This window comes from Engystomops pustulosus, chromosome 4 (genome assembly GCF_040894005.1).
Source record: "Engystomops pustulosus chromosome 4, aEngPut4.maternal, whole genome shotgun sequence".
NCBI lineage: Eukaryota > Metazoa > Chordata > Amphibia > Anura > Leptodactylidae > Engystomops > Engystomops pustulosus.
In genome coordinates this window covers 213,666,267-213,737,700 of record NC_092414.1, presented here as the reverse complement: position 1 = coordinate 213,737,700, position 71,434 = coordinate 213,666,267, and the positions used below count along the sequence as shown (strand labels likewise).

General features: G+C 49.4%; 3 protein-coding genes, 1 long non-coding RNA gene and 1 other non-coding gene across 8 annotated transcripts; 3 read left to right on the top strand and 2 right to left on the bottom strand.

Annotated features, from left to right (window-relative positions):
• Positions 1-14,385: 14,385 nt before the first annotated feature.
• On the top strand, positions 14,386-35,172 carry GAL3ST4 (galactose-3-O-sulfotransferase 4). 3 transcript variants are annotated; one of them, XM_072149863.1, is made up of 5 exons: positions 14,386-14,453; positions 15,494-17,770; positions 23,174-23,284; positions 27,581-27,869; positions 32,560-35,172. In XM_072149863.1, exons 3-5 carry the CDS (start codon positions 23,178-23,180, stop codon positions 33,385-33,387), a joined length of 1,224 nt encoding a protein of 407 aa, XP_072005964.1. In that variant the 5' UTR covers positions 14,386-14,453; positions 15,494-17,770; positions 23,174-23,177; the 3' UTR covers positions 33,388-35,172. The 3 variants fall into 3 exon arrangements, with proteins under 3 accessions (XP_072005964.1, XP_072005965.1, XP_072005966.1); XM_072149864.1 differs by lacking the exons at positions 14,386-14,453; positions 15,494-17,770 and adding an exon at positions 21,185-21,416; XM_072149865.1 differs by lacking the exons at positions 14,386-14,453; positions 15,494-17,770; positions 23,174-23,284 and adding an exon at positions 23,542-23,655.
• TRNAW-CCA (transfer RNA tryptophan (anticodon CCA)) lies at positions 29,618-29,689 on the top strand. The gene has a single exon. It is a non-coding gene; the product is annotated as a tRNA-Trp (tRNA).
• On the bottom strand, positions 33,083-50,191 carry LOC140128285 (uncharacterized). The gene is made up of 2 exons (XR_011855133.1): positions 49,950-50,191; positions 33,083-33,373 (listed from the first exon to the last, which is right to left on the bottom strand). It is a non-coding gene; the product is annotated as an uncharacterized lncRNA (long non-coding RNA).
• TRAPPC14 (trafficking protein particle complex subunit 14) lies at positions 49,795-63,580 on the top strand. Its single transcript, XM_072149866.1, has 11 exons — positions 49,795-50,198; positions 51,665-51,760; positions 51,891-52,020; positions 53,317-53,403; positions 53,487-53,607; positions 53,688-53,835; positions 53,907-53,989; positions 54,068-54,237; positions 60,555-60,709; positions 62,312-62,508; positions 62,589-63,580. Exons 1-11 carry the CDS (start codon positions 49,845-49,847, stop codon positions 62,740-62,742), a joined length of 1,695 nt encoding a protein of 564 aa, XP_072005967.1. The 5' UTR covers positions 49,795-49,844; the 3' UTR covers positions 62,743-63,580.
• Positions 63,581-69,040: 5,460 nt separating this feature from the next.
• LAMTOR4 (late endosomal/lysosomal adaptor, MAPK and MTOR activator 4) lies at positions 69,041-70,100 on the bottom strand. 2 transcript variants are annotated; one of them, XM_072144650.1, is made up of 4 exons: positions 69,991-70,100; positions 69,612-69,692; positions 69,421-69,535; positions 69,041-69,322 (listed from the first exon to the last, which is right to left on the bottom strand). In XM_072144650.1, exons 1-4 carry the CDS (start codon positions 70,087-70,089, stop codon positions 69,225-69,227), a joined length of 393 nt encoding a protein of 130 aa, XP_072000751.1. In that variant the 5' UTR covers positions 70,090-70,100; the 3' UTR covers positions 69,041-69,224. The 2 variants fall into 2 exon arrangements, with proteins under 2 accessions (XP_072000751.1, XP_072000752.1); XM_072144651.1 differs by lacking the exon at positions 69,991-70,100 and adding an exon at positions 69,796-69,953.
• Positions 70,101-71,434: the final 1,334 nt, after the last annotated feature.

Sequence of the window (71,434 nt, the reverse complement as noted above, 5' to 3'; positions counted from 1 at the left end):
ACGGTCAGCAATGGCTACAGGAGTGTTGGGCTCTTCTGAGATAGCTTCCAGGGCAGAGGGAGCCCAAGGGAATAGCAGCGGTTCCTCGCCCGCTCGGGCTGGCTCCGGCAGGTTCCCCAAAACAAAACGAAAACCCTCCGGTGCATACGGAACCTGGACACTGATAGTGGAGAGGGTCCTCCGCAGGGGTTGAACCGGGGTCCCAGCCGGGGAAGATGGCTGCTGAGGATGGTCCGCCATTTTGGACCTATTGCAGAGAAGTCCGGCAGCTAGCAAACTCGATGCATGTAGAGGGGCACTCTCCGTCCCAGACCGGAGGTAAGTGTCCGCAAAGGAGGCCCGAGTTGTACCGCGATGCAGCCGGTGCGCAGCAAAAGGTCTCCGGATGGGGTGCGCTGCGTCTTCACTCCACAAGGCGGTCAGCGGTTCACTTCCTGCGCTGAGGTGGAGCGGGAAACTCTCGCGCCAGAGGGCGGGGCTTAAGTCCTTCCCGCCAGGAGCTGTGGCGGGCTGAATTTTCTGCTGCGCCACAGCGCGCTGAGGCAGGATTCGCGCCATACGCGCAGGGGGCGGAGCTTAGCGATGCCTCTGGGTTTTCCCGCCAGTGAAGGTTTTGGCGGGCTGGAATTACTTGCTGCGCCACAGTTTCTGAGGTAAAAATCTTCAGGCGCGGCAGCGCCGGATGTAGCAGAGCTGGTACAGTTCTTGCAGGGATTAACCTCTTGAGTGCTGGAGCGGTGCTCGACAGCACGTGGCAGCATTAACACAGTTCAATCCAGAAACACACAATTACTTGGGCCTAAACCCGGATGGCAGCAGGGTTAGGCAACACAGTCTTTTTAATAAAGGAAAGTCTTTAATGCCGTAATAAGGCACAGAAGTATCAATCCTGTTCGTGACGCCACTTGCAACATCCCCCACCGGGGCCTAGCCTTTTACTTGGGGCCTGGAGACAGCCGGGGCCCGCGGTACCGGAGTGGCTGGCGGTTGCGGCCTAAGCACGCTATTGTCACGGTGCTTGGTACGGGGGAACCGGAGGGCTGTCCTACAGCCTGGCAGGTCTCCAGCAGGGTGGTGTTGGCAAGAAATGATGAGGGAGAGGCTGCTATAGCGGATCTCCCTGGGGCAACCCCTTTATGTCCCGAGTGTGAGTCTCTGGGTGATGAACAGGGTGCCGGTGATGAAGGCAGCCGTATTAGCAGGGACCAGACGGAGACAGAAGTTGAAGAAAACAACTTACAGTTCTTTATTTGAACCGGCAGGAACCGCAGCAACGTGCCTTTAACAGGTAGATGGAGTGCTGAGATGTGAGTTGGAGGGAGCCTCAGGAGATAGTTCACCAGCCTGGATGTAGAGGGCAGGCTGGGAGGCAGCTGTGTCCTGGTAGGAAGCTTCAGCTTTATCCTGTAGGGCTTCAGGTATCACCTTTAAAGGTAAGATGATACCCCTTTTCCTCACTACACTAACTCTAGTCTAATGCTCCACTCTTCAGAGGCAGGGGCTAGGCTCTTCCTGCTCTGGTATGGGCCAGACTGAGATTACTCACTCACTCACTCTAAGTCTAAAAGATCTTCTCCTCTTCTCATCTGGGAGAGACTTCTCTCACTAACTCTCTCCACTAGAATCCTCCCTTAGAATCTCTAGAACATTCCTGGCCAGGGGGTTTTATTACCTCCCTTTGGTCAGGTGGTGGCTGCTCCTCCAATCACATCTCAGCTTACAGAGCACAGGATGTAACACAAATCATTGGACAATAGCATCTTGCATCATACAAAATACTTAACCTCTGCCTTGCCAGGCAGGATTCACCACTGCAATACCCCTATGTCCTATCAAAACCATGTTGTGTAGTGTAATTACATGCAGGTGGGACGTATTCGCAAACACTCCCTCGCCATTGCATCGGCGAGGGTGTTGCACTAGGTTACTTACTCTCTAGACATGCTCTATACGGATTGGACAATTGGTCCTTTTGCAATGACAAAAACCAGGCTCCTCAATAAAGATGTCACGAGCTGTTATCTTGGCCTGTTGTTTTTTCCATGTTCTGGAATAAAGGATCTGTGAGTTAATGTTTAAATCCATTGTCTCAGTGTGATCCCTAGCAGCCGCTGACGTCATGGGCCTCCCCTCTACCATCTTCACAGTGATCCTGGACTTAAGGAGACCCGCAGGGAGAACTGTTATCTTGTCCTGTTGTTTTTTCCATGTTCTGGAATAAAGGATCTGTGAGTTAATGTTTAAATCCATTGTCTCAGTGTGATCCCTGGCAGCCGCTAACATCATGGGCCTCGCCTCTACATCTTCACAGTGATCCTGGACTTAGGGAGACCCGCAGGGAGAACTGTTATCTTGGCCTGTTGTTTTTTCCATGTTCTGGAATAAAGAATCTGGGAGTTAATGTTTAAATCCATATTCTCAGAGTGATCCCTGCCAGCCGCTAACATCATGGGCCTCCCCTCTACCATCTTCACAGGGATTCGGGACATAGGGAGAGCCACAGGGAGAACTGTTTCCATTCATCAGTGGCATCTCCCTCCTTTCTTGCAAACCACCTAACAAATACCTGCCCGGTGTGGGTGAGGCCTGTTCCACCTGGACCAAGTGACTGTGACCCAGTCGAGCACTAGGCTGCACTCAAGCCAACCACTCAGGTACCAGGGGAATCCAGCTGCCCCCAAGCCTGAAAGGTCAGATCTATCTATCTATCTATCTCATATCTATCTATCTATCTCATATCTATCTATCACATATCTATCTCCATCTATATGAAGTAAAAGACCAGGGCAGCCCAATGACACAGCCCTACCAGGGAGTGTTGTCTCCAGCAGGACATCTTGTAGATATGAAGATACAAAGAATGTGACGTCTGTATCTCATGTAACTCGGTGTATAATACATACATTGTACCTGCCTCCTCATCCCTCGTGACATGATCCCCCTGATCCCTCATGCAGTGAATGCACTACACAGTAAATGTGCACTAGGGGGCGGTATACTGCCACGGGAACCACTGATCTCGTAGTGTCCATGACTTGTTCCTTCTGCCTTGTTCTGTGACCTTACATTATAATCCCGCTCAGCTGTACCCCAGGGGTGCGGGTGACTGTGATCTGTAACTTCTTATACATCGGGGGGACATTTATCAGGGCTTGTAAACTCGGAAATAATCCCAATTCCTGGTGCTCTTGGGATATGTCCTAGAAATCAGGATTATGTGAATGTAGAAGTGAGGCAGGGAGCTGCCATCTTCCACCAGGTGAGGCGCCCTGTGATGATGTCATCATACCTGCCGGCTTCAGAGGAGACAGGAGATCCGCTGTAAGGGAATGGAGGTATCTAAGGACCCCAGTGACTGTATGAGGTCACATAGTTCCCATGGATTGTATGGAGGTCAGTCCATTAGGCAGCTACGAGGCATCCTGAGCCGCCGCCAGTGGAAACAGGAGGCACCGCCGCTGCGTGTGACGCTCTACAACCACAGGGAGCGAGGTGTCCATCATCACCCACAGATCCATGAATATACAACCGGGGTACAGCAAGAGCAAAGCTACCTCCTCCTGTGTATCTAAGACCGTCATGTGTGATACCACCTGGTGTATCTAACCATATCTATACTGTATCTAATCCTATCATATGTGATACTGTCTGCTTAGCTGTGTATCTAAACCTGTCCTGTGTGATACTGTCTGCTGAGCTGTGTATCTAATCCTATCCTGTGTGATACTGTCTGCTGAGCTGTGTATCTAATCCTATCCTCTGTGATACTATGTACACGACTGATGTATCTAATCCTATTGTATTTGATACCTGGTCAGCTGTGTATCTAATGCTCTCATGTGTGATACCTTAAATTCAGATTATGTATCTAAGCCTATCATGCGTGTTACAGAAAACTCAAGTGATGTATCTCAGCTTATCCTGTGTGATACTGTATTCTCAGCTGATGTATCTAATCGTATTATGTGTGACACTGTGTACTGAGCTGATGTATCTAATCCTATGATGTGTGATACTGTGTACTCAGCTGATGTATCTAATCCTATGATGTATGATACTGTGTACTGAGCTGATGTATCTAATCCTATGATGTGTGACACTGTGTAGTGAGCTGATGTATCTAATCCTATGATGTGTGATACTGTGTACTCAGCTGATGTATCTAATCCTATGATGTGTGATACTGTGTACTCAGCGGATGTATCTAATCCTATGATGTGTGATACTGTGTACTGAGCACTGAGCTGATGTATCTAATCCTATGATGTGTGATACTGTGTACTCAGCTGATGTATCTAATCCTATCCTATGTGATACGGTGTACTCGGCTGATGTATCTAATCCTATGATGTGTGATACAGTGTACTCAGCTGATGTATCTCAGCTTATCCTGTGTGATGCTGTATTCTCAGCTGATGTATCTAATCCTATGATGTGTGATACTGTGTACTCAGCTGATGTATCTAATCCTATGATGTGTGATACTGTGTACTCAGCTGATGTATCTAATCCTATGATGTGTGATACTGTGTACTCAGCTGATGTATCTAAGCATTCCTTGTGAGATATATATCCTCCTGACTCCTGATGACCCAATGCACCAGGCAATGGGCCCCCTGACCCCTGTGCCCTCTGACCCCTCTGGGGCTCCTTAGGATGCGGCTGCTCTCCCTGCCAATCTCCCGCTATGTACAAAGCCTCGATTGACGAGGGAGAATGGGCATGAATAGGGCACAGCCTGGCACCTCGCTGGGCACAGCTCTCCGATTACCACCTGGGCAGCCGCCTGATGGCGCAGAGAGTCAGGAACAAGCGTCTGCAGGTGTCTGCAGGAACATAGAAAATACAAAGAATACACTCATACACTGTAACAGATCTGCAGCTGTGCAAGCAGAACTATGCCAGGACACTGTGCAGCACAGCAGATCATGGTGTGTATAGGCTCAGGACCAGAAGAGGGCAGTAGAGGGACATAACCAGAAATATTTTACACGCAGCTTTGGTTGGGACTAGAATAAACTACGTTCAGATTCAGTACAAAGTCCTTTCCTTTTATGTGCAGGTGAACCCGGTCGGCGCTGCTACATCATGGAGCCTGGAGAACACTAGGATATAAAGTTGGCAGCAGAACGGCCATTACTGCCCCCCACAGCTTGGATTAAAGGGGGCGGCTTCCTCCCAGCGGTTATGACCCATCATGGGATATCCCGCGGGTCCTCGCTATGCACTGATACATGGGAAGCGGATGATGAGAGTCACATGAGTTCTCACAAATAGATACCCATCAGGAAGGGAATGAGGGTCAGCAGAGGTGAAATCCTCATCAATGCCTGCGAGGGAATAGAATAAATCCGTTACAATGTGTCAGTCACTGCTGGAATCCAAGAAAGAGAGAAGTGATTTACGGCAAAGCTGCGACTGCAGGTTTACTAATACTGACACACTGTAACTAAAGAGGAGACCGGAGCAGGGTTCGGTAGGTGATATAATTAGATACGTTCTGTTTGGTGACAGCAAGCAGAGATGTGAAAAACTGAAGAATCCCTTTAAGGTTTATGAACATGGGATAACATAAAAAAATAATAACAATAGGTAACTGATGGAATAATTCTAGTGATGTAACAGAGGTGGGAGAGGAGGGAGCTGTAGCTGCAGTATACCCTGTAGGTATGAGACTGAATGCTGCCAGAGGGGAGGAGGGAGCTGTAGCTGAAATATACCCTGTAGATATGAGACTGAATGCTGCGAGAGGGGAGGAGGGAGCTGTAGCTGCAGTTTATCCTGTAGATATGAGATTAAATGCTGTGAGAGGGGAGGAGGGAGCTGTAGCTGCAGTTTATCCTGTAGATATGAGACTGAATGCTGTGTGAGGGGAGGAGGGAGGTGTAGCTGCAGTTTATCCTGTAGATATGAGACTGAATGCTGTGTGAGGGGAGGAGGGAGCTGTAGCTGCAGTTTATCCTGTAGATATGAGATTAAATGCTGTGAGAGGGGAGGAGGGAGCTGTAGCTGCAGTTTATCCTGTAGATATGAGACTGAATGCTGTGTGAGGGGAGGAGGGAGGTGTAGCTGCAGTTTATCCTGTAGATATGAGACTGCATGCTGTGAGAGGGAGGAGGGAGCTGTAGCTGCAGTTTATCCTGTATCTATGAGACTACAGGCTGTGAAAGTAGAGGAGAGGATGAAGCTGCAGTATATCCTGGTATCTATGAGACTGCATGCTGTGAGAGGAGAAGAGGGGATGAAGCTGCAGTATATCCCTGTATCTATGAAACTGCATGCTGTGAGAGGAGAGGAGGAGATGAAGCTGCAGTATATCCCTGTATCTATGAGACGGCATGCTGTGAGAGGAGAGGAGGGGATGAAGCTGCAGTATATCCCTGTATCTATGAGACGGCATGCTGTGAGAGGAGAGGAGGGGATGAAGCTGCAGTATATCCCTGTATCTATGAGACGGCATGCTGTGAGAGGGGAGAAGGGAGATGCAGCTGCAGTAGATCAGGTTACAACTTTATATTATTAGTAATGAGAATTGGCAGTGACAACTAAACATCAAATTCAAGTTTTGAAGAAATTTTTTGTTCCTGTAAAATAAACCAGAACCGGAACCATTGAAGCAGAGATCCCTCCTCTTCTAGATTTTGCATCTTAGTCATTACCTCTGTGCAGGAGATTTATAAGGCAGAATATTACTGGAGTGCGGGGGCTCAGGGGTCCCAGGGGGGGGGGGGGGGTGTTGGGGGAGGCTCCTGGAGGCCTCTAGTAAAATGTCAAATGAAACAGTCAATGACACTAATAGACTGTGGTTACTGTATAGCGGCATTACTCCAGATGGAGGTAATATATCGTCCATCTGGTTACAATGTACAGGTTATTGTGTACATGAATTGATATCACCATATGACGGTATTTTTCAGTAGGTTTTGGGTGTTAATATTTAGTCCTGTTTAGACCAGATCAGAACTGGCAAAGTTTGTTGCTATAGGCTCCACCCATAGTGGTGTGCGGGTCAGAGAAACTGCGGGTAGAGGGAGATTCATATGTGCAACACCCCTGCCGATGCATGGGATAGGTAGGTGTTGCGAAAATGTCCCTCTCCTGGTCAGGAGCAGTCAGGAGACCCTTCGCAGTTCATCCAGGGGCTCTAACATGGTAAACTTAGGAACTGCAGCTTTCAGACTCTGCCTGGGAGGTCATGAGTTAACTGTGTTGATGGTCCTAACCAATGACATGGTTTGACAGGTGCTTTCCACCTCGTAAGGCGGAGTTTATAAAACCCCTTATAGGTGGGAGCGCATGGTCTTTTTCCAGAAGAAGGTTCCAGAGGTCAGAGGGCAGCACCTGCCTGTACTGCAAAGGTAAGTGCTCCAGACCAGGAAGCAGATGTGTCCCAGGCCGCTGCCTGACACCTTAGCCAGTTCCAGGAGACTAGGCCCAAAGGCAGAGATCCACCATCAGGACTCTGTCCCATCTTTACCAGCCCAGACTAAAGCTATTATCCAGGCAACCACCTTTCTGCGGACCTGTACTCTGAGCAACTATCCCGTTTCACCCTGGCACAAATAGCTGCTGTCCAACCGCTACTGGACTTACTTAGAGAGCATAACCTCCCCTATAGATGGGGTTTCCCCTTTGCACTTCACGTCCGCTCTGGGGGGAAGGACGTCCAGACGAGCTGAAACCTTTTCTACAGGATCTATGTTCGGTTTCTCTAGGCTTTAGTATAGTTTCCCCTGACTGCCCCTTCCCGGCACAATCCACATCTGCTCATGTTGTTGTCATCCCCCAACCCTGCAAAGACCCACAAATGTGTTCCAACTACCGTCCCATTTCGCTACTTAATGTAGACCTAAAGATTTTCGCAAAACTCCTAGCCAACAGACTCAACACACTCTTGCCAACCCTCATCAACAGGGACCAGAGAGGGTCGAAACAACACCTTAAAAACCCTGGACATAATGCATTACGCCAAGTCACACCACAAACCTAAGATGATTCTTTCCCGAGATCCCGAAAAGGCTTTCAATAGAATCTCGTGGCCCCCCCTCCTACAGACCCTCTCCAACATAGGCTTAGGCCTGAATTTCACAACCAAAATCCCTCGCCCAGACTTAAAATAAATGGCAGCCTATCCGGTTCGTTCCCCATCCACAATGGAATCCGCCAAGGTTGCCCCTATCCCCACTCCTATACGGACTGGTAATGGGGCACCTCCTGGAGGCGATTAGGAATAATCATGACATTAAGGGGGTCCAGATTGCCAGGATGGAATACAAATGTTCAACCTTTGCGGACGACTTACTGGTCTACATAACAGCGCCCACTACTCCCTTCCCGCACTGATGAATGAGCTGGACAAGGTTGACAGGTGGTCGAACTTCAAGGTCAACATGACAAAATCTGAGGCTCTCAATGTCTCGCGTTCTCCCGAACGACTTGCCTCCCTTGATGTTGGGATTCCCTTTCGATAGGCCACCAGGAGGCATTAAATACCTGGGTATAAGAATCCACAAAGACCTGTCCAAACTATTTGCCGACAACTTTGTTCCCCTACTGACCAGATTTGAAACAGATCTAGTCTCCTGGAAAAAGAAAGAATTTTCCTGGTTCAGACGACTCAATATCCTCAGGTAGAGACCATCCCGATCTTCATACCCATCTCCTTCTGGAAGATGATCCGAAAATGCTTTGGGCCCTTCCTTTGGTCCAATGGTCATCCTAGAATCCAAAGGGATACCCTGACTTGTCCCAAAGACACGGGAGAAATCGAACTACCTGACTGTCGCCTCTATTACTTAGCAGCCTATTCCCGGGTCCTGGACTTTTTCCATGGCAAGACCTCTAAGACTTGGGTAGGACTAGCACAGGAGATCTCACCAAGAGATCTTACGACTCTCCCTTGGACCCACACCTCACCATCCCATGACCTTATATCCCTCTCCTTCACCACGACCAACACTCTCCGAACCCTGAGAGGAGTGGGACCGAACCTCTCGCTAATAGACCCCAAATGACCTCTCCTCCCGATTATAGATAACCCTACATTACCACCAGGAAAATCCAAAGGCCCATATTTTTTTTACCCTTGCAATATTCCACTTAGATTCCCCCAGGCACTGGCGGGATCCACACTTTAACCGATACAATTCCTACTACCCCACACCTTCACCCTACCTCCAATACAACCAACGTAAACACTTCTACGACACCATTAAGAATCACAACAACTTGTCACAAACACTCTCCGACTTCGAACAGGCTTGCCTGGACCCTAACCTCACACCCCATGCCATATCCTTCATTTACAAACAGCTGATAGCGACATGTTCATCTTCGCTCCCCTTATACTGAGCTGCTTGGGAAGCCAAACCGGGCAAACACTTCTCCCCCCCACAGTGGTCAAAATGTTTCTGTCTCTCTCAAAAAGATCGGCCATTGCCACCAGACACCAGGAGACCAGTCACAAGATCCTTTCCAGATGGTACAGAGTACCCGCACAACTGCTATGGTATCCAGAGGTCCCAATGGTGGCACTTTGACCCTCATCTTGTGGACTTGCCCACAACTCAACAATTTCTGGTGCATGGTTGTCACCTGCATCAAAAACATCACAGACACCGTACTAGCGAACATCCCTGAAGCAACTCTTCTATTCATGTTTGACCTGCCAAATACAAGAAGTCCCTCACACGCCACCTTCTCCAAGCAGCCAAGAAGATGCCAATCAGACTCCCTCCCATCCCCCCCCCACACAATCTCCGAATGTTTGGGAGAAGTGGCCTCCACGCACAGAAAGGAGGAACTTATCGCACAATCCCCCACAGACCATACCCGATTCTCCAATACCCGGCTGCACTGGCAATCGTTTCTATCCTCTCCTGAGTACCGAATGCTCCAAGACTAACGATCATGGGGAAAAGTTGCACCCATTTTCGCCTCCCTGGATTTGTGCTTGTGGCTTTAGGTTGTAAATATGATAGCCGTGGCTTTTTATTCACAATGTTGATGGCTCTTCTGTAAGAGTTTTTGTAACCCCTTGCTCTTAACCTTCTTGTTTGAAGCTATTGTCTAATTTACAGGAGCGTTTTGACCTGACAAATTCGCCGATAGGGAGATTTTTAACTGTGTGAGGAGCAGGAAGTAAAGTATTACCATCGGTTTTCTTCCGAAACAGTGACGTATAAACCTTATTGGTCGTGATATCTCCTGTCAATAAAATGTCCAAAAAAAGAGATTTCGTTAGCTTGGTATTCATGAGTGAACTTGAGATGGAAGGGGTTGTCATCGATGTAGTCAATGAAATGACTGACTGTCTCCTGGTCTGAATTCCAGACCAGGAAACAGTCGTCTATATATCTACCGTACCACAAAATGGCTTGGAAAAATGGGTTATGTGGAGTATACAAATATTTTTCTTCCATGTAGAGGTTTGCTAGAGAAGGGGAGAAACTGGCTACCATGGGACAACCAAGTTTTTGGATGTAAATCCCAATACGATTACCAGTACCCAAAATTTATCGGGAATTTCTAAAAGAAATCCATGTTGGATCCATGAATGGCAACATTTGAAAAGGTACCCAATAGCGGAGGAGACTGTAAAAAAGCTTCTTATCCAGAGAGGCTTTCTGGATCCTTAGCTTAGATACCTGCTACCCAAAAGGTCTTAATCAAAAACAGGATTTATTGTATTTTTATTAAATATCTATATAGATAGATATACATAGTAGATACATGCCATATCTACTATAATATTGCCCTATGTACAGGAATATAACTACTATAATACTGCCCTCTATGTACAAGAATATAACTACTATAATACTGCCCCCTATGTACAAGAATATAACTACTATAATACTGCCCCCTATGTACAGGAATATAACTACTATAATACTGCCCCCTATGTACAGGAATATAAATACTATAATACTGTCCCCTATGTACAAGAATATAACTACTATAATACTGCTCCCTATGTACAAGAATATCACTACTATAATACTGCCCCCTATGTACAAGAATATAACTACTATAATACTGCCCCCTATGTACAGGAATATAACTGCTATAATACTGCCCCCTATGTACAAGAATATAACTACTATAATACTGCCCTCTATGTACAAGAATATATCTACTATAATACTGCCCCCTATGTACAGGAATATAACTACTATAATACTGCCCCCTATGTACAGGAATATATCTACTATAATACTGCCCCCTATGTACAGGAATATAACTACTATAATACTGCCCCTATGTACAAGAATATAACTACTATAATACTGCCCCCTATGTACAGGAATATAACTACTATAATACTGCCCCCTATGTGCAAGAATATAACTACTATAATACTGCCCCCTATGTACAAGAATATAACTACTATAATACTGCCCCCTATGTACAGGAATATAACTACTATAATACTGCCCCATATGTACAAGAATATAACTACTATAATACTGCCCCTATGTACAAGAATATAACTACTATAATACTGCCCCCTATGTACAAGAATATAACTACTATAATACTGCCCCTATGTACAAGAATATAACTACTATAATACTGCCCCTATGTACAAGAATATAACTACTATAATACTGCCCCCTATGTACAAGAATATAACTACTATAATACCACCCCTATGTACAGGAATATAACTACTATAATACTGCCCCCTATGTAGAGGAATATAACTACTATAATACTGCCCCCTATGTAGAGGAATATAACTACTATAATACTGCCCTCTATGTACAGGAATATAACTACTATAATACTGCCCCCTATGTACAGGAATATAACTACTATAATACTGCCCCCTATGTACAAGAATATAACTACTATAATACTGCCCCCTATGTACAAGAATATAACTACTATAATACTGCCCCCTATGTACAAGAATATAACTACTATGATACTGCCCCCTATGTACAGGAATATAACTACTATAATACTGCCCCCTATGTACAAGAATATAACTACTATAATACTGCCCCCTATGTACAAGAATATAACTACTATAATACTGCCCCCTATGTACAGGAATATAACTACTATAATACTGCCCCTATGTCCAAGAATATAACTACTATAATACTGCCCTCTATGTACAGGAATATAACTACTATAATACTGCCCCCTATGTACAGGATTATAACTACTATAATATTGCCCCCAATGTACAAGAATATAACTACTATAATACTGCCCCCTATGTACAAGAATATAACTACTATAATACTGCCCCCTATGTACAGGAATATAACTACTATAATACTGCCCCCTATGTACAGGAATATAACTACTATAATACTGCCCCCTATGTACAGGAATATAACTACTATAATACTGCCTCCTATGTACAAGAATATAACTACTATAATACTGCCCCCTATGTACAAGAATATAACTACTATAATACTGCCCCCTATGTACAGGAATATAACTACTATAATACTGCCCCCTATGTACAGGAATATAACTACTATAATACTGCCCCCTATGTACAGGAATATAACTACTATAATACTGCCCCCTATGTACAAGAATATAACTACTATAATACTGCCCCCTATGTACAAGAATATAACTACTATAATACTGCCCCTATGTACAAGAATATAACTACTATAATACTGCCCCTATGTACAAGAATATAACTACTATAATACTGCCTCCTATGTACAAGAATATAACTACTATAATACTGCCCCCTATGTACAAGAATATAACTACTATAATACTGCCCCCTATGTACAGGAATATAACTAATATAATACTGCCCCCTATGTACAAGAATATAACTACTATAATACTGCCCCCTATGTACAGGAATATAACTACTATAATACTGCCCCCTATGTACAAAGAATATAACTACTATAATACTGCCTCCTATGTACAAGAATATAACTACTATAATACTGCCCCCTATGTACAAGAATATAACTACTATAATACTGCCCCCTATGTACAAGAATATAACTGCTATAATACTGCCCCTATGTACAGGAATATAACTACTATAATACTGCCCCCTATGTACAAGAGTATAACTACTATAATACTGCCCCCTATGTACAAGAGTATAACTACTATAATACTGCCCCTATGTACAAGAATATAACTACTATAATACTGCCCCTATGTACAAGAATATAACTACTATAATACTGCCCCCTATGTACAGGAATATAACTACTATAATACTGCCTCCTATGTACAAGAATATAACTACTATAATACTATCCCCTATGTACAAGAATATAACTACTATAATACTGCCCCCTATGTACAGGAATATAACTACTATAATACTGCCTCCTATGTACAAGAATATAACTACTATAATACTGCCCCCTATGTACAAGAATATAACTACTATAATACTGCCCCCTATGTACAAGAATATAACTGCTATAATACTGCCCCTATGTACAGGAATATAACTACTATAATACTGCCCCCTATGTACAAGAGTATAACTACTATAATACTGCCCCCTATGTACAAGAGTATAACTACTATAATACTGCCCCTATGTACAAGAATATAACTACTATAATACTGCCCCTATGTACAAGAATATAACTACTATAATACTGCCCCCTATGTACAGGAATATAACTACTATAATACTGCCCCCTATGTACAGGAATATAACTACTATAATACTGCCCCCTATGTACAGGAATATAACTACTATAATACTGCCCCCTATGTACAAGAATATAACTACTATAATACTGCCCCTATGTACAGGGATATAACTACTATAATACTATAATATAAAAGTGGAAACCCCTTTGAGTAGCCTTTGCATATAAACTTCTATGTATTTCCGGTCCTCCTTACAGGCACAGTAGATGCAATGTATCAGGTCTGGGCTGATGTATTATATAATATAATGTCATCCTGTTTCTGATTGGTCATAAATTTAACACAATCTCTTGACTCTACTAGAGATCTTCTCCTGGAAAGCAGTGTCTTCCCCTCATAAGTCAGACGCCTCATCCCCGTAACCTGTCACACATGATGTCTCCTAATCCCGTCACACCGTCCTCTCCTGCCGCCTGGCATCTTGGGTGCAGATGGTACGTTCAGGTCCGAGCTTCTAATCTGATCTTTAGTAAAGTGTCTTACAACATGAGGCGAGTAATTAAAACTTATAGTCATCAGGCTGCGGGACTAAAAACAAAACTTATCAAATCAAGCAAAGAAAAGATGGGAACAGATTTAGGAGAAAGAAAATCTCTGGCAGAAGACGGGAGCTTGTGATGTAATCAGGAACCAAGGAAACCAGGTAACGATTGTGTAGTCAGGAACCTGGAGTTAATGGTGTCATCAGGAGCCTTGATTGTGTTATTACTAGCATGGAGTTGATGTAGTAAAGAACCTGGGACTTAGAGTGTGATCAGGAACCTGGAGTGGACGGTGAAGTAAGGAACCAGAAGCTTATGGTGTGATCAGGAACCTGGAGTTGATGTTGTAGTAAGGAACCAGAAGCGTTTGGTTTATTCAGGAACCATGTGCTATATTGTGTAATCAGGAACCAAGAATCTGTGGCAAAGTCAGGAACCAGAAGCTTATAGTGTGATCAGGAACCTGGAGTTGACGATGTAGTAAGGAACTAGAAGCTTATGGTGTGATCAGGAACCTGGAACCTGGAGTTGATGTTGTAGTATGGAACCAGAAGCTTATGGTGTGATCAAGAACCTGGAGTTGATGTTGTAGTAAGGAACCAGAAGCTTTTGGTTTATTCAGGAACCATGTGCTATATTGTGTAATCAGGAACCAAGAATCTGTGGCGTGGTCCGGAACCAGGAGCTTATAGTGTGATCAGGAACCTGGAGTTGACCTTGTAATAAGGAACCAGTGGCTTATAGTGTGATCAGGAACCTGGAGATGACCTTGTAGTAAGGAACCAGTGGCTTATAGTGTGATCAGGAACCTGGAGTTGATGGTGTTGTCATGAACGAGGAGTTAATGTTTTAGTAAGGAACCAATAACTTGTGTTGTAGACATGCACCAGAATTTCATGGTGTAGTCAGGCATCAGGAGACAAAGTGGTAGTCGGGGAGCAGGGGCTTATGGTGCATTCACCTATGATGAAGTGTCTAATGTACAAGTGTTCTAGTTGTCCAGGAAAACCAATCAGAGCTCAGCTTTTATTTCATGAACAGCTATGGGAAAAATGAAAGTTGAGCTCTAATTGGTTAACATTGGTAATTTGAACAGTTCTGCTCTCAAGAACCAGGACCTTGTGGTGTAGTCATGTAATAACGTAATCCCACTGCACTTCCAGTACACGATAGCTCTGCTCTTGGCTTCCTTAGGAGGCATAAAGCTTCACCGCTGACATCTGACCACCAGGCCTGGCTCTATAATCTCACATATCCAGCAGACACATAATCTTCTCTACACCACATAAACTCCGGAGATTAATAAGGGGCTCATTTAACTCTTTATATCCCATCAGGAGCACGTATTCAAAACAGGAGCCTGAAGAGGTTAATCTGATGGGTGCTCTCCAAAAGTATCTACCCTGGAGGTACAGGAAGCACAGAGGTCCTGCAATCTACTGAGATATCACTGGGGTTATGTAATGTACACAGCTCCCAGTCATAAGTTATATCCTTCTGAGATCACGGAGTCACAAGGAGGAGTCCGTCTGGAGTGGAGCCAATCATCTGTCCCAGATCCTCATGGAGAGAAGTTGCTTGGAATGTCTCCCCTTCTCGAGGACCTTGATACTGACCACTGATGGACACTGTGTAAGAATTCCTTCCACTTATGGTGGTGCTGCAAGGAGACAAAACCCTTCCTTCCAGGTCTCCTTACAGATCAAAGCTCATCATTCAGGTTTCTGATGGTCAAAGGACCATAAAGGGGGAATAGACCAAAGTGTTGGACCTCATAAAATAAAGTTTCTGAGAAGTGGAAAGTTGATGCAACTTTTTTAGGAAAAGTTAAAAATGTGACTGTCCACAGTTATTGAATAGAATGGGTTAAAACAAAGTCGGCAAAATCCTCACATGTAACGAGTTAAACTCCATGGCACATCTCCAAACGGAGGCGTAGCGGGAGACTCCTGGGCCTCGGCACAAGCGCTGTATACATAAATCCCATGAGGTCATGCTGCAGGACTGTACATTATTCACAAGAATTATAGTCACAGGTATTAGGATGTGACATTCCTGCCCAAACACGGGAAAGGGGGGGTAGGGCAGGTCCACTGAAGGCAAATGAGTCAAGTATGATTATAAGTTCTGCTCTACCAAGAGTAATCTCCCTGGTTGGGCAAGTTGAATGTTGGCCAAGTACCTCAGAAGCCAGTTATCTGGGGATCTTCCTTAAAAGACCACGGTACAATGCAATTTTGGGTGATCATCTCAAGTGCAAAAGTTGTCTATAGCACAACCCATACAATCGTGTAGAGCTTTGGCGATCAGGGGGGCAACACACACCCACATGCAGGAACCTACTGGACCTACTAGACAAAGAGCTACCAATCCTTTGGCTTAGGTTCCCCATCCTCAACATAACTTGGAAATTCCGAATCCACCCATGACTGCAAAGAAGAGAACATCAGGTGGGTTAAAATCAAACTCCTCCCGAGATATTATATTGTCAGAATTGGTGGGATCTACTGAGAGAAATGAAGAGTCTATGTATGGATTCTTGAAGGACCTGAGATGATGTTCTCAGCGCTGTGAGAAGGTTCGAGTAGGTTCTATAGGGGTTGTAGTGAACAACATCAGAATTGGTGGGATCTACTGAGAGAAATGTAGAGTCTATGTATGGATTCTTGAAGGACCTGAGATGATGTTCTCAACGCTGTGAGAAGGTTCAAGTAGGTTCCTTAGAGATTGTATCAAAGTGAACAACATCTGAGGTTGTCCGCCACCTTCCACATCATGTCTAGGAAGAAGATGAGCTCCTTAGGATGGAAATATTCGATGAAGGTCATAGATACCTCCAGAAGTCTTTTCAGAAGTGTGTACGACTCTACTTTTGTCTCTCTGCCATCTTTGCCTCAGGTTGAATAAGGAGTCAGGAAGTTTCCAGTGTCCAGGGCATGAGATTCCCCCCATGGAGACGGCACACTCTCCTCTTTCTCTAGTCCCTGGACCTCCCTCCTCTTCCTCCTCCTCCTCCTCCTGTCTTCTGGTGAATAACAGCAGGATCACTAAATAGCACTTTTGTTAGGAAAGAATTCTGAGGACAGATGGAGAAGTAAGAAGAGATGAAGAAAAGAGAAGGAGAGAGAAAGGAGGGGGAGACAAAATGAGAGGGCGCGAGGGTGGGGGCTCTCCAACAAGACACAGCGACCGGCAGAGGAAGAACTGAAGGGAGGAGAAGAAGAAGAAGAAGGTGGAAGAGAAGGATAGAGGAAAAAAAGCCGGAGAGAAGGGCAGAAAATTAGAGGAGCCGGGTGGAGAAAGCTCCGGAACAGCAGGGGAGGGAAAGCGAGAGAGAAAGTGAAGTCAACTATGAAGAGAAGAGACTAGGAGGGAGCTGACATCCAGGACAAGTGGAGAAGACAGAAAGTTCTGAGACAGCAGGGAGTCTATGAATGAAAGAGGAGAGGACAGAGGCCCCGGCACATTATCAGGGGTGAGCGAGAGGGACAAAGAACACAGATAAATGAGGAACAAAAGAAAGAGACACTTTATAAGAGAGGAGGGAGGGGGACGACAGACACCAAACCTATAAACCCAGGACACGAGACACCTCCAGCTCCACAACCAGACAGGTGAGTGCAACCTGAGCAATGACAGACACATAGACAGAGGTAGATAGATAGAAAGATAGGAGATAGATAGATAGATAGGAGATAGATAGATAGATAGATAGATAGATAGATAGATAGATAGATAGATAGATAGATAGGAGATAGATAGATAGATAGATAGATAGATATAGATAGATAGATAGATAGATAGATAGATAGATAGATAGATATAGATAGATAGGAGATAGATAGATAGATAGATAGATATAGATAGATAGGAGATAGATAGATAGAAGATAGATAGATATGAGATGGATAGATAGATAGATAGATAGATAGATAGATAGATAGATAGATAGATAGATAGATATGAGATAGATAGATAGATAGATAGATAGATAGATAGATATGAGATAGATAGATAGATAGATAGATAGATAGATAGATAGATAGATAGATAGATAGGAGATAGATAGATAGATAGATAGATAGATAGATAGATAGATAGATAGATAGGAGATAGATAGATCCATAGATAGATAGATAGATAGGAGATAGATAGATAGATAGATAGATAGATAGATAGGAGATAGATAGATAGATAGATAGATAGGAGATAGATAGATAGATAGATAGATAGATAGGAGATAGATAGATAGATAGATAGATTTGAGGTAGATAGATAAATAAATATTAACTTAATAATAGATATATACTTGACATAGATGTACATAGATATGAGCTATATGGATGGGGCTCTCTGTGTATCTATTTTTTAAGATGTGTTTTAGTGAATTGCTGGTGTATGTTATATCCCCTGCGCTGCACATGTGTATAGTATACAGCTCCTATAGTACAGTATACAGCTCCTATAGTACAGTATACAGCTCCTATAGTACAGTATACAGCTCCTATGGTATAGTATACAGCTCCTATGGTATATTACAGTATACAGCTCCTATAGCACAGTATACAGCTCCTATAGCACAGTATACTGCTCCCATGGTACAGTATAGTATACAGCTTCCATGGTACGGTATATATATATATATATATATATATATATATATATATGAGATACCCCTCATATTCTGGGCAGCACATGTGTTTCTGGTTGCACATCTGGCAGCAATCTTGCCTTGTGTGTAATTACCATGAGAGGGACAGGAGGGAGAGATCACAGGCCACGTGCCTGGAGGCCACCACATACTTCATCCTGGAGAGGAGGAATGTGGGGCCCAGTCAGTACCATCATCTTCTTATCTGCTTCTCACGGATTTACATTAGTTGCCCAACATATGAAAAAACATTTAGGGTTAACATGAAAAACTTTCCCTCCATGACTAGCAGCATGGACCCCTTGGGTGAGGACACCACCAAAGTGTACTAGGGGCTCATTGCTGTGTAGGGTGAGGGCACCACCACCATGGACTAGGAGCTCATTACTGTGTAGGGAGAGGGCACCACCACCAAAGTGTACTAGGGGCTCATTGCTGTGTAGGGTGAGGGCACCACCACCAAGGACTAGGGGCTCATTGCTGTGTAGGGTGAGGGCACCACCACCATGGACTAGGGGCTCATTGCTGTGTAGGGTGGGGGCACCACCACAGTGGACTAGGAGCTCATTGCTGTGTAGGGTGAGGGCACCACCACCATGGACTAGGAGCTCATTGCTGTGTAGGGTGGGGGCACCACCACAGTGGACTAGGAGCTCATTGCTGTGTATGGTGAGGGCACCACCATGGTGGACTAGGAGCTCATTGCTGTGTAGGGTGAGGGCACCACCACCATGGACTAGGAGCTCATTGCTGTGTAGGGTGAGGGCACCACCAAAGTGTACTAGGGGCTCATTGCTGTGTAGGGTGAGGGCACCACCACCAAGGACTAGGAGCTCATTGCTGTGTAGGGTGAGGGCACCACCACCATGGACTAGGGGCTCATTGCTGTGTAGGGTGAGGGCACCACCACCATGGACTAGGAGCTCATTGCTGTGTAGGGTGAGGGCACCACCAAAGTGGACTAGGAGCCCATTGTTGTGTAGGGTGAGGGCACCACCATGGTGGACTAGGAGCTCATTGCTGTGTAGGGTGAGGGCACCACCAAAGTGGACTAGGAGCTCATTGTTGTGTAGGGTGAGGGCACCACCACAGTGGACTAGGTGCTCATTGCTGTGTAGGGTGAGGGCACCACCACCATGGAATCGGAGCTCATTGCTGTGTAGGGTGAGGGCACCACCACCATGGACTAGGAGCTCATTGCTGTGTAGGGTGAGGGCACCACCACCATGTACTAGGAGCTCATTGCTGTGTAGGGTGAGGGCACCACCACCATGGACTAGGAGCTCATTGCTGTGTAGGGTGAGGGCACCACCACCATGGACTAGGAGCTCATTGCTGTGTAGGGTGAGGGCACCACCATGGTGGACAAGGAGCTCATTGCTGTGTAGGGTGAGGGCACCACCAAAGTGGACTAGGAGTTCATTGCTGTGTAGGGTGAGGGCACCACCATCATGGACTAGGAGCTCATTGCTGTGTAGGGTGAGGGCACCACCACTGTGGACTAGGAGCTCATTGCTGTGTAGGGTGAGGGCACCACCACCATGGACTAGGGGCTCATTGCTGTGTAGGGTGAGGGCACCACCACCATGGACTAGGAGCTCATTGCTGTGTAGGGAGAGGGCACCACCACCATGGACTAGGGGCTCATTGCTGTGTAGGGTGAGGGCACCACCACTGTGGACTAGGAGCTCATTGCTGTGTAGGGTGAGGGCACCACCACCATGGACTAGGGGCTCATTGCTGTGTAGGGAGAGGGCACCACCACCATGGACTAGGGGCTCATTGCTGTGTAGGGTGAGAGCACCACCACCATGGACTAGGAGCTCATTGCTGTGTAGGGTGAGGGCACCACCACCATGGACTAGGGGCTCATTACTGTGTAGGGTGAGGGCACCACCACCATGGACTAGAAGCTCATTGCTGTGTAGGGTGAGGGCACCACCTCAGTGGACTAGGAGCTCATTGCTGTGTAGGGTGAGAAAATTCCCTTCCAGGGTTTGTTTCTCCCGTACAATCAGTGATTTGTGTACTCGCCCCGTGTTGGGTAATCTAATGTCTCCACAAGTGGCACTTATAGAAGGTGCGTCCAGTACAACACCACTCATCCAGTACAACACCACTCGTCCTGGAGGCAGAGCTTCTTAATTGTTGTCCTCCTGCCTCGTTACCAAAGTCATCGAAGACAAGGACCCTCGAGACCGGGACAAGGGACTGTTCTTCAGTACATTGGATGTAGCGTGGCCGGGGGTGGGGGGTAATAGGGGGTGGTTATAAGATATGGTGCAATCCGCCGCACACTGTATGTCCCTCTGTAATTAAACTTGTCAATGAGTAACCGGCTCCATCCTTAGTCACCTCGTTAAAAGTAGCGTCCGCCCCTCCCGGACTCTCATCGGTCCGAAAGTCCTGGACTCACATCCCTTCCCACCTCCTCACAGATGGACACTTGGAGCCGTTCCCTCTGACCTCTAAATATTATCTCATCTGCTTGGGGGGAAGTTTACTTAAAAATAAGTCCAAAATTTGCAGCTGGTCCAAGTGGAGTTGCAAAAGTGGGAATAGGAGGAGGTGCGAGGACACACAGCATGGAGGCAGAAGAGGAGGTGGAGGTAAGAGAGCGAGGGACCAGACTAAGGTTCATATTTGCATCCAAATTCTACTTGCTGTCAATGAATTTGGACCAGTAACCTGTACAGACCTAGGTCAGGTCTAGGCAATCTTTACCTTCCTGTGCATAAGATTTAGTCGCTAGACTAGTGAGGATTAACACCATTCCTGCCCATTATCTGATGTATATTCTGCAATGTTTAGCAGTTTTATCCTCTGCAGGCTCTATAGGTATGCTATGAGGTCTCCCATACACTGCGCACAGAAAAAAACCTGCTCCGTACTAACCTGATGTGACTAAAGCACTTTGGTGAGACAGAAACTTACTGTTAGCTCCAGAAGCCTCTGTCTGTGCCTGTGTCTTCTTCCTTCTTTCAATCCGCAGGATTACATAGGAAATAACAGAGAAATTCTGACCTGTACTGATGGGAATAAAGCACTTGGGGTATAAGAGTAAACTTCCTTTGTATGTGCCTGTTTCTCTTCTCTATCACTATATCCTTCAGGACATTATAGAGCTGCAATTCCCTCTAGTAATGTAAATAAAGCAACTAGGGTGAGATAGAAACCTACTATTAGCTCCAGTAGTCTGTGCCTCCCCGTGACCTGTACTGATCTGTATAAAGCACTTGGGGTAAAATAGTTAAATTTCTCCTCTCCTCCATGATTCAGAAGCATCAGCAGGGTCATATAGGACATAATAAAGAAATAATGACCTGTACTGATGTGGGTAAAGCACTTAGGGTAAAATAGTAAACTTCTGTATAATCTCCAGCAACCTCTTTCTGTGCATGTTTATTTCCTCTCTCACTCTGCAGGATCCTTTGGGACACTATATAGCTGCACTTGCCTGTAGTAATGGTAATAAAGCACCTAGGGTGAGATAGAAACCTACTATTAGCTCCAACAGCCTTTGTCTTTGAATCTATTTTATCAGTGATCAGGAGGATGATACTGGATAATAAAGAGAAGTACTGACCTCTACTGATGTGAATACAGCACCTAGGGTGAGACAGAAACTTACTATCACCTCCAGAAGCCTCTTTCTATGCATGAGTCTCATCTCTGTAAGTAAATAGCTGCTGCAGAATTATATAGGAAATAAATAACTGTACTAACTGGAATAAAGCACTTGGGGTAAAATAGTAGACTTCGCCTGTGCCTGTTTCTCTTCCCCATCACTATATCCTACAGGACATTATAAAGCTGAACTTACCTGTATTGATGGTATTAAAGCACTAGGGGTGACATAGAAACTTACTATTAACTTCAACAGCTGTCTCCTTTGTCTATGAATCTATTATATCACTTAGAAGCATTAGCAGGATAATACTGGATATTATGGAGAAGTATTGACCTGTTCTGATGTGAATAAAGCACATGGGGTGAGACAGCAGTCTCTTCCTATGTCTCTAACTCTTTTTATGGCTCATAACCGTTAGCAGGATGATTATGGATATTATAGAGTAGGACTGAGCTGTGGTACTGGGAATAAAGCACTTGGGGTTATATAGAAACTTCTTTTTAGCTCCAGAACTCTCTGTCTGTGTCTCTCCTCTCACTCAGCTCCTGCAGACCTCTCCTCTGCAGAGACTTCTATTTAATACACAGGAACGGTTTGATTCACTGACAGCAAGCAGAGATGCTAAAGAGGAACTAAGCAGATATTATAATAGGAAGTTGTAAAACTGTTATGGTGCCACGATTCAGGGTGATCCTGTAACGGCCTCACGTTACCTTCTTTTCTGTTCCCCTACAGGAGGATGAGGCTGAGTCACTTCTGCAGAATACAAATCCTGGGCTTTGGCCTTATACTTCTCATGGCCATCGGATTTACTATTCAGATTCTTGGAATCCACTTCCCAAAAAAGTGAGTCCATCGCTTGTTGTGTGTTCTGTCATTCCATTAAAGGGGCTAGAAATAGCGCCACTCCTGTCCCTGGGCAGAACCTGCAGCTCGGTCACTTGTTTGGGTTCTCGTCTACGTCTTTGATGTTTTGGACCAGCTGCTGCTCCTCATGGATCTCACTTCTCATGGAGGAGACGACCCCATGGGACCAAGTCTTCCCAGGCTTCCCGGGATTGAAATACTTCCTAAATGTTTGGCATTCAGATCCGTCGGGGAGAAATGTTCCTAAACAGTCGAGCAAAACATTCACATGAGCGGTGGGAATAGTCTATTATTTATGTATCCAGCTATATCCCACCGGCAGTCTGGGACCCACCACCTTCTCCTCTGTGGTACGTGACTGTCTACATTGTACTGGAAAACGCTCTCATGGGAGACAGGGGGGAGACAGAGACATAGGATATAGGAGGGCACCCGGACATAGGATGGGGGGGATATAGGAAGGCAGCCGGGACATAGGAGGGCAGCCGGGACATAGGATGGGGGGACATAGGAGGGCAGCTGGGACATAGGAGGCCACCCGGGACATAGGATGGGGGGCCATAGGAGGGCAGGCGGGACATAGGATGGGGAGATATAGGAGGGCAGCCGGGACATAGGATGGGGGACATAGGAGGGCAGCCAGGACATAGGATGGGGGGATATAGGAGGGCAGCCGTGACATAGGATGGGGGACATAGGAGGGCAGCCGGGACATAGGATGGGGGATATAGGAGGGTAGCCGGGACATAGGATGGGGGATATAGGAGGGCAGCCGGGACATAGGATGGGGGACATAGGAGGGCAGTTGGGACATAGGATGGGGACATAGGAGGGCAGCCGGGACATAGGATGGGGGGATATAGGAGGGCAGCCGGGACATAGGATGGGGGATATAGGAGGGTAGCCGGGACATAGGATGGGGGGATATAGGAGGGCAGCCGGGACATAGGATGGGGGATATAGGAGGACACCCGGGACATAGGATGGGGGGATATAGGAAGGGAGCTGGAACATAGGATGGGGGGACATAGGAGGGCTGCTGGGACATAGGATGGGGGGCCATAGGAGGGCAGCTGGGACATAGGATGGGGGGCCATAGGAGGCCACCCGGGACATAGGATGGGGGACATAGGAGGGCAGGCGGGACATAGGATGGGGGGATATAGGAGGGCAGCCGGGACATAGGATGGGGGACATAGGAGGGCAGCCGGGACATAGGATGGGGGATATAGGAGGGCAGCCGGGACATAGAATGGGGGATATAGGAGGGCAGCCGGGGCAGAGGATGGGGGGAAATAGGAGGGCAGCCGGGACATAGGATGGGGGGACATAGGAGGGCAGCCGGGACATAGGATGGGGGGGATATAGGAAGGCAGCGGGACATAGGATGGGGGGATATAGGAGGGCAGTTGGGACATAGGATGGGGGACATAGGAGGGCAGCCGGGATATAGGATGGGGGATATAGGAGGGCAGCCGGGACATAGGATGGGGGACATAGGAGGGCAGCTGGGACATAGGATGGGGGATATAGGAGGGCAGCCGGGACATAGGATGGGGGGGATATAGGAAGGCAGCTGGCACATAGGATGGGGGGACATAGGAGGGCAGCTGGGACATAGGATGGGGGGCCATAGGAGGGCAGCTGGGACATAGGATGGGGGGCCATAGGAGGCCACCCGGGACATAGGATGGGGGACATAGGAGGGCAGGCGGGACATAGGATGGGGGGATATAGGAGGGCAGCCGGGACATAGGATGGGTGACATAGGAGGGCAGCCGGGACATAGGATGGGGGATATAGGAGGGCAGCCGGGACATAGAATGGGGGGATATAGGAGGGCAGCCGGGGCATAGGATGGGGGGAAATAGGAGGGCAGCCGGGACATAGGATGGGGGGACATAGGAGGGCAGCCGGGACATAGGATGGGGGGGATATAGGAAGGCAGCGGGACATAGGATGGGGGGATATAGGAGGGCAGTTGGGACATAGGATGGGGGACATAGGAGGGCAACCGGGACATAGGATGGGGGATATAGGAGGGCAACCGGGACATAGGATGGGGGACATAGGAGGGCAGGCGGGACATAGGATGGGGGATATAGGAGGGCAGCCGGGACATAGGATGGGTGACATAGGAGGGCAGCCGGGACATAGGATGGGGGATATAGGAGGGCAGCCGGGACATAGAATGGGGGGATATAGGAGGGCAGCCGGGGCATAGGATGGGGGGAAATAGGAGGGCAGCCGGGACATAGGATGGGGGGACATAGGAGGGCAGCCGGGACATAGGATGGGGGGGATATAGGAAGGCAGCGGGACATAGGATGGGGGGATATAGGAGGGCAGTTGGGACATAGGATGGGGGACATAGGAGGGCAACCGGGACATAGGATGGGGGATATAGGAGGCCACCCGGGACATAGGATGGGGGGACATAGGAGGGCAGCCGGGACATAGGATGAGGGATATAAAAGGCCATCCGGGACATAGGATGGGGGGATATAGGAGGGCAGCCGGGACATAGGATGGGGGGATATAGGAGGGCACCCGGGACATAGGATGGGGGGATATAGGAGGGCACCCGGGACATAGGATGGGGGGATATAGGAGATCAGCCGGGACATAGGATGGGGGGTATATGAGGGCAGCCGGGACATAGGATGGGGGGATATAGGAGGGCACCCGGGACATAGGAGGGGGGATATAGGAAGGCAGCGGGACCTAGGATGGGGGGCTATAGGAGGCCACCCGGGACATAGGATGGGGGGATATAGGAGGGCAACCGGGACACAGGATGGGGGGATATAGGAGGGCAGCCGGGACATAGGATGGGGGGGTATAGGAGGCCACCCGGGACATAGGATGGGGGGATATAGGAGGGCAGCCGGGACATAGGATGGGGGGATATAGGAGGGCACCTGGGACATAGGAGGGGGGATATAGGAGGGTAGCCGGGACATAGGATGGGGATATATAGGAGGGCATCCGGGACACAGGATGGGGGGATATAGGAGGGCAGCTGGGACATAGGATGGGGGGACATAGGAGGGCATCCGGGACATAGGATGGGGGGACATAGGAGGGCATCCGGGACATAGGATGGGGGGGCATAGGAGGGCATCCGGGACATAGGATGGGGGGATATAGGAGGGCATCCGGGACATAGGACATGAGTGAGATCGGATGCCTCAAGGTGGGATAAGACAACCAGTATCAGCCAGTGGATGTGGGTTACATAGTTGGGGGGCTCTTCCTTCATACATTGCATCATTCATCTATAACTAATCCTATTATACTCCACAGCTGCACTCACTATTCTGTAGCCTCACAGCTTATAAATCCTGACTTTCTCTGCTTGTTCGGTGTCTGCACACAGATAACTCCTGTCTCTTACATTAGAGCCATAGACATAATTTACAAACTCTGTAACAGAGACCTAATTAATCATCCAACATTTGTAGTATTGGACTCCTCCTGTAAGACCCAGGTGCCAATACAAAGTTTGCATGGACAATAGTATTGGGTTAGGAGCACCTTGGATCCTGCAGCGCCTGAGGGACACCAAGACATTACATTCCTGAAGGTAGACCTTCACTAGACCCTTGCAATATGATATCTTACAGGTGCAATCTCACACAAAGTTGATTTACTTAAAGTGAAACTGTCACCAGGAATGTCTACAGCTGCCCCTCTCCGGGGACTAACCACACACTGCTGGCAGGGAGCCAGGTAATGTGAAATAAACTTTTATAAACTACTGAAATGATTCAGAATGCTGACGAAGGCATATTTAGAATCAGCATAGCCCAGGATATTGGAACCAGTCACTAGCTACAAATGACATTCCTGGTGACAGGTTCACTTTAAGTATATCAACTTAGTGCAAGGGTCTAGTGAGGAGTCTAGTGAAGATCTTCCTTCAGGAATGTTATGTCTTAGTGTCCCTCAGGTGGTGTCCCAAGGTGCTCATACACCTATGGTTTAACCCAATACTATTGTCTATGCAAATTTTGCAAAATTGGAACCTGTCACCAGTGAAAAATGATAATCAGGTTCCTTGATTAGTGGTGGCCCGACACATGCCCCTTCATTGATCAACAACATGGAGCCTGAATGTGGAGTCAACTCTGTATCCTGTCCTTCTGATTACAGGGCGCAAACTGATGTTCGGGGTGGGGACAAGTATTAAATGTCCTATCCAGGAGATACTAAATCCTGGAACAAATATTTGTATCACCTCCTTCTGTAACCTCTACATCCATTTATCTTCAGGTCTCACCAGATATCTCCCCCACGCCTTGTGACGGAGGAGCCTTCCCAGCGAAGATGCCAACCTAAGCGGCACATCATGTTCCTGAAGACACACAAGACGGCCGGGAGCACCATCCTCAACCTCCTGCATCGCTACGGGGACCACAACCACTTATATTTTGCGCTTCCTTACAAATATCAGTTCAACTATCCAAACTCTTTCCACGCTCATAGAGTGAAGGGATACAACGCCTCCTCCCGGCCGCACTACGACATCATGTGCCATCATATGCGCTTCAACTATGCCGAGGTAATACCCGAGTCTTGTTAGAATTCTACAGTTATAGAATTCATGGTGGAAGCTGTTTTTGGTAAACAAAAAAAAAATAAAAAAAATTTACATTACTACATGTATACCTGGCTTTAGGTGCAGCATACTGGCATCACAATCCATGCTCGTTTGAAGGGTTCCAATTGGGCAATTTCTATTTCCAGACAAATTATCATTCATCTACAGGAAAGGGGATAAGTTGTAGGTCTTCGGACAACCGGTAATTAGGGAATTCCTTCCTAACGAGGCAGCGGTGGTGGGCAGGAGGCTGATCTTAGTTTCTATGGGACAGTCATAGATTACTGATGGACCACCCTTCAGAAGAGGAATTTGTATTAGTATAACATGCCAGGACTAGTTTTCCTAAAGCTGGACATACACGTAATCTGAGTTCCTGACCACCAGTGTCACATGCCCTCAGGAGGTAGGTGATACATCTGGTACTTCTTATCTCCACCTCCAGATCAGAAGGATAACATCAGGTCAGGGTCAATCATCTGTTTGAGCTCCATAAGGTTTGTCGTAACATGCGTCTTATCCAGACTCTGGATCGGAAGGTGTCGGGGTCAACTACGTGACTGGTTAGAGAAAGGTTTCCTTCTTCGGACCCTTCCTATCTGCTTCAGTTATCACGAAAGACAAGATTATTTAAATGCATCCCGGTTTTGGAATTTTTGGAAAAATGGCTTCTATAAAATTTCCATCTGAATTATTCGGCATTTTCAGTCCATTTCTTGATTTTTATCGGACATTTAATGTCAAACCCGTCTTCCAATCACAGAGTTCAGAGACCTTTTGGTGCAACGGTAGCGCGCCTGACTCCAGATCAGAAGGTTGTGAGTTCAAATCACGTTGGGGTCAGTGTCACATGTGCTCCCATGACCCATTTCTCGGGGCGTGGGCTCACCCGTGGCACCCCCTCTGTTTGCAAGCGCGGCATCCGTGTCCCTTACCTGTCCCCGTTCCCAATCCTCTGCCCATGCGTCGGCTGCAGAAGATTTAAAGGCGTTAATTGGCGCTGGCCATTTCCTAGAATTCCTTATAAACCTGCTTCTCCCTGCACACCCTGCTGGATCTTCATGCCTTAGAGAAAGCTTTGTCTCATTCCCTGTGCTCTTTTTGTGATTTCCCGTTGTGACCCTCGGTTCCATTCCTGACTACACTCCTCTGCTGCCTGCCTTGACCTGTTGCTACATCCCTGACTCTGATCCCGTGCTGCATGTCCTGACCTCCTGCCTGTCCCTGACTACAATTCTGCTCAACGTCTCTGTGCCTTGTTTCGGATGCCACCGTGGACAAAGTCGCACCTGTGGAATAACCTGGTGGTACCACGCCGCAGCAAGTCCAACCCACTGGCTCTGGTGAAAACTAGGTACCGCTTAGACTCCGGTCCGAGGTGTCGGCATACGTCATCGTCCGCGGTGGTCCTGTGGGTCCACCACCCTTGAAGCCAAATGTCAGTTGACATTTTGCTCATTGTGTCGATAATACAACATGGTCTTTTGAGCCGCTCCCATTCCATCATGGAAATTATGGTCTACGATCCTTAGTTATTCCTTCCTTTTTGAAACTAGCGAGAAACAAAGTGGCAAATTTGGTTGCCTTTAAATTTTCAGTTTTTTCCTTTATGAAATTGTCGATGCATTGAATAAAGATTTGTATTAATCATTTAGAATTACAAATGACCAACTTGGCATCATAGACTGAGAAAAGCCTGCCTGGCCAAAGACCTCGTGGCGCAACGGTAGCGCGTCTGACTCCAGATCAGAAGGTTGCGTGTTCAAATCACGTCGGGGTCAGTTGACATTTTGCTCATTGTGTCGATAATACAACATTGTCTTTTGAGCCGCTCCCATTCCATCATGGAAATTATGGTCTACGATCCTTAGTTATTCCTTCCTTTTTGTTTTTAGGAAACTCATAGATTTAGTCAAATGTTTCAAAGTTATAAAACGAGGGTCTCTATTGTTAGGACAGACATGATAATTCCATCTCTACCACGACCGGTGATAACCAGCCTGCCCGCTCCCGCACATTACTCATCTCCTGGTATCAGATATTGTGGAGGATCTCTTCTTTCTTATCTTCCTGCATTCCTTCTGTTTGATTCTATACTTTTTGCTTTACAAGCAGCAGACTGGCATTTCAGGCATGGCCTGGTCTTTGATCTTCAGCCTCCCCTTTATAGTTGTTCACATTTTCACAAACATAGTAATTATTTCCATAATACAACTCATTATTGAACTGAAGTATCTACCAAAACCAGGAGGAAACTGAAGGGCAAACCTATCATTATAATAATCTACTTAGTAGCAAATGTCTTATATGGAGAAGCTTTAAAGTCTACCTAACCATTCAAGATAAGTTATTGTTATTGTACTAGCCCCGCCAGCCTGTATTTGTTCCTACTTCTCTTTTACTGGGCCCTCTCAATCCCACTCCATAGACTTTAATGGAGAGCTGTAATTTGATCGCTCTGTAAGCTGACAGTGTGAGATTTCATAGTAAGTGTCACATTAGCAGTGTAGGGGATTGGGAAGAAGCGTGTAAATCAAAGTCCAATTTATCCTTCAGGCTTTGCATGCTGCAGACTGGCATTGAAGAAATCTGCATTATATAATTTGCATTATTTCTTATGAAACCTTACTATAGCTTCTTCACAGATCAAACCGATGATGATCCTACAGCACTATACCATACAATAGTACTTTATTCATCCCTTGGGTGGAAATAGTTGTGTTCATAGAGTTGCGGCAGTTGTTATACACAGAGTCAGGCTTAACGTTACAGTTACATACATACACTACAAGAGACGCATTCTTACAGTTACAGGACAGCACAGGGTAACAAGACAATATTACATTATATAGGGTAAAACAATTACAGTATGAAATACAATACAGATAATTACAAATAGACACAGACATGGATAGGGGATGCTACAGAAGGGGTGGTGCTGCTGCCCCTCATGGTGATTGGGGTGTGACAGTGGTGTGCTGCTATTGGTTTGGCAGAAGAGACAGTGGGGGTCATTTACTAAGGGCCTGATTTGCGTTTTCCCGACATGTTACCCGAATATTTCCGATTTGCGCCGATTTTCCTTGTATTACCCCGGGATTTTGGGGCACGCAATCGGATTGTGACGCATCGGCGCCGGCATGCACGCGACGGAAATCGGGGGGCGTGGCCGAACGAAAACCCAACGGATTCGGAAAAACTGCTGCATTTAAAACAAAAAATCTGTCGCGGAGCTTGCACTTACCTTCACTCAGCCTGAGTCGGAGAACTCCAGCCCGTTCCGATGCTTTTCAGCGCAGCAGCGCCACCTGGTGGACGGCGGAGGAACTACCTTAATAAATCCCGGCCGGACCCGAATCCAGTGCAGAGAACGCGCCGATGGATCGCGAATGGATCGGGTAAGTAAATCTGCCCCACTGCCTGTAGCTTCAATGTTACCGAGCACCAGCGCTTACAGTTCCGGGTGCTGGCTACCGCTGTAGCCGTGGTGCAGCGTCCTCCTGACTTGCAATAAGACTCTGGTTGTGATAATTTACCTTTCGGGTGCTCCGATGACGCCATTAATGGTGCTCTTGGCTGCCACCTTCCAGTTCCGGCACTCTGTTGGTGCTGATGATCGGAAGGGTAGTGAAAGGGGTGACAGGCTGAGTGCCAAGCAGGTGCAGCAGGGCACGGGGTTGGGTGGGAGGAGCCGGGGCCGATGCACCGTCATCCACCTACGGTCCATTCTATTAAGTGCAACTGCAAATCCACCAGATTTCTATTAGATTTAGGCATATAGCACAACCATATATCTCAAACATTCCCTATTACACATTGCAATCGAACTATAACATAAATTTAAAATATGCAATTGTGTTGATTTACCCCCCAAAATATTCCAAATTAACTAGGAATATCTTTGTAGTACATTACATTCCCCATGAGGGTGTAACTACTACTGTAACAGATGCTATGGGGGCTGTGGACCAAGAGTATCCAGTACCAGGGATTGTTTATTGGTTCAGATCCAAGAGATAATATCCAGGACTCTTCACTGCAGGATCCTCTTCTCCTCGGGCCCTTCGCCAAACACAATGTAACTAAGTAACTAAATCCAAGGGCCTGGGGTCTGAATTTAAATGTATTTGTCTGGTCAAGGATCCCAATTGATGTCGTAGTGTAGTCTGGGGTCTGGATACATTTTTTGGGCACTGGATTCTTTTTGGATTTTCCTAAAGTCCAAATATAATAAAGAAGGTCTGAATGTATTTTAAGATCCTGAATTAATAATGTGGTTTAGTCTTGGGGATGTGGATTTTTAGGACTGAATCATTGTTGATTTGCTGTGGAGTTGATTCTAAGATTATATCAAGTGGATCTGGTCTGAATTTGTTTTTATAATTCTAGTTCAGGGTCTGGGGTCTAAATTCATCTTGGGCAACTAGATTCCTATTTAAGATTGACTCATCGTGGATTTACAGTGGAGTCGATTTTCTTAAATACGAATATAATAGATTCTAAAATATTAATATCAAACAAAATTAGGCTCAGGTTGTTCTGGGTTCTAAACAATTTTTGGAGCTCCATATAATTTTTTGGGGATTGACTTTGTGTTTGGATTTCCTATTTTCCCAGATCTTAACCCTTCATTTTCTTATTTATTTTACAGGTTCGGAAAGTGATGCCTCCAGACACTTTCTACTTCACCATTCTTCGGGACCCAGCCACCATGGCCGAGTCGTCTTTCTCCTATTTCCGCGCTGTGTCGTCGGCATTCAAGAAGGCACCTAACTTCAAGGCGTTTATCTCTCATCCAACGCGTTATTACCGTCAAGGGGAGAGGTCAAACCACTATGCCCGCAACCCATTATGGTTCGATTTTGGATTTAACTCTGATGCTCCATTTACGGAAATGTATGCAAACGCTGGGATCCGAGCTGTGAAGGACACGTTTCACTTGGTTCTCTTAGCTGAACACTTTGACGAATCCATGATCCTCCTGAAGGAGGAGTTGTGTTGGAACCTCGATGACGTAGTCACTTTCAAACTGAACAGTCGGGGGACATCCAGAACATTAGAACGTGGAGACATTGAGAGACTGAGGTCGTGGAATACTCTAGACTGGTATCTCTACTCTTACTTCAACCGAACGTTCTGGGATAAAGTGGAACATTTCGGGAGGGAAAAGATGGACATTGAAGTCAGAAAGTTGAAGGAGAGGAGACAGCACTTGGCCAAACTTTGTCTTGATGGTTCAGGACCTGTTGGGGCAGAACAAATTAAAGAAGAAGCCATTAAACCCTTCCAATTCGGTCAAGAGAAGATCCTAGGTTGGGCTGTCAGGAAAGATCTCCCTCCTGAGGTTCGGACACGTTGTGTTCGAATGGTAACTCCAGAACTACAGTATAAAGATCTCTTGGATGCTCGGCAATTTCCATTGGGGTTAAATAATAGTTCAGTGCTAGCAGCTACTTCCGGAAGATCTGTAGGTAGATAAGAGATGTGAAGGTTATTTGTGTTAGCAAAATTCAATGCACAAAGTTGACTATGTCTTCGCTTTAAACTGATGTGCCTGAATAATATATAAGAACCATGTCCTCGTGGTTAACACTACACCATTAGGCTCAAAAAGCACTTTATAGCCCTTGCACTTCCAACATGCCTTCTCCAAACCTGAGACTTGAAACTGGAGAAGATACTAGACGTCTAGCTACATAGTGTGATTGATAGGCTGTTAATCATGGCTACCTTACAGACTTTTTAGTACTGCCTGACTCAGCGCTACCTCTGAAACATTAAGAGTCTGGAGGGAATTGGCAATATCTTAAATATGACAAAGAAGCAGAATGATTGCCTTTCGAGTAAATGTGAACTTGCAACGGGAACCGGACAATCAAAAAGTCATAAACATCTAAGGGAAGCACCGTGACCGGTTTAGCTTGAATATTAGTGATACACTGCCCATGACTGCTACATTACTAGTTATATAGCACTGAGACCTCATCATTCCTTAGATAAAAAATACTGCGTTAATCTTGGGAGTTCTGGAAATCAAATGCTCTGGAAGTGTGGATATTGTATAAGATTGTTGTAGCCACATGTAGCCTCCTAAAAGGAGACAATGGGGCAGATTTACTTACCCGGTCCCGTCACGATCCCACGGTGCCTTGTCTGACGAGGATTCGGGTCCGGTGCGATTCACTAACATTGTGCGTCCAAGTTCCTTCCTGTGTCGCTTCTGCACCGAGGTCCGCCGGAGTTCACCATCTTCTTCCCGGTGCTTGATCTTGCGACACATTTCCTTTTTTAAATTCCGCAGTTTGTCCAAATCTGTTGGGTTGTCCGACGGCCACGCCTACCGATTTCTGTCGCGTGCAAGTCGGCACCGATGCGCCAAAATCCGATCGTGTGCGTCAAAATTCCGGGGTTATTAGGCGCAAAGCGGAAATATTCGGGAAACCTGACGAAAGTGCGGCGTTCAGACCCTTAGTAAACGAGCACCAATGAGTGGATGGGCGCTGGTAAATTCTGGCTCGGAGTCTACAGGCTTCTAAAAGATCATCATTTCATATGAAAAAATTAGATGCAGTTTCACCAATTGTGGCCAAATCGAACAACCCTACTTTGAGACGGTAGTTTCAGGATTGTCTACCCTACAAATATAGGACGTTGATAACCATAAAGTCCCCTACCAAAAGCAGGTGTGGATCAGTATGGATGAGACCATATCATGGAGACACATAAGGCTGCCTAGAAGATTTTTTAAATACAAAGTATTTGCCAATTTGGTTTTCGAAATGTTAAGAGATGCCCACACGCTCTTTCGGAAAAAAATTGAGGATCCTCATTTTTGAGTCCATAGGGTGATAAATTCTAGATTGCAATTGTCCGAAGCAAAACTTATGATAATTATGATCCAATGGACACCTTCGGTATCAGCATCTGTTCTATTGGTGGATTTATCGAGACCTCTACAGCTGGCCGAAAAATGCTGATAGACAGAGATGGAATAAGGTCTTTGATCTTGGAGAGAGACTGCTAGCGACTCTACGAGACTGCTCTTCAATGGCCTTCAATGCAGAGGAGCCTCTTCCAACTAGCTGGATCTACCCATAATGGCTTTTCTTCAGAGTATATTTTTTAGTTTTTTAAATGTTTTCTTATAATTTAAAAAAAAATATTTATAGACACAACATTTGTAGTTATTTTTTATGTTTTATATGTTTTTATGGGAAAACTGGAAACTTTTTCTGTACAGGGTTTAATGGAGAATGTCCATAAATAAAAACTCATGTTTGATCATGACAACCATCTTATGTTGGATCAGATTTATTCGGTAATGTCCCTCTCCCCATCATTCCAGGAGATTCATATTCCTCTGGTATCCTTCTCCTGGTTTCGATGTCGCCCACTGCTGAAGAAAGTAGTTTGCGAGAGCTGCCAAGTAAAGCTGGGGGATGGGAAGTGACAAGAGGGAAAAAATTCTGCCCTTCCAAAAGTTCTATACCCTGGATATCAGGGGCAGACAGACTGAGCCCGAAAAATGTTCAAAAACAGAGAGACAACAACATCCCAGCCTCCAGTCCTATTATACACAGAAGCTAAATATAACATTAGGAAATACTGAGGTAGAGGATTTGGAACTGTACTCAAATACTTGAGGTTTGGGGGGTGCGGAGCAGACTCTTTGTCTACAAGCCAGTAGTGAAGCACAGCAGGACACGCCTCTAATGATCCAAAAAGTCCGGGCTCAGCAGAAACCCAGACGTTGGATGTTTCATAAATAAGAATAGCTGTTCTGGGGGGTGGGGGAACTCACGTCGGGGGTCACAAGTTTTAAATGAGGAGGTGGTATCTAGATTTTCAGATACACAGTTGATTCTATGAGAACCGTTCCAATGTCCACATCATGCGGCGTCTTCCACTTAGGGGAATTTTCGAGGATGTTTCTTCAGTGGATTTCATGTTCTAGGAACTGTCTAGATGAAAATATTTAGAGAAAACGCAGAATATTATCATGGGGCCCCAATACTGAGGGTGTGCAAGAAAGAAGCTCCAAATACGGTGCGGGTCAGAGAATGCTCCCATAAAGTCTACAAGAGAATAACCCCAAATACAAAAGGTTTACCAGATAGTGCCCCCATACACATGGTCTACCAGACAGTGCCTCATAAACATGGTCTACCAGAGACAACCCCATACACAGGGTCTACCAGAGACAGCCCCATACACATGGTCTACCAGACAGTGCCTCATAAACATGGTCTACCAGAGACAGCCCCATACACATGGTCTACCAGACAGTGCCTCATAAACATGGTCTACCAGAGACAGCCCCATACACAGGGTCTACCAGACAGTGCCTCATAAACATGGTCTACCAGAGACAGCCCCATACACATGGTCTACCAGAGACAGCCCCATACACATGGTCTACCAGAGACAGCCCCATATACATGGTCTACCAGAGACAGCCCCATACACATGGTCTACCAGAGACAGCCCCATACACAGGGTCTACCAGACAGTGCCTCATAAACATGGTCTACCAGAGACAGCCCCATACACATGTCTACCAGAGACAGCCTCATAAACATGGTCTACCAGAGACAGCCCCATACACATGGTCTACCAGAGACAGCCCCATACACATGGTCTACCAGAGACAGACCCATACACAGGGTCTACCAGACAGTGCCTCATACACAGGGTCTACCAGAGACAGCCCCATACACAGGGTCTACCAGAGACAGCCCCATACACAGGGTCTACCAGAGACAGCCCATACACAGGGTCTACCAGAGACAGCCCCATACACAGGGTCTACCAGACAGTGCCTCATAAACATGGTCTACCAGAGACAGCCCCATACACAGGGTCTACCAGACAGTGCCTCATAAACATGGTCTACCAGAGACAGCCCCATACACATGGTCTACCAGACAGTGCCTCATAAACATGGTCTACCAGAGACAGCCCCATACACAGGGTCTACCAGACAGTGCCTCATAAACATGGTCTACCAGAGACAGCCCCATACACATGGTCTACCAGAGACAGCCCCATACACATGGTCTACCAGAGACAGCCCCATACACATGGTCTACCAGAGACAGCCCCATACACATGGTCTACCAGAGACAGCCCCATACACAGGGTCTACCAGACAGTGCCTCATAAACATGGTCTACCAGAGACAGCCCCATACACATGTCTACCAGAGACAGCCTCATAAACATGGTCTACCAGAGACAGCCCCATACACATGGTCTACCAGAGACAGCCCCATACACATGGTCTACCAGAGACAGACCCATACACAGGGTCTACCAGACAGTGCCTCATACACAGGGTCTACCAGAGACAGCCCCATACACAGGGTCTACCAGAGACAGCCCCATACACAGGGTCTACCAGAGACAGCCCATACACAGGGTCTACCAGAGACAGCCCCATACACATGGTCTACCAGAGACAGCCCCATACACAGGGTCTACCAGACAGTGCCTCATACACATGGTCTACCAGATAGTGCCCCCATACACCTGGTCTACCAGAAAGTGCCCCCATACACAGAGTCTACCAGAAAGAGTCCCATACACAGGATTTACTAGAGAGTAACCCGTACACATGGTCTACAAGAGAGTGTCCCCTTATACAAGGTCTATAAGTGAGTGCCCCATATACAGGGTCATAGAAATAATGCCCCCCACACAGTCTACCAGACAGTTCCCCTATATACATGGTCTAGCAGAGACAGCCTCATATACAGGGTCTACCAGAGAGAGTCCCATACACAGGGTCTACCAGAGGGTGCCACATACACAGAGTCTACCAGAGCCTACCCTATTCACATGGTCTACCAGAGAGGGCCCCACACACAGTGCTCCATACACAGGGTCTACAAGAGAGTGCCCCCATACAAAGGGTTTACCAGAGAGTGCCTCAAACATATGATCAACAAGGCAGTGCCCCATACACAGGGTCAAATAGAGAGTTCCCCATACACAGGGACAAACTCAACAGAAGGTCAACCAGAGAGTGTCCTACACAGAAGGGTCAACCAGAGATTGGCCCACACATAGTCTACCAGAGAGTGCTCCATACAGAGGGTCTATAAGAGAGAGTCCCCGATACACAGGGACAAACTCAACAGAAGGTCAACCAGAGAGTGTCCTACACAGAAGGGTCAACCAGAGATTGGCCCACACATAGTCTACCAAAGAATGCCCCATACAGATGGTCTATGAGAGACTGACCGATACTCAGGGTCTACCAAAGAATGCCCCATACAGAGGGTCTACCAAAGAGTGCCCCATACAGAGGTTCAACCAGAGAGTTCCCCATACACATGTTCAACCAGAGAGTTCCCCATACACATGTTCAACCAGAGAGTGCCGTATACACAGGTTCAACCAGAGAGTGCCCTATACACAGGTTCAACCAGAGAGTGCCCTATACACAGGTTCAACCAGAGAGTGCCGTATACACAGGTTCAACCAGAGAGTGCCCCATACACAGGTTCAACCAGAGAGTGCCCCATACACAGGTTCAACCAGAGAGTGCCCCATACACAGGTTCAACCAGAGAGTGCCCCATACACAGGTTCAACCAGAGAGTGCCCCATACATGGAGTTTGCTATAGAAAGACCCCATATACAAGAAGGAATGATGTGAGAGCGTCCAATCATCAGTAATGTCTACTCCCTTAAATTGTGGACATGTTTGCAGAGATTACATCACCTCCTGCAGAATCCTGGTGACCAGGACCATAACTAAAGACTCGCAGGCTCTAGGCTAAGAGTTTGGCTTGTGGCTCCCACATGAGTGTTCCTTAGGGCCATCTACAATTATTTTGGAAACAGAATATCAGCCATACAACAGCCCACAATGGGGGCTTGGATATAGTGGCTCAGCTCTATACAAGGTGACTGCCTTTATCACCAAAGCTCTTTGTCATAAATCTCAGTGCACAGAGTTAGGTGTAAGGATTTATGATGCTTAAATTACAAGACATCATAAGATATTATTAGGCTGTACAGAGGCTTGGGGACCTATGGCGTCCAGTTGAATTTGTGACAACTCTAGTGACCCCTGCAGTCCCAGAAATGTGCCCTTCTTGGGGGCAACAATTACCATAAATGATATTAGGGAATAAGATGGAAACACATTGAAGACTGTGAGAATGTTACCAGGTGTACGGTACTATACCAAAAAACATAAATCTTCCACATGGAGTGAAGACAGAGTGCCAGGACAGGTCAGCTGTACCCAATATGTACCCGCATGACTGAGCAGGATGATACAGCAGGACTGGGCACACATTCCTGTTGAGCAACGAGATGTGATACCTGTACCAGAACCACCCAGCATCTACACCGACTGCCATACAGTGTCCTATATACCCTGCACAGCTACAGACCTATATACAAACCTACATGGAAGGAACCGTTTTATAGTAGTTATATTCCTGTACATAGGGGGCAGTATTATAGTAGCTATATTCTTGTACATAGGGGGCAGTATTATAGTAGTTATATTCCTGTACATAGGGGGCAGTATTATAGTAGTTATATTCTTGTACATAGGGGGCAGTATTATAGTAGTTATATTCCTGTACATAGGGGGCAGTATTATAGTAGTTATATTCCTGTACATAGGGGGCAGTATTATAGTAGTTATATTCCTGTACATAGGGGGCAGTATTATAGTAGTTATATTCCTGTACATAGGGGGCAGTATTATAGTAGTTATATTCCTGTACATAGGGGCAGTATTATAGTAGTTATATTCTTGTACATAGGGGGCAGTATTATAGTAGTTATATTCTTGTACATAGGGGGCAGTATTGTAGTAGTTATATTCTTGTACATAGGGGGCAGTATTATAGTAGTTATATTCCTGTACATAGGGGGCAGTATTATAGTAGTTATATTCCTGTACATAGGGGGCAGTATTATAGTAGTTATATTCCTGTACATAGGGGGCAGTATTATAGTAGTTATATTCTTGTACATAGGGAGCAGTATTATAGTAGTTATATTCTTGTACATAGGGGGCAGTAGTATAGTAGTTATATTCCTGTACATAGGGGGCAGTATTATAGTAGTTATATTCTTATACATAGGGGGCAGTATTATAGTAGTTATATTCTTGTACATAGGGGGCAGTATTGTAGTAGTTATATTCTTGTACATAGGGGGCAGTATTATAGTAGTTATATTCTTATACATAGGGGGCAGTATTATAGTAGTTATATTCTTGTACATAGGGGGCAGTATTGTAGTAGTTATATTCTTGTACATAGGGGGCAGTATTATAGTAGTTATATTCCTGTACATAGGGGGCAGTATTATAGTAGTTATATTCCTGTACATAGGGGGCAGTATTATAGTAGTTATATTCCTGTACATAGGGGGCAGTATTATAGTAGTTATATTCTTGTACATAGGGAGCAGTATTATAGTAGTTATATTCTTGTACATAGGGGGCAGTAGTATAGTAGTTATATTCCTGTACATAGGGGGCAGTAGTATAGTAGTTATATTCTTGTACATAGGGGCAGTATTATAGTAGTTATATTCTTGTACATAGGGGCAGTATTATAGTAGTTATATTCTTGTACATAGGGAGCAGTATTATAGTAGTTAAATTCTTGTACATAGGGGGCAGTAGTATAGTAGTTATATTCTTGTACATAGGAGGCAGTATTATAGTAGTTATATTCTTGTACATAGGGGGCAGTATTATAGTAGTTATATTCCTGTACATAGGGGGCAGTATTATAGTAGTTATATTCCTGTACATAGGGGGCAGTATTATAGTAGTTATATTCCTGTACATAGGGGGCAGTATTATAGTAGTTATATTCCTGTACATAGGGGGCAGTATTATAGTAGTTATATTCTTGTACATAGGGAGCAGTATTATAGTAGTTATATTCTTGTACATAGGGGGCAGTATTATGTATGTGATGATTGGTGATATAATGAAACCCTCCCCCATACAGATAATTATTGCTCTCCGGCTGATGTTGCTGTTACATGTCAGGAGTAATAACTGTCTTGGAGAAATGTTTGTGGATGATCCCCCCGGGCGAGTTGTTTATCACAGTCACATGAGCGGAGGATGTGGAGAATTCCTCAGAACAAGTTTAGACATATAGAGAAATAAGACAGCAGTCTCCTAGGGAGGGGAGAGGGGTCCGTCCAGGGTGCTATCAGCAGCCCACCCTCTATAAATACTTACATATATTTACTGATACAGTATAAGATATATTCACTGATATAGTTCAGCAGAGACTGAGGAACTGTCATGAGCGGATCCTCCATACACAGCTGATGATTCGTAACAATGTACTATTCTAGCCAAACCCTGAAAATCTCCCATCTCTCTCCTGGACCCCAATGGTTTGGGTCAATGTAAACTGTTAAAGCAGCTGCTGTGTGTTACCAAAGGTCTTTCTAAGAGAGGGGAGAGAGAGCTTCTCCACACAGTCAGGACACAGAGGAAGGACTATCCATATAAACGGGGTATTCCAGATATTTTTCCATTCTATTATATGTTCCCAAGACTCCATCCGGAGGAATCAGCAGTTGGTCGCTATTAAAGGGGTTGTTAGGACTTGTTGTTGTTCTCTTTAAGATGCAATAACATAATTACACTATTTTTGCCAAGTCTTTGGTGCTCCCTCCCCGCTCTGGCAGCGAGTCAGGTATCTGCTCTCACATCTGTGCTGACATCACTTGGTCTGGTGATCATCAGGATTGCCCAAATCCATCCCCTTACAAAAGTAATGACACATCGTGCTGAGGAGTAACTACTTATCACCTGATCCGGGTATCGTGGCCACGCTGGGAGTTGTAGTTCCATGGTTAATGCTGTATAACTGGTGAGTACAGAAGGGATCAAGTCCAGCATTGCAGCACAGCACTCCCACAGGTTAGAAGTGGTACTGCGCCTCAATGAAGTTAGATGCCTCCCCTGATACTCTGTAACATTCAGGGGTGTAAGAGAGTTGGGTGACTGCCGCTGAAAGGGATAAAGCATCGCTGAGCAGGGATTGCCCCCCCCCCTCCACATCTGCTTCATATAGTATGTGAGCCCTGCAGGGGTAACCTGACACGATGGCGCCTCGCGGAGACCGGAGACATGTGTTTTCCTTCTTCTCTCTCCTGCATTGCTGTAATCTGAAGAATTTCTTAGGAATTGTATAGAATATACTGGGAATGAGCGGAAACCGGCAGTATCCGGGATCCGAAAAGACTCCCTAATGTACATGCCAAAGAGTTGGGTTACAATTATAAGGCGATCACATGGAAAATTACACCATAGTGCCCAATAACAAACTCAGCTCTGCTGCGTGTGCTAAGCTCAGATATACTGCACCCGACAAAATCAGCTCTACACATGCACTAACACAGCTCTGCTACATCCGATGAACTCCACGACAAGCAGACACGGAGCTGCACTCAGCTCTGCTGCATCTGCTATGATTAGATGTGCTTAGCTCTATAGTGTTGCATCTGCTATACTCATCTCTGCTGCATTTACTAAACTAAGTGCATCTGCATCTATAATCAGTCAAAATCTATTGCAGATGCTATAATTCAGCTTAATCCATGTAATTAAGTGCTGCTGCATCTGACAAACACCTCTCTGCAGCATCCAGCAAGGTCAGCTCTGCTATGCTGCACCTGGACTCATAGACCCTGCAGTCAGGTTATATGTCCAGTTACCATATGGACACTGCTCTCTGGTGGAGTGTGAGGTCATTGGTTGTAGGTCATGATCCAGATAAGACTGTGAGTACCCTTGTCTCCACTAGGTGGCGCCACTAAATGAGTTCTAAATTTTACACAAAATAAGTTTTGTTGGGTATTTTTGAAGTTTAAAGAAATGGGGTCCCTCCATTCTTCTCTGTACATCTAGAGGCTGGAGGTTCCTCCATTCTTCTCTGTACATCTAGAGGCTGGAGGTTCCTCCATTCTTCTCTGTACATCTAGAGGCTGGAGGTTCCTCCATTCTTCTTTGTACATCTAGAGGCTGGAGGTTCCCCCCATTCTTCTCTGTACATCTAGAGGCTGGAGGTTCCTCCATTCTTCTCTGTACATCTAGAGGCTGGAGGTTCCCCCATTCTTCTCTGTACATCTAGAGGCCGGAGGTTCCTCCATTCTTCTTTGTACATCTAGAGGCCGGAGGTTCCCCCATTCTTCTCTGTACATCTAGAGGCTGGAGGTTCCCCCATTCTTCTCTGTACATCTAGAGGCTGGAGGTTCCCCCATTCTTCTCTGTACATCTAGAGGCTGGAGGTTCCCCCATTCTTCTCTGTACATCTAGAGGCAGGAGGTTCCTCCATTCTTCTCTGTACATCTAGAGGCTGGAGGTTCCCCCCATTCTTCTCTGTACATCTAGAGGCTGGAGGTTCCTCCATTCTTCTCTGTACATCTAGAGGCTGGAGGTTCCCCCCATTCTTCTTTGTACATCTAGAGGCTGGAGGTTCCCCCATTCTTCTTTGTACATCTAGAGGCTGGAGGTCCCCCCATTCTTCTCTGTACATCTAGAGGCTGGAGGTTCCCCCCATTCTTCTTTGTACATCTAGAGGCTGGAGGTTCCTCCATTCTTCTCTGTACATCTAGAGGCTGGAGGTTCCCCCATTCTTCTCTGTACATCTAGAGGCTGGAGGTTCCCCCATTCTTCTCTGTACATCTAGAGGCTGGAGGTTCCTCCATTCTTCTCTGTACATCTAGAGGCTGGAGGTTCCCCCATTCTTCTCTGTACATCTAGAGGCTGGAGGTTCCCCCATTCTTCTTTGTACATCTAGAGGCTGGAGGTTCCTCCATTCTTCTTTGTACATCTAGAGGCTGGAGGTTCCCTCATTCTTCTCTGTACATCTAGAGGCTGGAGGTTCCTCCATTCTTCTCTGTACATCTAGAGGCTGGAGGTTCCCCCATTCTTCTCTGTACATCTAGAGGCTGGAGGTTCCTCCATTCTTCTCTGTACATCTAGAGGCTGGAGGTTCTTCCATTCTTCTTTGTACATCTAGAGGCTGGAGGTTCCCCCATTCTTCTCTGTACATCTAGAGGCTGGAGGTTCCTCCATTCTTCTTTGTACATCTAGAGGCTGGAGGTTCCGCCATTCTTCTCTGTACATCTAGAGGCTCCTCCATTCTTCTCTGTACATCTAGAGGCTGGGGGTTCCTCCATTCTTCTCTGTACATCTAGAGGCTGGAGGTTCCCCCATTCTTCTTTGTACATCTAGAGGCTGGAGGTTCCTCCATTCTTCTTTGTACATCTAGAGGCTGGAGGTTCTTCCATTCTTCTTTGTACATCTAGAGGCTGGAGGTTCCCCCCATTCTTCTTTGTACATCTAGAGGCTGGAGGTTCCCCCATTCTTCTCTGTACATCTAGAGGCTGGAAGTCCCCCCATTCTTCTCTGTACATCTAGAGGCTGGAGGTTCCCCCCATTCTTCTCTGTACATCTAGAGGCTGGAGGTTCCCCCCATTCTTCTCTGTACATCTAGAGGCTGGAGGTTCCCCCATTCTTCTCTGTACATCTAGAGGCTGGAGGTTCCCCCATTCTTCTCTGTACATCTAGAGGCTGGAGGTTCCCCCCATTCTTCTCTGTACATCTAGAGGCTGGAGGTTCCCCCATTCTTCTCTGTACATCTAGAGGCTGGAGGTTCCCCCATTCTTCTCTGTACATCTAGAGGCTGGAGGTTCCCCCATTCTTCTCTGTACATCTAGAGGCTGGAGGTTCCTCCATTCTTCTTTGTACATCTAGAGGCTGGAGGTTCCCCCTCTCCTCTTTGTACATCTAGAGGCTGGAGGTTCCCCCTCTCCTCTTTGTACATCTAGAGGCTGGAGGTTCCCCCTCTCCTCTTTGTACATCTAGAGGCTGGAGGTTCCTCCATTCTTCTTTGTACATCTAGAGGCTGGAGGTTCCTCTATTCTTCTTCGTACATCTAGAGGCTGGAGGTTCCCCCATTCTTCTCTGTACATCTAGAGGCTGGAGGTTCCCCCATTCTTCTTTGCACATCTAGAGGCTGGAGGTTCCTCCATTCTTCTCTGTACATCTAGAGGCTGGAGGTTCCTCTATTCTTCTTTGTACATCTAGAGGCAGGAGATTCCTCCATTCTTCTCTGTACATCTAGAGGCTGGAGGTTCCCCCCATTCTTCTTTGTACATCTTGAGGCTGGAGGTTCCTCCATTCTTCTTTGTACATCTTGAGGCTGGAGGTTCCCCCATTCTTCTCTGTACATCTAGAGGCTGGAGGTTCCCCCATTCTTCTCTGTACATCTAAAGGCTGGAGGTTCCTCTATTCTTCTTTGTACATCTAGAGGCTGGAGATTCCTCCATTCTTCTCTGTACATCTAGAGGCTGGAGGTTCCCCCCATTCTTCTTTGTACATCTTGAGGCTGGAGGTTCCTCCATTCTTCTCTGTACATCTAGAGGCTGGAGGTTCCCCCATTCTTCTCTGTACATCTAAAGGCTGGAGGTTCCCCCATTCTTCTTTGTACATCTAGAGGCTGGAGGTTCCTCCATACTTCTTTGCACATCTAGAGGCTGGAGGTTCCTCCATACTTCTTTGCACATCTAGAGGCTGGAGGTTCCCCCATTCTTCTCTGTACATCTAGAGGCTGGAGGTTCCCCCATTCTTCTTTGTACATCTAGAGGCTGGAGGTTCCCTCCATTCTTCTCTGTACATCTAGAGGCTGGAGGTTCTCCCATTCTTCTTTGTACATCTAGAGGCTGGAGGTTCCCCCATTCTTCTTTATACATCTAGAGGCTGGAGGTTCCCCCATTCTTCTTTGTACATCTAGAGGCTGGAGGTTCCCCCCATTCTTCTCTGTACATCTAGAGGCTGGAGGTTCCCCCATTCTTCTTTGTACATCTAGAGGCTGGAGGTTCCTCCATTCTTCTTTGTACATCTAGAGGCTGGAGGTTCCCCCATTCTTCTTTGTACATCTAGAGGCTGGAGGTTCCTCCATTCTTCTCTGTACATCTAGAGGCTGGAGGTTCCCCCATTCTTCTTTGTACATCTAGAGGCTGGAGGTTCCCCCATTCTTCTTTGTACATCTAGAGGCTGGAGGTTCCCTCCATTCTTCTTTGTACATCTTGAGGCTGGAGGTTCCTCCATTCTTCTTTGTACATCTTGAGGCTGGAGGTTCCCCCATTCTTCTCTGTACATCTAGAGGCTGGAGGTTCCTCCATTCTTCTTTGTACATCTAGAGGCTGGAGGTTCTCCCATTCTTCTTTGTACATCTAGAGGCTGGAGGTTCCTCCATTCTTCTTTGTACATCTTGAGGCTGGAGGTTCCTCCATTCTTCTTTGTACATCTTGAGGCTGGAGGTTCCCCCATTCTTCTTTGTACATCTAGAGGCTGGAGGTTCCCCCATTCTTCTCTGTACATCTAGAGGCTAGAGGTTCCCCCATTCTTCTCTGTACATCTAGAGTCTGGTGGTTCCCCCATTCTTCTTTGTACATCTAGAGGCTGGAGGTTCCTCCATTCTTCTTTGTACATCTTGAGGCTGGAGGTTCCCCCATTCTTCTTTGTACATCTAGAGGCTGGAGGTTCCTCCATTCTTCTTTGTACATCTAGAGGCTGGAGGTTCCTCCATTCTTCTTTGTACATCTAGAGACTGGAGGTTCCCCCATTCTTCTCTGTACATCTAGAGGCTGGAGGTTCCTCCATTCTTCTTTGTACATCCAGAGGCTGGAGGTTCCTCCATTCTTCTTTGTACATCTAGAGGCTGGAGGTTCCCCCATTCTTCTCTGTACATCTAGAGGCTGGAGGTTCCCCCATTCTTCTTTGTACATCTAGAGGCTGGAGGTTCCCCCATTCTTCTTTGTACATCTAGAGGCTGGAGGTTCCCCCCATTCTTCTCTGTACATCTAGAGGCTGGTGGTTCCCCCATTCTTCTTTGTACATCCAGAGGCTGGAGGTTCCCCCATTCTTCTTTGTACATCCAGAGGCTGGAGGTTCCCCCATTCTTCTTTGTACATCTAGAGGCTGGAGGTTCCCCCATTCTTCTTTGTACATCTAGAGGCTGGAGGTTCCCCCATTCTTCTTTGTACATCTAGAGGCTGGAGGTTCCCCCATTCTTCTTTGTACATCTAGAGGCTGGAGGTTCCCCCATTCTTCTTTGTACATCTAGAGGCTGGAGGTTCTCCCATTCTTCTTTGTACATCTAGAGGCTGGAGGTTCCCCCATTCTTCTCTGTACATCTAGAGGCTGGAGGTTCCCCCATTCTTCTTTGTACATCTAGAGGCTGGAGGTTCCCCCATTCTTCTTTGTACATCTAGAGGCTGGAGGTTCCCCCATTCTTCTTTGTACATCTAGAGGCTGGAGGTTCCCCCATTCTTCTTTGTACATCTAGAGGCTGGAGGTCCCCCATTCTTCTTTGTACATCTAGAGGTTGGAGGTTCCTCCATTCTTCTTTGTACATCTAGAGGCTGGAGGTTCCCCCCATTCTTCTCTGTACATCTAGAGGCTGGAGGTTCCCCCATTCTTCTCTGTACATCTAGAGGCTGGAGGTTCCCCCATTCTTCTTTGTACATCTAGAGGCTGGAGGTTCCCCCCATTCTTCTCTGTACATCTAGAGGCTGGTGGTTCCCCCATTCTTCTTTGTACATCTAGAGGCTGGAGGTTCCCCCATTCTTCTTTGTACATCCAGAGGCTGGAGGTTCCCCCATTCTTCTTTGTACATCCAGAGGTTGGAGGTTCCCCCATTCTTCTTTGTACATCTAGAGGCTGGAGGTTCCCCCCATTCTTCTCTGTACATCTAGAGGCTGGTGGTTCCCCCATTCTTCTTTGTACATCTAGAGGCTGGAGGTTCCCCCATTCTTCTTTGTACATCCAGAGGCTGGAGGTTCCTCCATTCTTCTCTGTACATCTAGAGGCTGGAGGTTCCCCCATTCTTCTCTTTACATCTAGAGGCTGGAGGTTCCTCCATTCTTCCTTGTACATCTAGAGGCTGGAGGTTCCTCCATTCTTCCTTGTACATCTAGAGGCTGGAGGTTCCCCCATTCTTCTCTGTACATCTAGAGGCTGGAGGTTCCCCCATTCTTCTTTGTACATCTAGAGGCTGGAGGTTCCCCCATTCTTCTTTGTACATCTAGAGGCTGGAGGTTCCCCCATTCTTCTTTGTACATCTAGAGGCTGGAGGTCCCCCATTCTTCTTTGTACATCTAGAGGTTGGAGGTTCCTCCATTCTTCTTTGTACATCTAGAGGCTGGAGGTTCCCCCCATTCTTCTCTGTACATCTAGAGGCTGGAGGTTCCCCCATTCTTCTCTGTACATCTAGAGGCTGGAGGTTCCCCCATTCTTCTTTGTACATCTAGAGGCTGGAGGTTCCCCCCATTCTTCTCTGTACATCTAGAGGCTGGTGGTTCCCCCATTCTTCTTTGTACATCTAGAGGCTGGAGGTTCCCCCATTCTTCTTTGTACATCCAGAGGCTGGAGGTTCCCCCATTCTTCTTTGTACATCCAGAGGTTGGAGGTTCCCCCATTCTTCTTTGTACATCTAGAGGCTGGAGGTTCCCCCCATTCTTCTCTGTACATCTAGAGGCTGGTGGTTCCCCCATTCTTCTTTGTACATCTAGAGGCTGGAGGTTCCCCCATTCTTCTTTGTACATCCAGAGGCTGGAGGTTCCTCCATTCTTCTCTGTACATCTAGAGGCTGGAGGTTCCCCCATTCTTCTCTTTACATCTAGAGGCTGGAGGTTCCTCCATTCTTCCTTGTACATCTAGAGGCTGGAGGTTCCTCCATTCTTCCTTGTACATCTAGAGGCTGGAGGTTCCCCCATTCTTCTCTGTACATCTAGAGGCTGGAGGTTCCTCCATTCTTCCTTGTACATCTAGAGGCTCTCTCCATACACTGCAGATGTCACCTGACACCCACCTGTTAGTGCCGCGGCCGGAAGCAATCGCGGCAGTTAATCTGTTAAGTGGTGTGATCAAACCCGACCGCGGCACCTAACTTACCATCTCACTGGCGCTGCCATCTTGGATGTCATTGGAGGGCGGCGATCGGTTTCCATGGCAGCCTACAGTCTCATTGAGACTCGTAGCCTTGCCATGTGTAATGATCTCTATATGAGAGATCATCAGTATAATTGCTGTATACTGCAATACAGTATTCTTGTAGTATATAACATTAGCAATCAGACCCTGCAGGGTTAAAGTACCCTAGAGGGTCTGAAATAAAAAAAAAATAAAAAAAAAATGTAAAAAACATAATTCTTTAAAAAATGTAAAACAAAGGAAGAGTTTAAATTACCCCCCCTTCACAAGACAACATATAAAAATAAACACTAAAAATTAGAAACATGAGAGGTGTCACCGCGTCCGAAAGCGCCCGTTCTATCAAAGTGTAAAAAATCGCAATAACGGAAAATAGCGCCCAAATGTCCGAATCGCCTCTTTCCCATCCATGAATATTTGAATAAGGTTTGATCAAACACGCGTATCCGTCCCAAATTGTTATAAATTAAAACGCCTGCACCTTACGCAGGTCCCTGCACCGAGTGTGAATAAGTTATTTTTTGTAAATTTCTTGCGCCCCAGCCTCACCCAGAGGTCCCTGGGTAAATTGAGATTGAGGCTGAAGGTATCGCACATGACAGGATTAGATACGGCTGGAGGTATCGCACATGACAGGATCAGATACGGCTGGAGGTATCACACATGACAGGATCAGATACGGCTGGAGGTATCGCACATGGCAGGATTAGATACGGCTGGAGGTATCGCACATGGCAGGATTAGATACGGCCGGAGGTATCGCACATGACAGGATCAGATACACCTGCTTCTCCTCCTGTGTGTTGCTCGGGGATCGGCTGCTCGGCCTGTTGCCTGGTAACCGTGCGGCTCTATGCTGGCGCCTGCGCACTGTGTGTTCTGTGCTCGGTGTGTCGGCGCTCGCTTGCTCTCCCCTGCCGGGGTCTCATCATGGAGTCGCAGTGCGATTACTCGATGATCTTCCCGGCCTGCCCGGTGCTGCCCGCAGACCTCCCGGGCCGGTACCGCTCCCTCCCGCGCCGCAGTCACCTCTACCTGGGGGAGACGCTGCGCTTCCTGCTGGTGCTGCGGCTCCGGAGCCAGGACAAGCCGGGGGCTGAGGCCCAGGACAGCCCGGGAGGGGAGAGCTGGGCCCCGCTGGCCGCCGCCCTCTCCGCCCTGGCCAGTGTGTGCCCCGGGGAGGAGCACGAGGAGCCGGAGGACGAGGCGGAGGAGGAGAGCGCGGGCTACCGGGGGTGCAGGCCCATCCTCAGCCAGCAGAGGGCGCCGCACACCGGGGCCGGGGTGAGCGCAGAACCTAATAACCCCAGCACCTGTCACCCCATCACCTGTACATGTCACCCATCACCCAGCAGAGGGCGCCGCACACCGGGGCCGGGGTGAGCACAGCGAGGGGGACACAGCACCTAATCACCTGTCACCCCATCACCTGTACATGTCACCCATCACCCAGCAGAGGGCGCTGCACACCGGGGCCGGGGTGAGCGCAGAACCTAATCACAACGTCACCTGTACATGTCACCTAATCACCCCAGCACCTGTCACCCCATCACCTGTACATGTCACCTAATCACCCCAGCACCTGTACATGTCACCCATCACCCAGCAGAGGGTGCCGCACACCGGGGCCGGGGTGAGCACAGAATCTAATAACCCCAGCACCTGTCACCTAATCACCCCAGCACCTGTCACCCCATCACCTGTACATGTCACCTAATCACCCCAGCACCTGTCACCCCAGCACCTGTACATGTCACCCATCACCCAGCAGAGGGCACCACACACCGGGGCCGGGGTGAGCACAGAATCTAATAACCCCAGCACCTGTCACCTAATCACCCCAGCACCTGTCACCCCATCACCTGTACATGTCACCCATCACCCAGCAGAGGGCGCCGCACACCGGGGCCGGGGTGAGCACAGCGAGGGGGACACAGCACCTAATCACCTGTCACCCCATCACCTGTACATGTCACCTAATCATCTGTCACCCCATCACCTGTACATGTCACCCATCACCCAGCAGAGGGCGCTGCACACCGGGGCCGGGGTGAGCGCAGAACCTAATCACAACGTCACCTGTACATGTCACCTAATCACCCCAGCACCTGTCACCCCATCACCTGTACATGTCACCTAATCACCCCAGCACCTGTCACCCCATCACCTGTACATGTCACCTAATCACCCCAGCACCTGTCACCCCAGCACCTGTACATGTCACCCATCACCCAGCAGAGGGTGCCGCACACCGGGGCCGGGGTGAGCACAGAATCTAATAACCCCAGCACCTGTCACCTAATCACCCCAGCACCTGTCACCCCATCACCTGTACATGTCACCCATCACCCAGCAGAGGGCGCCGCACACCGGGACCGGGGGGCCACAGAACCTAATCACAACGTCACCTGTACATGTCACCCCGGCACCTGCCACCCCCATCACCTTTACATATCACCCATCATAGGGCGCCGCACACCGGGGACACAGCACCTAATCACAATGTCACCTGTAACCTGTCCATGTCACCCATCCCCTGCACCTGTCACCCCCATCCCCTGCACCTGTCACCCCCATCCCGTCACTCTATCACCTGTCAACCGTCACCTATGACCTGTACCTGCCATCCATGCCATGTCACCCGGACGTGCCGCCCACTGTGTCTCCCACCCCCCCCCCCCCCCCCCGTATGCCCGTGGCTCCTCATGTGTCTGTGCCCCCCTCACCTGTCATTCTTTCTTGTCTTTCAGACCCCGGTGACGGACCCCGTGGTGTCCAGTGATGAGGTTATCTTCCCTCTCTCCGTGTCTCTAGATCGCCTGCCGCCCACCACAGTCAAAGCCAAGGTAAGTGTCATCAGCCTGGGGGTAGGTGGTCCAGGCATGCAGCGGCGGTATTCTAGTACTGGGCTCTCTGCGTGCAGATTACGGCGGTGCTCTGCTTCTCTCTGATTGGTTCTCCCCTTGTGTCCCGCAGATCGTGGTGACGGTCTGGAAGAGGGACGCGGAGCAGTCTCGGGTGAAGGATCTCGGATATCGCTCTCTGCTGCTCAACTCAACCCCAGGTCAGATCTTCAAGGAGGAGCAGGCGACCTTCAAGGCTCAAGGTGATTGCATGGCTGTGCCGAATGTGATCTAAGGGACCCCATGAAGGGTGCAGGGCACAGACTGCTCCGCCGGAAAAGCTCTGGTTTCCAAAGAGGTTCTGCAGCAGTTGGGGTGTAATCTCTAGTTTCTGAAGAAATGGTGGCAGAGACGCTGTGTGATCTCCGGGCGTCTCCTGTAGCACAGCGCGGGCTGTCTCTCTCTTACTAACCCCTCTCCTGAAGTGAGCACCCTCCTCCTCCTCGTCCCTCCCCGGGTGGTGTAGCACCCCCTAGCCACCTCCTCGTCCCTCCCCGGGTGGTGTAGCACCCCCTAGCCACCTCCTCGTCCCTCCCCGGGTGGTGTAGCACCCCCTAGCCACCTCCTCGTCCCTCCCCGGGTGGTGTAGCACCCCCTAGCCACCTCCTCGTCCCTCCCCGGGTGGTGTAGCACCCCCTAGCCACCTCCTCGTCCCTCCCCGGGTGGTGTAGCACCCCCTAGCCACCTCCTCGTCCCTCCCCGGGTGGTGTAGCACCCCCTAGCCACCTCCTCGTCCCTCCCCGGGTGGTGTAGCACCCCCTAGCCACCTCCTCGTCCCTCCCCGGGTGGTGTAGCACCCCCTAGCCACCTCCTCGTCCCTCCCCGGGTGGTGTAGCACCCCCTAGCCACCTCCTCGTCCCTCCCCGGGTGGTGTAGCACCCCCTAGCCACCTCCTCGTCCCTCCCCGGGTGGTGTAGCACCCCCTAGCCACCTCCTCGTCCCTCCCCGGGTGGTGTAGCACCCCCTAGCCACCTCCTCGTCCCTCCCCGGGTGGTGTAGCACCCCCTAGCCACCTCCTCGTCCCTCCCCGGGTGGTGTAGCACCCCCTAGCCACCTCCTCGTCCCTCCCCGGGTGGTGTAGCACCCCCTAGCCACCTCCTCGTCCCTCCCCGGGTGGTGTAGCACCCCCTAGCCACCTCCTCGTCCCTCCCCGGGTGGTGTAGCACCCCCTAGCCACCTCCTCGTCCCTCCCCGGGTGGTGTAGCACCCCCTAGCCACCTCCTCGTCCCTCCCCGGGTGGTGTAGCACCCCCTAGCCACCTCCTCGTCCCTCCCCGGGTGGTGTAGCACCCCCTAGCCACCTCCTCGTCCCTCCCCGGGTGGTGTAGCACCCCCTAGCCACCTCCTCGTCCCTCCCCGGGTGGTGTAGCACCCCCTAGCCACCTCCTCGTCCCTCCCCGGGTGGTGTAGCACCCCCTAGCCACCTCCTCGTCCCTCCCCGGGTGGTGTAGCACCCCCCACTGGCCTCCTCCTTACTAACCCCTCTCCTCTCTCCCGTAGTGAGCACCCTCCTTACCGTGCTGCCACCTCCCACCCTCAGGTGTCGTCAGATCAATGTGTCCGGGAAACACCTGACAGCTGTGAAAGGTGAGATCCTGGAGCAGAGGGGTGGGTGCAGGTGGGTGTCATGGCCGCACACCCGCCCTTACCCCGTCTTTTGTCGCCCACAGTGCTGAACACCTCTTCTCAGGATGAGCTCTGTATTCGGGACGTCCGGATCCTCCCTAACTTCAATGCCAGTTACCTGCCGGTCATGCCGGACGGCTCGGTGCTCCTGGTGGACAATGTCTGGTAAGAGGATGACCCCCTCCCCATGTAGCTCCATAGCGCCCCCTGTCCTGGCAGTCTGTGATCAGCCTTCTCTCCCGCAGTCACCAGTCGGGGGATGTCAGCATGGCCTCCTTCCTGCGCCTGCACAGCTGCTCCTCCCAGTTACCCAGCATGCTCTGCTCCCTGGAGGAGCACAACTTCCTTTTCCAGCTGCAGACAGGAGAGCGCCCCCCGGAGGATGCCAAAGAGGTGAGATACTTGTAGTGTATAAACTTGTCTCCATAGCCCTAGCCGCTCCTCACCACCTTCCTCTTCCTCAGGGTCTGGAGGTCCCTCTAATTGCCATCATCCACTGGTCCACCCCGAAGCTGCCCTTCACGTCCGGAATCTACACCCATTACAAGTAAGTGTCTGCCCCCCGGGGGCCTGCAGGGGGCGCCAGCACTGACCTCTCATGGTGCTCATCGCTTCTCTCCCCCAGACTCCCCAGTATCCGCCTAGAGAGGCCGCGCTTTGTCATGACCGCGCGCTGTGACTCCCCGGTACAGGCGCACACCCCATTTAGGGTGACGTACACCCTACTGAACGACCTGCAGGACTTCCTGGCTGTAAGACTGGTCTGGACTCCAGACACCAACATGACAGCGGGAGGTAAGTAGTACAGGGAGTGCAGTGTACCACGGGGAGGAGGACAGATACTAACATGACAGGGGGAGGTGAGTAGTACAGGGGGTGCAGTGTACCAGGGGGAGGAGGACAGATACTAACATGACAGGGGGAGGTGAGTAGTACAGGGAGTGCAGTGTACCAGGGGGAGGACACCAGATACTAACATGACAGCGGGAGGTGAGTAGTACAGGGAGTGCAGTGTACCAGGGGGAGGAGGACAGATACTAACATGACAGGGGGAGGTGAGTAGTACAGGGAGTGCAGTGTACCAGGAGGAGGAGGACAGATACTAACATGACAGCGGGAGGTGAGTAGTACAGGGAGTGCAGTGTACCAGGGGGAGGAGGACAGATACTAACAGGACAGCGGGAGGTGAGTAGTACAGGGAGTGCAGTGTACCAGGGGGAGGAGGACAGATACTAACATGACAGGGGGAGGTGAGTAGTACAGGGAGTGCAGTGTACCAGGGGGAGGAGGACAGATACTAACATGACAGGGGGAGGTGAGTAGTACAGGGAGTGCAGTGTACCAGGGGGAGGAGGACAGATACTAACATGACAGGGGGAGGTGAGTAGTACAGGGAGTGCAGTGTACCAGGGGGAGGAGGACAGATACTAACATGACAGGGGGAGGTGAGTAGTACAGGGAGTGCAGTGTACCAGGGGGAGGAGGACAGATACTAACATGACAGGGGGAGGTGAGTAGTACAGGGAGTGCAGTGTACCAGGGGGAGAATGACAGATAATAACATGACAGGGGGAGGTAAGTAGTACAGGGAGTGCAGTGTACCAGGGGGAGGAGGACAGATACTAACATGACAGGGGGAGGTGAGTAGTACAGGGAGTGCTGTGTACCAGGGGGAGAATGACAGATAATAACATGACAGCGGGAGGTGAGTAGTACAGGGAGTGCAGTGTACCAAGGGGAGGAGGACAGATACTAACATGACAGGGGGAGGTGAGTAGTACAGGGAGTGCAGTGTACCAGGGGGAGGAGGACAGATACTAACATGACAGGGGGAGGTGAGTAGTACAGGGAGTGCAGTGTACCAGGGGGAGGAGGACAGATACTAACATGACAGCGGGAGGTGAGTAGTACAGGGAGTGCAGTGTACCAGGCGGAGGAGGACAGATACTAACATGACAGCGGGAGGTAAGTAGTACAGGGGGTGCAGTGTACCAGGGGGAGGAGGACAGATACTAACATGACAGGGGGAGGTGAGTAGTACAGGGAGTGCAGTGTACCAGGGGGAGGAGGACAGATACTAACATGACAGCGGGAGGTGAGTAGTACAGGGAGTGCAGTGTACCAGGGGGAGGAGGACAGATACTAACATGACAGGGGGAGGTGAGTAGTACAGGGAGTGCAGTGTACCAGGGGGAGGAGGACAGATAATAACATGACAGGGGGAGGTGAGTAGTACAGGGAGTGCAGTGTACCAAGGGGAGGAGGACAGATACTAACATGACAGGGGGAGGTGAGTAGTACAGGGAGTGCAGTGTACCAGGGGGAGGAGGACAGATACTAACATGACAGCGGGAGGTGAGTAGTACAGGGAGTGCAGTGTACCAGGGGGAGGAGGAGGACAGATACTAACATGACAGGGGGAGGTGAGTAGTACAGGGAGTGCAGTGTACCAGGGGGAGGAGGACAGATAATAACATGACAGGGGGAGGTGAGTAGTACAGGGAGTGCAGTGTACCAAGGGGAGGAGGACAGATACTAACATGACAGGGGGAGGTGAGTAGTACAGGGAGTGCAGTGTACCAGGGGGAGGAGGACAGATACTAACATGACAGGGGGAGGTGAGTAGTACAGGGAGTGCAGTGTACCAGGGGGAGGAGGACAGATACTAACATGACAGGGGGAGGTGAGTAGTACAGGGAGTGCAGTGTACCAGGGGGAGGAGGACAGATAATAACATGACAGGGGGAGGTGAGTAGTACAGGGAGTGCAGTGTACCAAGGGGAGGAGGACAGATACTAACATGACAGGGGGAGGTGAGTAGTACAGGGAGTGCAGTGTACCAGGGGGAGGAGGACAGATACTAACATGACAGCGGGAGGTGAGTAGTACAGGGAGTGCAGTGTACCAGGGGGAGGAGGACAGATACTAACATGACAGGGGGAGGTGAGTAGTACAGGGAGTGCAGTGTACCAGGGGGAGGAGGACAGATACTAACATGACAGCGGGAGGTGAGTAGTACAGGGAGTGCAGTGTACCAGGGGGAGGAGGACAGATACTAACATGACAGCGGGAGGTGAGTAGTACAGGGAGTGCAGTGTACCAGGGGGAGGAGGACAGATACTAACATGACAGGGGGAGGTGAGTAGTACAGGGAGTGCAGTGTACCAGGGGGAGGAGGACAGATACTAACATGACAGCGGGAGGTGAGTAGTACAGGGAGTGCAGTGTACCAGGGGAGGAGGACAGATACTAACATGACAGGGGGAGGTGAGTAGTACAGGGAGTGCAGTGTACCAGGGGGAGGAGGACAGATACTAACATGACAGCGGGAGGTGAGTAGTACAGGGAGTGCAGTGTACCAGGGGGAGGAGGACAGATAATAACATGACAGGGGGAGGTGAGTAGTACAGGGAGTGCAGTGTACCAAGGGGAGGAGGACAGATACTAACATGACAGGGGGAGGTGAGTAGTACAGGGAGTGCAGTGTACCAGGGGGAGGAGGACAGATACTAACATGACAGCGGGAGGTGAGTAGTACAGGGAGTGCAGTGTACCAGGGGGAGGAGGACAGATACTAACATGACAGGGGGAGGTGAGTAGTACAGGGAGTGCAGTGTACCAGGGGGAGGAGGACAGATACTAACATGACAGCGGGAGGTGAGTAGTACAGGGAGTGCAGTGTACCAGGAGGAGGACAGATACTAACATGACAGCGGGAGGTGAGTAGTACAGGGAGTGCAGTGTACCAGGGGGGAGGAGGACAGATACTAACATGACAGCGGGAGGTGAGTAGTACAGGGAGTGCAGTGTACCAGGGGGAGGAGGACAGATACTAACATGACAGGGGGAGGTGAGTAGTACAGGGGGTGCAGTGTACCAGGGGGGAGGAGGACAGATACTAACATGACAGCGGGAGGTGAGTAGTACAGGGAGTGCAGTGTACCAGGGGGAGGAGGACAGATACTAACATGACAGGGGGAGGTGAGTAGTACAGGGAGTGCAGTGTACCAGGGGGAGGAGGACAGATACTAACATGACAGGGGGAGGTGAGTAGTACAGGGAGTGCAGTGTACCAGGGGGAGGAGGACAGATAATAACATGACAGCGGGAGGTGAGTAGTACAGGGAGTGCAGTGTACCAGGGGGAGGAGGACAGATACTAACATGACAGGGGGAGGTGAGTAGTACAGGGAGTGCAGTGTACCAAGGGGAGGAGGACAGATACTAACATGACAGGGGGAGGTGAGTAGTACAGGGAGTGCAGTGTACCAGGGGGAGGAGGACAGATACTAACATGACAGCGGGAGGTAAGTAGTACAGGGGGTGCAGTGTACCAGGGGGAGGAGGACAGATACTAACATGACAGCGGGAGGTGAGTAGTACAGGGAGTGCAGTGTACCAGGGGGAGGAGGACAGATACTAACATGACAGGGGGAGGTGAGTAGTACAGGGAGTGCAGTGTACCAGGGGGAGGAGGACAGATAATAACATGACAGCGGGAGGTGAGTAGTACAGGGAGTGCAGTGTACCAGGGGGAGGAGGACAGATACTAACATGACAGGGGGAGGTGAGTAGTACAGGGAGTGCAGTGTACCAGGGGGAGGAGGACAGATACTAACATGACAGGGGGAGGTGAGTAGTACAGGGAGTGCAGTGTACCAGGAGGAGGAGGACAGATACTAACATGACAGCGGGAGGTGAGTAGTACAGGGAGTGCAGTGTAGCAGGGGGAGGAGGAGGACAGATACTAACATGACAGGGGGAGGTGAGTAGTACAGGGAGTGCAGTGTACCAGGGGGAGGAGGACAGATACTAACATGACAGGGGGAGGTGAGTAGTACAGGGAGTGCAGTGTACCAGGGGGAGGAGGACAGATACTAACATGACAGGGGGAGGTGAGTAGTACAGGGGGTGCAGTGTACCAGGGGGAGGAGGACAGATACTAACATGACAGGGGGAGGTGAGTAGTACAGGGAGTGCAGTGTACCAGGGGGGGAGGACAGATACTAACATGACAGCGGGAGGTGAGTAGTACAGGGAGTGCAGTGTACCAGGGGGAGGAGGACAGATACTAACATGACAGGGGGAGGTGAGTAGTACAGGGAGTGCAGTGTACCAGGGGGAGGAGGACAGATACTAACATGACAGCGGGAGGTGAGTAGTACAGGGAGTGCAGTGTACCAGGGGGAGGAGGACAGATACTAACATGACAGGGGGAGGTGAGTAGTACAGGGAGTGCAGTGTACCAGGGAGAGGAGGACAGATACTAACAGGACAGCGGGAGGTGAGTAGTACAGGGAGTGCAGTGTACCAGGGAGAGGAGGACAGATACTAACATGACAGGGGGAGGTGAGTAGTACAGGGAGTGCAGTGTACCAGGGGGAGGAGGACAGATACTAACATGACAGGGGGAGGTGAGTAGTACAGGGAGTGCAGTGTACCAGGGGGAGGAGGACAGATACTAACATGACAGCGGGAGGTGAGTAGTACAGGGAGTGCAGTGTACCAGGGGGAGGAGGACAGATACTAACATGACAGGGGGAGGTGAGTAGTACAGGGAGTGCAGTGTACCAGGGGGAGGTGGACAGATAGTAACATGACAGCGGGAGGTGAGTAGTACAGGGAGTGCAGTGTACCAGGGGGAGGAGGACAGATACTAACATGACAGCGGGAGGTGAGTAGTACAGGGAGTGCAGTGTACCAGGGGGAGGAGGACAGATACTAACATGACAGGGGGAGGTGAGTAGTACAGGGAGTGCAGTGTACCAGGGGGAGGAGGACAGATACTAACATGACAGGGGGAGGTGAGTAGTACAGGGAGTGCAGTGTAGCAGGGGGAGGAGGAGGACAGATACTAACATGACAGGGGGAGGTGAGTAGTACAGGGAGTGCAGTGTGCCAGGGGGAGGAGGACAGATACTAACATGACAGGGGGAGGTGAGTAGTACAGGGAGTGCAGTGTACCAGGGGGAGGAGGACAGATACTAACATGACAGGGGGAGGTGAGTAGTACAGGGAGTGCAGTGTACCAGGGGGAGGAGGACAGATACTAACATGACAGCGGGAGGTGAGTAGTACAGGGAGTGCAGTGTACCAGGGGGAGGAGGACAGATACTAACATGACAGGGGGAGGTGAGTAGTACAGGGAGTGCAGTGTACCAGGGGGAGGAGGACAGATACTAACATGACAGGGGGAGGTGAGTAGTACAGGGAGTGCAGTGTACCAGGGGGAGGAGGACAGATACTAACATGACAGGGGGAGGTGAGTAGTACAGGGAGTGCAGTGTACCAGGGGGAGGAGGACAGATACTAACATGACAGCGGGAGGTGAGTAGTACAGGGAGTGCAGTGTACCAGGGGGAGGAGGACAGATACTAACCTGACAGGGGGAGGTGAGTAGTACAGGGAGTGCAGTGTACCAGGGGGAGGAGGACAGATACTAACATGACAGGGGGAGGTGAGTAGTACAGGGAGTGCAGTGTACCAGGGGGAGGAGGACAGATACTAACATGACAGGGGGAGGTGAGTAGTACAGGGAGTGCAGTGTACCAGGGGGAGGAGGACAGATACTAACATGACAGGGGGAGGTGAGTAGTACAGGGAGTGCAGTGTACCAGGGGGAGGAGGACAGATACTAACATGACAGCGGGAGGTGAGTAGTACAGGGAGTGCAGTGTACCAGGGGGAGGAGGACAGATAATAACATGACAGGGGGAGGTGAGTAGTACAGGGAGTGCAGTGTACCAGGGGGAGGAGGACAGATACTAACATGACAGGGGGAGGTGAGTAGTACAGGGAGTGCAGTGTACCAGGGGGAGGAGGACAGATACTAACAGGACAGCGGGAGGTGAGTAGTACAGGGAGTGCAGTGTACCAGGGGGAGGAGGACAGATACTAACATGACAGCGGAAGGTGAGTAGTACAGGGAGTGCAGTGTACCAGGGGGAGGAGGACAGATACTAACATGACAGCGGGAGGTGAGTAGTACAAGGAGTGCAGTGTACCAGGGGGAGGAGGACAGATACTAACATGACAGGGGGAGGTGAGTAGTACAGGGAGTGCAGTGTACCTGGGGTACAAGGCTTTATGTAACTTGCTCTCTCCCATTCTCAGGTAGGTGTCTGTCAGAAGAGGAGCGGAGGGTCACACAGGCGGCGCAGGAGGCGGTCGTATGTTACACCCCTATAAATAGTCTGGGCTTCTGCAGGAAAGGAAGTTCTGTCACCATCGGCGTCACATTCATGGCGCTAAAGGCCGGGCTGTTTGAGGTGAGAAGCTGATTTTGTACCCCAAATATCCACACAATCTAATACACTGACACCTGGGGGGACAGGACAGGGACACGCTGACACTTGGGGGACAGGACGGGGACACGCTGACACTTGGGGGACAGGACAGGGACACGGTGACACTTGGGGGACAGGACAGGGACACGCTGACACTTGGGGGACAGGACGGGGACACGCTGACACTTGGGGGACAGGACGGGGACACGCTGACACTTGGGGGGACAGGACGGGGACACGCTGACACTTGGGGGGACAGGACGGGGACACGCTGACACTTGGGGGGACAGGACGGGGACACGCTGACACTTGGGGGGACAGGACAGGGACACGCTGACACTTGGGGGGACAGGACAGGGACACGCTGACACTTGGGGGGGGCAGGACTGGGACACGCAGACACTTGGGGGGGACAGGACAGGGACACGCAGACACTTGGGGGGGACAGGACAGGGACACGCAGACACTTGGGGGGGACAGGACAGGGACACGCTGACACTTGGGGGGACAGGACAGGGACACGCTGACACTTGGGGGGACAGGACAGGGACACGCTGACACTTGGGGGGACAGGACAGGGACACGCTGACACTTGGGGGGACAGGACAGGGACACGCTGACACTTGGGGGGGGGGGGACAGGGACACGCTGACACTTGGGGGGGGGGGGACAGGACGGGGACACGCAGACACTTGGGGGGGGGGGACAGGACGGGGACACGCAGACACTTGGGGGGGGGACAGGACGGGGACACGCAGATACTTGGGGGGGGGGGACAGGACGGGGACACGCAGACACTTGGGGGGGGGGGGGACAGGACGGGGACACGCAGACACTTGGGGGGGGGGGGACAGGACGGGGACACGCAGACACTTGGGGGGGGGGACAGGACGGGGACACGCAGACACTTGGGGGGGGGGGACAGGACGGGGACACGCAGACACTTGGGGGGGGGGGACAGGACGGGGACACGCAGACACTTGGGGGGGGGGGGACAGGACGGGGACACGCAGACACTTGGGGGGGGGGGGACAGGACGGGGACACGCAGACACTTGGGGGGGGGGGGACAGGACGGGGACACGCAGACACTTGGGGGGGGGGACAGGACGGGGACACGCAGACACTTGGGGGGGGGACAGGACGGGGACACGCAGACACTTGGGGGGGGGACAGGACGGGGACACGCAGACACTTGGGGGGGGGGACAGGACGGGGACACGCAGACACTTGGGGGGGGGGGGGACAGGACGGGGACACGACGGGGACACGCAGACACTTGGGGGGGGGGCAGGACGGGGACACGCAGACACTTGGGGGGGGGGGGGACAGGAAGGGGACACGCAGACACTTGGGGGGGGGGACAGGACGGGGACACGCAGACACTTGGGGGGGGGGCAGGACGGGGACACGCAGACACTTGGGGGGGGGGGGGACAGGAAGGGGACACGCAGACACTTGGGGGGGGGGGGACAGGACGGGGATACGCAGACACTTGGGGGGGGGGGGGAGACAGGATGGGGACACGCAGACACTTTGTCGCCTTGTGGTGTCCCCCTCACACACGACTCTTTCCTCCCCTCAGCTCTCGCAGCACATGAAGCTGAAGCTGCAGTTCACAGCCAGTGTGTCCCAGGCCCCCCCAGATGCTCGCCCCGTTTCGCGTAGGAGTAGTCCCAGCAGTCCTGCCCTGAGGGACCTAGAGAGACAGCAGCAAGGGGGCGCTCTAGGCAGATCCCAGTCCTTCTCTCACCAGCAGCCTCCTCGTGGGCAGCTCATCAGGTAAGAGCCACTTGTGTGACAGTTGTAGATCTGGGGGTGGATGTGACTTTGTATCTCACTGGTTGTGCCCTCCCCTGCAGGACCGGCAGTGTGATGGAGCGGAGGGCCATCACCCCACCCGTGGGATCCCCCTTGGGTCGGCCTTTATATTTACCCCCAGAGCGGGCGGCTCTGTCTCTGGATAAAATTGCAAAGCGCCAATGCAAAGTCCTGGTGGTCAATCCGGTCCAGTGACCCCTCCCCCAGAGCCCCCAACGTTGTCAAGGAAGAGACCTCAATGTGAAAGGGGGAAGCCAAAAAGTCTGTGTGGACCAAGCTGCCAGAATCGGGAGGGAAACTCCGCCAAATCCTGGATAGAGGGACACCATAAGCTTGGATCTACATGGAGCCAATTAGTCTCTGCTGGACGGGGGTATAATGCTATAGAGATTGGGCTCTGCGGAGCCCGTGTGGGCGGGGACACTGGAATGGAGCGATTTGGAGTCAGTCGGGGTAATGGGACTAAACCCTGCCCGTGTGGGTGTGGACTTTAGAATTAGAAAAGTCCTGTCTAAGGGGGGTGGAAGATTACGAGTCTCATCTATGTGGAAAGGAAGTATGATTACCCCCTACCGTAAGGACAGGAAGTTACTATTAAGCCACTCCCACACGGACAGGAAGTTGGGATTAAGCCCTGCCCATGTGGACAGGAAGTTGGGATTAAGCCCTGCCCATGTGGACAGGAAGTTGGGATTAAGCCCTGCCTATGTGGACAGGAAGTTGGGATTAAGCCCTGCCCATGTGGACAGGAAGTTGCGACTAAGCCCTGCCCACGTGGATATGTTGAGAATGTGGGTTGGATCGGGTTAAAGTACTACTGAATCCCCTCTGGTGATGCTCGGAGATGATAGCAGACGGGACCCCACCGTTTTCTGCTCCTTCTCCTCTGAACGTTCAGGATTTTTTTTTTTAATCATGTTTACATTTTTTTTTTTTTTTTAGTATAATTTATACATTTCAGACTCCGGACTTTTGCACTTGCTCAGGATCACCCTCTGTCTGTCAGTATATACACTGGGGGGGGGGGGGGGGGGGCGCTACCATAGGACACTCCATAGCACTGGGGGGCACTTACTTATGGCAGGGGCGCTCCCACTCCTTTTAATGTGACAGGTCAGGTTTTAGGTTTTATTAATTTTTTTTTAAATAGGATTTAAAGGTGATTAATGGATTATAAATTGATTTAAAGGTACGAGGGGCCGGGAGTGAGGGTGATCCTGTGCAGCTGATCAATGCCAAAACCATAGAGACCTAGATTATGTCGTTAGATTGTGGGCCCCACCTGCTGGTTGTGGGGCTGTACTGCACCTCTGCATTTAAAGGGATGTGTCAGGCTGCCGTGTAGAGCTGTATCATCCCGCCTGTGTGTGTGTGTGTCCTCACACAGCTGTGCTCTTAGCTCCTTGCATATTATGCTGCTCCACAGTGCTGGCTGTAGTGTACAACAAGTAGAGCTACTCACAGCAGTGCGAGGACGCATCCTCAAAATTTACACTCCCGATACATGAATCCGTATTTCACAGTCCTGCTGCTACTAACAACATACACAGAGGTATGATGACACATCTCTCCAGGGACTGGCAGCACAGAACACAGCAGTGTGAGGTATGATTACTCACCTCTCCACTGCTGGCTGCTGACACATTCCCTTTAAGCCGCCCCAGAACTGTGGGAGCTTGTTTTTTTGCCTATATTTGCAGTAGTGATATGTAACGACGCCTCATAGTGACCTCAGCCGTGGTTGGTTCTATGTGTGCCAGTATTTAAAAGGGAAGTTCTGCCTTAAACTATAATGAAAGGGAAACTGTCAGCAGGTAGCTGGGGGCAGGAGAGAGCAGTGTGGACATATAATTGTGGATTTCTCAGGCAGGTGACATGGAAGGCGACCGCTCCAGACTTATCTGCGTTGCTCTCCTCGCCCTCTAGGTGGAGCTGTTAGGTGTTGTGAGGGTCGTAACTGCTGACAGTTTCCCTTTTTTTGCTCTGTGTTGTGTATAATCCTAACCTGGGGCCCCTCAAGTATTACCTCCCCCCCCCCCCCTACAGCTCAGAGGATACAGGAGGGTCCTGACAGCTGGATTTAAAGGGGATGTCCAGCCTGATGTTTCCTGTGATTACTGTGGCGGGGATAGTGAACCTTCATGAAGCACGAGGACCTTATAAAGGGTCCTTTACTATTAGGTACATGGCAGTGGATATTTTATGTAGAGTGTTGGTGACTAAAGAGCCCACCACAGGGACCACTGCTCCTGCTCTGTGCTGCAGGACACTGCTAATAGTGACTGACGCTCCCTACACTGCAGGCACAGGGACTGCTGCTCCCTACACTGGATTCTGGGACTGCAGCTCCCTACACTTCATGCTGCAAGGCAGAGGGACTGTTGCTCTCTACACTGGATGCTGTAGGCAGAGGGACTGTTGCTCCCTACACTGGATGTTGTAGGCAGAAGGACTGTTGCTCCCTACACTGGATGCTGTAGGCAGAGGGACTGTTGCTCCCTACACTGGATGCTGTAGGCAGAGGGACTGTTGCTCCCTACACTGGATGCTGTAGGCAGAGGGACTGTTGCTCCCTACACTGGATGCTGTAGGCAGAAGGACTGTTGCTCCCTACACTGGATGCTTTAAGCAGAGGGACTGATGAATGATTGTTTGGTACAATCTCTCCACTGAGTGGAGGGATCACTGCTCCCTACACTGGACACTCTCAGTTGATTCCTTGATCCTTACTATGCCACAGACTGCAAGTTGAGGCACTTACTGGATATTGCGGGAGAAGTGATCTCTGTCCCCTTATTAGATTGGAGCAAGTGCAGGGATCACTGCCCACCCAATATCTGTAGGGAGTGTAGGAATCAGTTCTCTCTCATTAGCTGTAGTGGGTGTAGAGATCACAGGCCACCTATTTGCTGTAGTCCGTTTGGGGATGCCCCCCCCCCCCCATATTAGCTGTAGTTAAGTGTAGGGATCATGGCTTCTCTCCCAATAGCTGTAGTGGGTGTAGGGATCCCTGCTCCTCTCCCGTTAGCTGTAGTGAATGTAGGGATCATGGCTCCTCTCCCATTAGCTGTAGTGGGTGTAGGGATCATGGCTTCTCTCCCAATAGCTGTAGTGGGTGTAGGGATCCCTGCTCCTCTCCCATTAGCTGTAGTGGGTGTAGGGATCACGGCTCCTCTCCCATTAGCTGTAGTGGGTGTAGGGATCACGGCTTCTCTCCCAATAGCTGTAGTGAATGTAGGGATCATGGCTCCTCTCCCATTAGCTGTAGTGGGTGTAGGGATCACGGCTCCTCTCCCATTAGCTGTAGTGGGTGTAGGGATCACGGCTCCTCTCCCATTAGCTGTAGTGGGTGTAGGGATCATGGCTTCTCTCCCAATAGCTGTAGTGAATGTAGGGATCATGGCTCCTCTCCCATTAGCTGTAGTGGGTGTAGGGATCACGGCTCCTCTCCCATTAGCTGTAGTGGGTGTAGGGATCACGGCTCCTCTCCCATTAGCTGTAGTGGGTATAGGGATCATGGCTTCTCTCCCAATAGCTGTAGTGAATGTAGGGATCATGGCTCCTCTCCCATTAGCTGTAGTGATTGTAGGGATCACGGCTCCTCTCCCATTAGCTGTAGTGATCCCGGCTCCTCTCCCATTAGATGTAGTGGGTGTAGGGATCCCTGCTCCTCTCCCATTAGATGTAGTGGGTGTAGGGATCCCTGCTCCTCTCCCATTAGCTGTAGTTGGTGTAGGGATCACTGCTTCCTTCTATTGTAAAATGGACCAAAAGCATAATAGGGATAAATGTATAGACGTGTGTCATGTGACACCCAAAAGTTACAGGTCAAAGGTCATCGCCGCATGAATTAACATTAAAGGGAAGCTCCACTCGCACTTAGTTTCGGCTTTATACACTGTGTTCAGTCATCCCCAATGACCTCTAACCAATCTGTGACACTCGCAGCGAGAGGGGGAGAGCCCCTCCCCTTTGTACCCGACTACCAGAGCCTTGGGTTCACATGGATCAAAAAAGGGAGGAATTTTGAAGATTTGGTAACTCCGCCCATAGCGGAATGATGTGATTATTTTATTGGTGGTGCTGGAACATTCCATGTGTTATTACGGATGTCTGGGGGGGGGGGGGGGGTTGGGGCAGCGCAGCCGCTCGTGTTACATTGCTCACTCGCCAACATGAGGGGGATTCCCGCCTCCCCAAACTGCACTTATCACCCCAACAATTCCTGCCAATACTTGAGCGCTTTCTGTGAGCCCTCAGCTGCTGTTCACACTGGAAGTTTTTATTTGATGTTGTATTTTGATTTGTTGCACTTTATTTTGTGTTTTATAATTTATTTTGAACAAAATACAGAACTCCGACTCCAAGAAATGTCTCCTGGTATTATTTATAACACATTCCCACCCTGCAACTTTACCCCCGCCGTGTCAACTGTGCGCCTTACTGCAACTTTACCCCCGCCGTGGCAACCGTGCGCCCTACTGCAACTTTACCCCCGCCGCGTCAACCGTGCGCCCTACTGCAACTTTACCCTTGCCGCGTCAACCATGCGCCCTGCTGCAACGTTAACCCTGCCGTGTCAACTGTGCGCCCTACTGCAACTTTACCCCCGCCGTGTCAACTGTGCGCCCTACTGCAACTTTACCCCCGCCGTGTCAACTGTGCGCCCTACTGCAACTTTACCCCCGCCGTGTCAACCATGCGCCCTGCTGCAACGTTACCCCTGCCGTGTCAACTGTGCGCCCTACTGCAACTTTACCCCCGCCGTGTCAACTGTGCGCCCTACTGCAACTTTACCCTTGCCGCGTCAACCATGCGCCCTGCTGCAACGTTACCCCTGCCGTGTCAACTGTGCGCCCTACTGCAACGTTACCCCTAGTAGATCAACTGTGCGCCCTACTGCAACTTTACCCCTGGTAGATCAACTGTGCACCCTACTGCAACTTTACCCATGCCATGGCAACTGTGCGCCCTACTGCAACGTTAGCCCTGCCATGGCAACTGTGCGCCCTACTGCAACGTTAGCCCTGCCATGGCAACTGTGCGCCCTACTGCAACGTTAGCCCTGCCATGTCAACTGTGCGCCCTACTGCAACGTTAGCCCTGCCATGGCAACTGTGCGCCCTACTGCAACGTTACTCCTGCCATGGCAACTGTGCGCCCTACTGCAACGTTACCCCTGCCGTGGACACTGTGCGCCCTACTGCAATTTTACCCCTGCCGTGTCAACTGTGCGCCCTACTGCAACGTTACCCCTGCCGTGTCAACTGTGCGCCCTACTGCAACGTTACCCCTGCCGTGTCAACTGTGCGCCCTACTGCAACGTTACCCCTGCCGTGTCAACTGTGCGCCCTACTGCAACGTTACCCCTGCCGTGTCAACTGTGCGCCCTACTGCAACGTTACCCCTGCCGTGTCAACTGTGCGCCCTACTGCAACGTTACCCCTAGTAGATCAACTGTGCGCCCTACTGCAACTTTACCCCTGGTAGATCAACTGTGCACCCTACTGCAACTTTACCCCTGCCATGTCAACTGTGCGCCCTACTGCAACGTTAGCCCTGCCATGGCAACTGTGCGCCCTACTGCAACGTTACTCCTGCCATGGCAACTGTGCGCCCTACTGCAACGTTACCCCTGCCGTGGACACTGTGCGCCCTACTGCAACTTTACCCCTGCCGTGTCAACTGTGCGCCCTACTGCAACTTTACCCCTGGTAGATCAACTGTGCACCCTACTGCAACTTTACCCCTGGTAGATCAACTGTGCACCCTACTGCAACTTTACCCCTGGTAGATCAACTGTGCGCCCTACTGCAACTTTACCCCTGCCATGGCAACTGTGCGCCCTACTGCAACTTTACCCCTGGTAGATCAACTGTGCACCCTACTGCAATGTTACTCCTGCCATGGCAACTGTGCGCCCTACTGCAACGTTACCCCTGCCATGGCAACTATGCGCCCTACTGCAACGTTACCCCTGCCATGTCAACTGTGCGCCCTACTGCAACTTTACCCCTGCCATGGCAATTGTGCGCCCTACTGCAACTTTACCCTGCCATGGCAACTGTGCGCCCTACTGCAACGTTACCCCTGCCATGGCAACTGTGCACCCTACTGCAATGTTACCCCTGCCATGTCAACTGAGCGTCCTACTGCTGCTTTGCGTGGCACTGCAAATATATACATACAAAATAGCCTTTATGCCCTCCTAAAATTTTATCCACAGCTGTTGATTCTCATTTATCTCATCGGCCGCATGCTATACGGCAGCTTTCCACCGGCTGCTGTCACACTCTGCTTACAATGTCACTCTCCAGTATAAGCGGACGTCCTCCTGACCCTCCCCCTGCGCTACCACCATGATTGGGAGGACTACTGCATCCTAGCTACTGTTCTCTTATCAGCTGCTACACTGGGAAGAGACTGCCGCAGCTTCAGGGACTCATACTCAGAGCCACAGTAACACGAGACAAGAACTTTATGGAACAGATGGTGAAGGGGTTGAACACTAGAAAATTTTAATAAACTTTATATATAAAGGCAACATAAACATTAAACATCTCCCCTTCCCTCCCAGTGGGCGGAGCCTGGTTACATCCCGGATGAGCCCCCAAGATTTACTTCCTTCTCTAAGTAACAAGTCCAAAAGCTGCAGATTTGTCGCAGTGTGTCGGCGGCTATACGCTGATTGGCTCCCGCACCACGTTGTGCCGCTTTACCACGTATATCTTCTGTCCAGAGATGGTGACTAGGTAGGAGTGCTCACCGAATACAACTGCAGAAGAGACAAGGAGCGGATTACCCTCATCGGTTATTGCTATGCGTTAGCAGCCATTGTAGACCGCCCCTTTAAGACTTTAACTAGTTACTCACTGCTCATCCTCTTGAATGGGACCTGATCCCCCAATATGGTGAAGCCGCAGGCAGTGGTCACCATCTCGCGGATCACGCCGGCCAATCGCTCGTCGTTCTCCAGGTCGCCCGCGCTCTGGGGAGGGAACACACTCCGGTTACCAGCAGACGGGGCACGGAACGCGTGAACGCCAACCAGGCGCCAAACTTACCGCCAGCACGCCGTCCTCACTCATCACCAGGTATCCCAACTGATCCGGGATCCGCTCGAGACCCTGTGTGAGGGTGGAGGTCTGCGGGATAAGAGGGGCACAAGGGGTTAGGGCTTAAACTGCTCATCCTGAGCCACCTGATGCACGAGCACAATGTTAAACTGCAGTGAAGACTGATACTTGCATCATATAAGCAGTAACTGGAATAAGATGTAACTATTGAGGCTTAGAAGTTGCTCAGGGTCTCTGTAAAGCTGAGTGACAATCTTCATGACCTTTTCAATGGTCGTCAACAGAAACAAAGCCATGAAAGTGTCTATAACGTGACCCCCTCCCCCGCCCTGATACATCCATTATACACGATACCACCATCACCCACCATCGCTGCAGCTTCTACTCCCGACTTCTTCCTCCTCTTGTATAAACAGCCCCGCCCACCTCCGCTTTCTATAGGCCGGTCCCAGAAAAGGCGACACATGACTGGCCGGATTGACTGTCAATCAAAGATAAACTTCGCCTCTGTAGAAATCACCGGCGTTTCACATGACTTTGCTCCGCATTCTGATTCGCTCACGAAACTGTCAATCTTATGACTAGCCACAAACAACATCGCGGATTGGCTCTCGTTACCTGCTTTCCTGTACATCAGAGGCTGCAGTGTAACATGATGAATGTGTCCGGTTACAGAATGTTTGGCTATTGTCTGTACGTTGAGGCGTCGGCCATATTAGTGTAGTCTGAGATGGTTAGAGACTGAGGTACTAAGCTCACCCGTTATGGCTACTGTTGCGGAGACATAGGTAATATTGTAATTTCCCATCGACTGCTAATATTTCACAGACAAACTAGTATATTACATTGTAAGTATAAACTAATTTGAATGGGTCTACCTGAACTTATTTATCCAGTGACCGCCACAGATGCCCCATAACACTGACACCCACAGCCCCCCCATAACACTGACACCCACAGCCCTCATAACACTGGCACCCACAGCCCCCAATAACACCGACACCCATAGCCCCCCCATAACACTGACACCCACAGCCCCCCATAACACTGACACCCACAGCCCCCCATAACACTGACACCCACAGCCCCCCATAACACTGACACCCACAGCCCTCATAACACTGGCACCCACAGCCCCCAATAACACCGACACCCACAGCCCCCCATAACACTGACACCCACAGACCCCCATAACACTGACATCCACAGCCCTCATAACACTGGCACCCACAGCCCCCAATAACACTGACACCCACAGCCCCCCCATAACACTGACACCCACAGCCCCCCATAACACTGACACCCACAGCCCCCCATAACACTGACACCCACAGCCCCCCATAACACAGACACCCACAGCCCCCATAACACAGACAACCACAGCCCCCCATAACACTGACACCCGCAGCCCCCCATAACACTGACACCCACAGCCCCCATAACACTGACACCCGCAGCCCCCCATAACACTGACACCCACAGCCCCCCATAACACTGACACCCGCAGCCCCCCATAACACTGACACCCACAGACCCCATAACACTGACATCCACAGCCCTCATAACACTGGCACCCACAGCCCCCAATAACACTGACACCCACAGCCCCCCCATAACACTGACACCCACAGCCCCCCATAACACTGACAACCACAGCCACATTAACACTGGCACCCACAGCCCCCATAACACTGACACCCACAGCCCCCCATAACACTGACACCCACAGCCCCCATAACACTGACACCCGCAGCCCCCCATAACACTGACACCCGCAGCCCCCCATAACACTGACACCCACAGCCCCCCAT

Excerpts from the sequence above, each read along its gene's own strand:
- LAMTOR4 (XM_072144650.1), bottom strand. The coding sequence starts at position 70,089 with ATGTGTCGCCTTTTCTGGGACCGGCCTATAGAAAGCGGAGGTGGGCGG. Across the intron at positions 69,693-69,990 it reads GAGTAGAAGCTGCAGCGATG|ACCTCCACCCTCACACAGGG; the intron begins GTGGGTGATGGT and ends CTTATCCCGCAG. Across the intron at positions 69,536-69,611 it reads GTGAGGACGGCGTGCTGGCG|AGCGCGGGCGACCTGGAGAA; the intron begins GTAAGTTTGGCG and ends TTCCCTCCCCAG.
- TRAPPC14 (XM_072149866.1), top strand. The coding sequence starts at position 49,845 with ATGGAGTCGCAGTGCGATTACTCGATGATCTTCCCGGCCTGCCCGGTG. Across the intron at positions 53,404-53,486 it reads ACACCTGACAGCTGTGAAAG|TGCTGAACACCTCTTCTCAG; the intron begins GTGAGATCCTGG and ends TGTCGCCCACAG. Across the intron at positions 54,238-60,554 it reads CACCAACATGACAGCGGGAG|GTAGGTGTCTGTCAGAAGAG; the intron begins GTAAGTAGTACA and ends TCCCATTCTCAG.
- GAL3ST4 (XM_072149863.1), top strand. The coding sequence starts at position 23,178 with ATGAGGCTGAGTCACTTCTGCAGAATACAAATCCTGGGCTTTGGCCTT. Across the intron at positions 23,285-27,580 it reads GGAATCCACTTCCCAAAAAA|GTCTCACCAGATATCTCCCC; the intron begins GTGAGTCCATCG and ends ATTTATCTTCAG. Across the intron at positions 27,870-32,559 it reads TGCGCTTCAACTATGCCGAG|GTTCGGAAAGTGATGCCTCC; the intron begins GTAATACCCGAG and ends TTTATTTTACAG.